Source organism: Erpetoichthys calabaricus, chromosome 12 (assembly GCF_900747795.2).
Source record: "Erpetoichthys calabaricus chromosome 12, fErpCal1.3, whole genome shotgun sequence".
NCBI classification, from domain to species: domain Eukaryota; kingdom Metazoa; phylum Chordata; class Cladistia; order Polypteriformes; family Polypteridae; genus Erpetoichthys; species Erpetoichthys calabaricus.
In genome coordinates, this window is record NC_041405.2 from 8,857,443 (window position 1) to 8,929,531 (window position 72,089).

The following is a 72,089-nucleotide window of genomic DNA, read 5'->3' on the forward strand; positions in this document are numbered from 1 at the left end:
ATCAATATAAAAAGAATCTTTGCAGTTAAAGTTCCTTTCATGACCAGTTTCACATGACAGTGTGATTACAGTTACCTTTATAAACCTAATTTTACTTTATGGTTAATTTTCTATCTTTAGTTGTGGTCAACCACTTGTCATCTCCTTGTTTATAGAAAGAAAACTCTGCTGCCTGACTGCTTCTAATGAAAAGTTTAAACATTAAGAAAATGCTTGGTCATATCCTCCTTTCTACTGCATTTCCAAATACTTAACTTTATATGCAAAGATTTAAGTACTTGCAAATGAACAATTTTTTTATTCATTTTCTAAGAGATAGCTATTCTATGACTTTTTCAGAAAACAAATTCAATAAATCCACAGGGTGATTTTAACCAACAGGAAAAGAAAAAATAATGAATGCAGTGCTGTTTGTTTTATAACACAGAAAGGCCAGAAATCAGTAAACAGAAATACAATCCCCTTGCAGCCTCCCCATTGGGAATCCACAACTCATTTTATTCAAACTGACTCTCCAGACAGTGTGTGTATAAGGAGTTCTCCACACTATGAAAATGGGCCAGTTTAGTATATTGTGTATTTTAAATATGATTGCTTCCATACTACTAGTTTTAAAAATGATATCCAGAGAACCGTCATACTTCTCAATTTTAGGCTTCTAAATTCTTAAAATTTGAGATTTTTTTTTTGCTTCTGCTTTTGCTTTTAATTTACGTTGGTTACGCCATAAGAAGCAGCATCATGAGAGCTTAAAAAACAATAGCAGTAGTAATTTTCCTGTAGACAAATTTTCAAATGAGAAAAGAAGTGATGAGACGGCCTTCTACTGTTATGCAACTAAAATCTGGAATAGCTGACTGATTGAAATTCAATAATGATAATACAGCTGAGCACTTTAAAACAAACTGCTGAAAACACATTACTTTAACATGGCTTTCTCAGAGCTTCATCTTCGTTTAATCCGGATGCTCTGTATATTTAATTAATTATCATTATTATTCACCCCTACTTTCTCTTCTGTTCTTTTTCTGGTTTTCTGTGGTGGCAACCTGCGCCACCACCACCACCTAATCAATGCACCGTGATGTCCCTACACTGATGAATTACACAGCCAGAAGTCCACATGACCGTCATCATCAAGTTCTTCCATGAATGAGGAGTGGATGAATGAGAACTACTTGTCTTTAAATACAGATAAAACAGAGATGTTAATTGTTGGAGGGAATATTTTGTCATCATATAACTTAGTTGGAATCCCAATTAATTTTACTGAATCAGCCCGCAATCTAGGAGTTATCTTTGACTCTAGCATGTCATTTAAAGCACATATTACAGAGTTGTTCAAAACATGTTTCTTCCATCTTAAAAATGTTAGGAAATGAAGGCGCTTTCTAAATAAACAGGATTCTGAGAAATTAATTCATGCATTTATCTCTAGTAGGATTGACTACTGCAATGCGGTGTTCACTGGATGTTCAAACTGTTCTCTATACAGCCTCCAGTTAGTACAAAATGCGGCTGCAAGAATTATTACAAGAACAAGAAAATACGAACATATAACTCCAGTTCTTAAATCCTTACACTGGTTCCCGGTTAAGTTTAGGGCAGATTTCAAAATCCTCCTTTTAACATATAAAGCATTAAATGGCCAAGGTCCGGCTTACTTGTCTGAACTTATCATGACTTTTTGCTGCCCAACACTCTGTCAGTGGTTTGTGTTTTTTTTATCCTAATTGTTAGTGGGTACTCACCATGAAATGACAACAAGATATTAAGTAAAGGGTGCAAGGTTTTCCATGGCCTGGTTAAAAATGTGGTTATAAACTTTGGCAGGTGGCTCTCCTTTGCATATATGATGATATATCTCAACATATTTTCCCTTTCTTCAACTGAATTCCATAAATCTTCTTTCCACATATATAATACATTTTTTGATAGACTGTATTAATCCCTGAAGAAACATACATGATCCCTTCTACCAACCCAGTACACATCCCTTAATCCAGTGGTCCCCAACCTTTATGACAGCAAGGACCACTTTATTAAATGCAATTTTTCCACGGACTGGTCGGGGGGTGGGGGGGGTGTGGCATGTTTATACACAATTTACATAACATTTTTATTATTATTAAGTTATTAAGCAGGTTGCATACGTTTGCAACCCGAGATTTTTCTGTCTTTTTTTGCATATACTGTAACAAAAACATATGCTTTGCATTTGCCATTCCAACAGACTGCATATCACAAACATTAACACTGTTATCGTTTTTTTCGTGTCTGCCGTTTCTATAGGAGGGTGACAATGAGTTAAATTCCAATGGATGTTTTTCAAATGTTGACAAGCAATAAGCAAAAGGTATCACTGAAAACCACAGAAAACAAAAACAGCAAAAAAAAAAAAAAACAGTACGAGGAAAGTTCGAAGAAAGAATTTTTTTTACAATGTTTCTGTTTGGGGATCGTTGTGTAAATGTGTACAACTGAGCAGCGACCACAGATCTAACTGCTCTGTGGATGATTCGTTCAAGCATTTCAAGGTCACTTCGTTGTAATGAAAGCATCTGCTGAATGTACTTCGTAGTAACGAGATTTCTATAGACTCGTGTCATATGGGGAAACTGTCGGGACCATAAAAATACTTTGTTGTAATACTCTCTCACCTCGGTCTCTCTCCTCTCTCTGTGCCGCTGCAAAGCCCGCGCCCGCCAAGCGTTCAGAAAAGTCTGAGTGAGTCTCCGTTGCCGGCAGTTCTCTTGCAGCCTGGCTGTCAGACGGCTGCGGCCCGGTAGTGGGTCACGGACCAGTGGTTGGGGACCCCTGCCTTAATCCACACACAAATTCAAAATGCCAAAATTATAATAATAAACACCAATCAATTTCCTATGTAAAGAATTAATACCTGTGCCCTCCAGTATGTTTTTACTCTTCCAACGTTCTTAACATATAACTATATTATTATAATCAACTCATCTCCCAGAATACAGCACAACACTTGTCCAACACCCTAAATTTCACCAAACATTTCCATATTGTTAATACATTTATAGGGATGGAAGTTGAATTTTAGTCTTCTTTTTACAAGAACTTCAAACAATAAAATTACATCGATTGATATGAGTTTTCTCTGATTGTTTTTTCTAGTCTGTAGGACCACCAGATTTGCCTGTCCTAATGAAATGGCACTACATTTGATATACAGACATACAATCAGATATGTAAACATTACAACAGACAGTGTCACGCATGCGCATCTGTGGATCACTCTCTGGGCTCATCTGAGGTATGTATTAGACTGGACTGCCAATACTGATGCGCTGTGCAAGAAAGGAGAGAGCCGGTTATACTACCTTAGAAGGCTGGCGTCCTTCAACATCTGCAATAAGATGCTACAGATGTTCTATCAGACAGTTGTGGCGAGCGCCCTCTTCTACGCAGTGGTGTGCTGGGGAGGCAGCATTAAGAGGAAAGACGCCTCACGTCTGGACAAATTGGTGAGGAAGGCAGGCTCTATTGTTGGCATGGAGCTGGACAGTTTAACATCTGTGGCAGAGCGACGGGCGCTGAGCAGACTCCTGTCAATCATGGAGAATCCACTGCATCCACTTAATAGTATCATCTCCAGACAGAAGAGCAGCTTCAGCGACAGACTGCTGTCACTGTCCTGCTCCACTGACAGATTGAGGAGATCGTTTCTCCCCCAAACTATGCGACTCTTTAATTTCATCCGGGGGGGTAAACTTTAACATTTAACATTATACAAAGTTATTGTCTGTTTTTCACCTGCATTATTATCATTCTTTAATTTAATATTATTTATTGTATCAGTATGCTGCTGCTGAAGAATGTGAATTTCCCATTGGGATTAATAAAGTATCTATCTATCTATCTATCTATCTATCTATCTATCTATCTATCTATCTATCTATCTATCTATCTATCTATCTATCTATCTATCTATCTATCTATCTATCTATCTATCTATCTATCTACCTACCTACTACGGCTGACCATGAGCATCCCACAAGCCCTGCTCCTACCCAGGCATCAATACCATAATGATGGCTTTGTCAGAGTCACTCAGGTCTTTTCACCTGCCCATATCTTCTGCCTTCAATATGTCAACTGTGAATACATGATGTCAGCTTACCATCTAATTTATCCCTGATCTGGACAAGTGCCATTGTTATGAGGTACTCAGTGTCATTTGCTTCACCTGGGAGTGATCAGAAAATTTTGATTTATTGTTGAATATCCAAATGTAGGTACATTTGTACTGTGTCAGAATGGAAAAATGGATATTATTGTATCGGTTAACAAGAATGTAAAACATAATGGAGTTTGGAAACAGAAATGACAACAAAATATTAAGTAAAAGATACAAGGTTTTAGGCCTAGTGGGCCACCTCTCCGTGGCCTGGTTAAAAAGTGGTCATACACTTTGGCAGGTGGCTCTACTCGGCATATATGTTGATATATACCAACATATTTTCCCTTTCTTCAATTGAATTCCATAAACCCCACATCTTCTTCCCACATATATAATACATTTTTGGCACACTGTATTAATCCCTGAGGTGAAGTACATGATCACCACTTCCAACCCAGTGCACACCTCTTACTCCACACACACACATTGAAAATGCCAATTATTTCCAGTGTGTTTTTATTTTTCCAACATTCTTAACATATTACCATTTCAAATTCAACTCATCTAGAATACAACACAACACTTGTCCAACAATCTAAATTTCACCAAACATTTACATACTGTTAATACATTAATAGGAATGGAAGATGAGTTTTAGTCTGCTTTATACAAGAACTTCAAACAATAACATTACATCAATTGATATGAGGAAAACATTCGGGATTAAATCACTTAGAGATCTGAACATTGGCAACGTCTTTGCATCCAACGAACAATTATACTCCAAATTTAACTTTCCAGAAGCACATTTCTTTCACTACCTTCAAATCAGAAACGTTGTTAAACAAAACTTGACCAATTTTCTTCACTTCCCACCTGCCTCTATGCCGGAAAAAATATATAATATATAATAAATAAAAACATTTTAAAGTCCTTTCCTTTCAAAGACCCCAGAGTACAGTGGGAAAGGGATCTCTCATTTAAAATCTCAGAAAAGGAGTAAAAGGCAGCCATGCACAGAATTCACTCGAGCTCCATATGCGCAAATCATTCAATTATTCAACTTAAAATTATATATCGAGCGCACTTGCCTCATTTAAAATTGTCCAAAATGTTTCCAGGGCAAGAGCTAACCTGTGAATGCTGCAATTGAGCTCCAGCCTCACTGGGCCACATGTTTTGGGCCTGCGCCAAATTAACATCATTCTGGACAAAACTTTTTAAATGCCTTTCAGACAGCCTTGGTGTCCCAATCCCTTCTAACCCACTAACAGCTGTGTTTGGTGGGTGGGCTCACAGAGGGGCTTAAAGTGGAGAAGGACAAACAAACTGTAATGGCCTTTATTTCACTATTAGCACAGAGACTTATTTTGCTCAACTGGAAGAATCCTAACTCTCCTCTTTTAAGTCAGCGGGTAACCGATGTTACATATTATCTAAAATTGGAAAAAATCAAATTCTCACTTAGAGGATCTGTACAAAATATTTTCAAAAATTGGCAGGATCTGATCAATAACATTTTAAAATAAGCATTTAAATTGAGGAAGCGGATTCTCTCACCTCTTTTTTATTCCATTTATTTTTATTCATTTATCTATTTACTTATTTTTACTAGTTTAAAGTTTTACTCTTTTGGCCTAGCTCTCTTTTGCATGGGTGGGGGTTTGGGGGTTTTGTTATACTTGACTTGCTTGTACGGAATGTTAAAAAAACAGAGAAAATGAAACGAACAAAGGCAGCTGAGGAATACAAACTTATCATCTCAGAAGTTTGTACTGCTTGTCTACACAGCGGTTGTTCATGTCACTTAATTTAAACTGTTGGTTAACCGTCTGTCAAGTACTCCACAATTACATCCTACCAGTAATTTGATCACAGGCCAGAAATGCCACTTCAGTAACCAACTGCACACCGCATATCCCATTTTATTGAGATTTATGGCTTAGCAAAAGGAAACAGGAATGTGAGCCATACAAAGTGCAAGTAAGTGAAATGATTTTATCACATTAATTTAAACAGCACAGTAGTTAAAAATTTATTAAAGAAACAATTGATATAGCTATGCAATGATTTTAAACGAAAAGTAAAAACAAAGAGGAAAGTCTAATAAATAAATAATGAAAAACAGAAAAGAAACTCCAATAACAATCATGAATTTAAACATTACAAGCTCATAAGGAGAGAGGAGACTGCCAAAATCAAAGGGGCCTATTACTCCAAATGCTAATTCTTTTAAAGAGTAATTATTACCAGAAACGAAACCCTGAGTTATTTATGAGTTATTTCACAAAGTTGCCAACATGGTGTAATGTCTTCACGAACAAGCAGAGAAGCAGGCCTGAGGAGGTGCACCAGAAGCCAGATTAGCTTCTACTAGAGTTGTCCGGCTTTGGCCTACATCAGCTCAAAATGCGCTTTTAAAAAGCAAAAAAAAAATATATATATATATACATATATATATAAACACCATATTGCCAAAAGTATTGGGACCCCCCTCCAAATCATTGAATTCGGGTGTTCCGAACACTTCTATGGCCACAGGTGTATTAAATGAAGCACCTAGGCATGCAGACGGCTTCTGCAAACATTTGTGAAAGAGTGGGTTGCTCTCAGGACGTCAGTGAATTCAAATGTGTTACCGTGATAGGATGCCACCTGTGCAGTAAGTCCATTCAGGAAATTTTCTCGATACTAAAGATTCCACAGTCAACTGTTAGTGGTATTATAACAAGGTGGAAGCAATTGGGAGCAATAGCAACTCAGTTGCAAAGTGGTAGGCCGCGTATAATCACAGAGTGGGGACAGCGCATGGTGAGGTGTGCAGAAGTCGCCAACTTTCTGCAGAGTCAATAGCTACAGACCTCCAAAAACTCCAGAATAGTGCAGCGTAGAGAGCTTAATGGAATGGGTCTAAATGGCCGAGCAGCTGCATCCAAGCCTTACATCACCAAGTGCAATGCAAAGCGTCAGATGCAGGGGTGTAAAGCCCACCACCACTGGACTCTAGAGCAGTGCGGACGTGTCCTCTGGAGTGACGAATCACACAATCCAATGGACGAGTCTGGCCAGGAAAACAGTACTTGCCTGGCTGCATTGTGTCAAGTGTAAAGTTTGGTGGAGGGGGGGGATTATGGTGTTGGGTTGTTTTTCAGGGGTTGGGCTTGGCTTTTTAGTTCCAGTGAAAGGAACTCTTAATGCTTCAGCATACAAAGCCATTTTGGACAATTTCATGCTCTCAACATAGTGGGAACGGTTTGGGGATGGCAACATGACTGAGCAGGCACCAGTGCTCAAAGCAAGGTCTAGAAAGAAATAGTTGAGCGAGTCTGGTGTGGAGGAACTTGACTGGCCTGCACAGAGCCCAGACCTCAACTTTGGGATGAATTTGAGAGGAGACTGCGAGCAAGCCAGGCCTTCTCGTCCAACATCAGTGCCTGATCTCAAAAATGTTCTCCTGGTCACAAATCCCCATAAACACACTCCAAACACCTTGTGGAAAGCCTTCCCAGAAGAGCTGAAGCTGTTAGAGCTGCAAAGGGTGGGCCAACTTCATATTAAACCCTATGTATTAAGAATGGGATGTCATTAAAGTTCATGTGTGTGTAAAGGCAGGTGTCCCGATACTTTTGGCCATATAGTGTATCTATCCATCCATCCATACATCCATCCATCCATCCTCTTCCGCTTATCCGAGTTCAGGTCGCGGGGGCAGCAGCTTGAGCAGAGATGCCCAGACTTCCCTCTCCCTGGCCACTTCTTCTAGGTCTTCTGGGAAAATCCCGAGGCGTTTCCAGGCCAGCCGGGAGACATAGTCCCTCCAGCGTGTCCTGGGTCTTCCCCGGGGCCTCCTCCCGGTTGGACGTGCCCGGAACACCTCACCAGGGAGGCGTCCAGGAGGCATCCTGATCAGATGCCCGAGCCACCTCATCTGACTCCTCTCGATGTGGAGGAGCAACGGCTCTACTCTGAGCCCCTCCCAGATGACTGAGCTTCTCACCCTATCTTTAAGGGAAAGCCCAGACACCCTGCGGAGGAAACTCATTTCAGCCGCTTGTATTCGCGATCTCGTTCTTTCGGTCACTACCCATAGTTCATGACCATAGGTGAGGGTAGGAACATAGATCGACTGGTAAATTGAGAGCTTTGCCTTACGGCTCAGCTCCTTTTTCACCACGACAGACCGATGCAGAGCCCACATCACTGCGGATGCTGCACCAGTCCGCCTGTCGATCTCGCACTCCATTCTTCCCTCACTCGTGAACAAGACCACAAGATACTTGAACTCCTCCACTTGGGGCAGGATCTCTCTACCAACCCTGAGAGGGCACTCCACCCTTTTCTGGCTGAGGACCATGGTCTTGGATTTGGAGGTGTTGACTCCCATCCCAGCTGCTTCACACTCAGCTGCGAACCGATTCAGAGAGAGCTGAAGATCATGGCCTGATGAAGCAAACAGGACAACATCATCTGCAAAAAACAGTGACCCAATCCTGAGTCCACCAAACCAGACCCCCTCAACACCCATAAAAGTTATGAACAGAATCGGTGATAAAGGGCAGCCCTGGCGGAGTCCAACTCTCACTGGAAATGGGTTTGACTTACTGCCGGCAATGCGGACCAAGCTCTGGCACCGATCGTACAGGGACCGAACAGCCCTTATCAGGGGGTCCGGTACCCCATACTCCCGGAGCACCCCCCAGAAGATTCCCCGAGGGACACGGTCGAACACCTTTTACAAGTCCACAAAACACATGTAGACTGGTTGGGCAACTCCCATGCACCCTCCAGGACTCTGCTAAGGGTGTAGAGCTGGTCCACTGTTCCGCGATCAGGATGAAAACCACACTGTTCCTCCTGAATCCGAGGTTCGACTATCCAATGGACCCTCCTCACCAGAACCCCCGAATAGACTTTTCCAGGGAGGCTGAGGAGTGTGATCCCTCTGTAGTTGGAACACACCCTCTGGTCCCCCTTCTTAAAGAGGGGGACCACCACCCCGGTATGCCAATCCAGAGGCACTGTCCCTGATGTCCATGCAATGTTGCAGAGACGTGTCAACCAAGACAGTCCTACAACATCCAGAGCCTTGAGGAACTCCGGGCGTATCTCATCCACCCCCGGGGCCCTGCCACCAAGGAGTTTTTTGACCACCTCGGTGACCTCAGTCCCAGAGATGGGAGAACCCACCTCCGAGTCCCCAGGCTCTGTTTCCTCATTGGAAGGCATGTTAGTGGGATTGAGGAGGTCTTCGAAGTACTCCCCCCACCGACCCACAACGTCCCAAGTCGAGGTCAGCAGTGCACCATCCCCACCATACACAGTGTTGACACTGCACTGCTTCCCCCTCCTGAGACGCCGGACGGTGGACCAGAATCTCCTTGAAGCCATCCGAAAGTCATTCTCCATGGCCTCCCCAAACTCCTCCCATGCCCGAGTTTTTGCCTCAGCTACCACTGAAGCCGCATTCCACTTGGCCTGCCGGTACCTAACAGCTGCCTCCAGAGTCCCACAGGACAAAAGGGACCGGTAGGACTCCTTCTTCAGCTTGACGGCATTCCTCACCGCTGGTGTCCACCAACTGGTTCGGGGATTGTCGTCACGACAGGCACCGACAACTTTACGGCCACAGCTCTGGTCAGCCGCCTCAACAATAGAGGCACGGAACATGGCCCATTCGGACTCAATATCCCCCACCTCCCTCAGGACGTGGTCAAAGTTCTGCCGGAAGTGAGAGTTGAAGCTACTTCTGACAGGGGGCTCTGCCAGACGTTCCCAGCAGACCCTCACAACACGTTTGGGCCTACCAGGCCTGACCAGCATCCTTCCCCACCATCGAAGCCAACTCACCACCAGGTGGTGATCAGTTGACAGCTCCACCCCTCTCTTCACCTGAGTGTCCAAGACATGTGGCCGCAAGTCCGACGACACGACCACAAAGTCGATCATCGAACTGAGGCCTAGGGTGTCCTGGTGCCAAGTGCACATACTGTATGAACACCCCTATGCTTGAACATGTTGTTTGTTATGGACAATCTGTGACGAGCACAGAAGTCCAATAACAAAACACCGCTCGGGTTCAGATCGGGGGGGCCATTCCTCCCAATCACGCCCTTCCAGGTCTCACTGTCATTGCCCACGTGAGCAATGAAGTCTCTCAGCAGAACGAGGGAGTCCCCAGAAGGTATGCCCTCTAGTACCCCCTCCAGGGACTCCAAAAAGGGTGGGTACTTCAAACTGCTGTTCGGTGCATACGCACAAACAACAGTTAGGACCCATCCCCCCACCCAAAGGCGGAGGGAGGCTACCCTCTCGTCCACCGGGGTAAACCCCAATGTACAGGCTCCAAGTCGGGGGGCAATAAGTATGCCCACACCCACTCGCCGCCTCTCACCGGGGGCAACTCCTCAGTGGTAGAGAGTCCAGTTCCTCTCAAGGAGATTTGTTCCAGAGTCTAAGCTGTGCGTCGAGGTGAGCCCAACTATATCTAGCTGGAACCTCTCGACCTTGTGCACTAGCTCAGGTTCCTTCCCCTTCAGAGAGGTGACATTCCACGTCCCAAGAGCCAACTTCTGTAGCCTACAGAAGCTGGCTAGTGTATCTATCTATCTATCTTATATATATATATATATATATATATATATATATATATATATATATATATATTTATATATATATATATATATATACCCCGATATATATACACTAAGAAATCTCAATTCAAAATGTCTGTAAAGAGAGGGGGGAAAAACCATGAAAAAGCCTTTGGCTTGAGCTCAAAACTAGTCCTCAAAAGTCTCAAAAAAGAGCCACCAAACAGGCAATCCAATAAACATCAAAATCAATATCGCAATTCTTAAACAACAACATTTATTTCTGTTGCACATTTTCATACAAATGATGTAGCTCAAAGTGCTTTCAATGATGAAGAAAGAGAAAAAGGACAAAATAAATAAGAACTGAAATAAGGGAACACTAATTAACATAGATATAAAAGCAAGGTCCGATGGCACGGGAGGAAAGAATAAACAAAAAAAAAAACTCCAGACTGCTGGAGAGAAAAAAACCAAAATCTGCAGGGGTTCCGAGGCCACAAGACCACCCAGCCTCCTCTAGGCATTCTACCTAACATAAATTACCTCAATCAGTCCTCATTGTATTCAGGGTTCTCATGGAAGAACTTGATGATGATGGTCATGTGGACCTCTGGCCTTTAATCCATTAATGGAGGGACATCACGGTGCTTTGATCAGGTGGTGGTGGCGCAGATCACCACCACAGAAAACCGGAAAAAGAACAGAAGAGAAAGTAGGGGTTAGTATGGATTTTGGAGCCACCATGTAAATCGAAAAGAACAGCGGATACAGGATACATCCTTGTGGAACACCATATAGAATATCATGTGTCTTTGAAGTATAATTACCACAACTAACAAAGAATTTTCTACGTGCTAGGTAGGATTCAAACCAATTTAAGACACTGCCAGAGAGGCTCAATCATTGACTAAGAAGATGTAAACCTTAAATTAGAAACCAAAGGTCAAAGTAAAACAGAAGTACAAAAGAGGAAAACAATACTCACAATCAGAAATCAGGTATCTTATGAAGCAATGAAACCCACCTGAGGAATCACAAACACCTGTGACACCAATTGTCTCAAACATTATGGTGCCCTGAAATGGGAGGACTGTGTAGAAAAAGTGTTCTGTGAGCGAAATGTTTGCAAATCCCCTTAAATTAAAGTCTGCAATGTGCACTTTAATCACATTTGAATTTTTTGATTTGTAATTTGTAAAATGAGTCTTTGTCCCAAACATTATAGGAGGCCCCGTATGTGGTAAGAGAACTGTGAAAAAAATGTGTGGCAGCAGCAACACCGGAAGGTGATCAAGGAAGAAAACTGAGGTTTCACATGCAGAATAACCTTTAGGAAGCAATATTCCTCTGCGGTGGGTTGGCACCCTGCCCGGGATTGGTTCCTGCCTTGTGCCCTGTGTTGGCTGGGATTGGCTCCAGCAGACCCCCGTGACCCTGTGTTCAGATTCAGCGGGTTGGAAGATGGATGGATATTCCTTACTTTACACCTCAAACAGCTTCAAAAACCCAAAAAGTATCATTTAAGTGAATTTATCATTTTTCAACTGCAAAATCGAATGCAAGACTAATTTTGGGGGCAATTTTGCAAAATTGTATGTGAAACAAAACAATACTGCATTGCTCATCTCTAGCCACATAGTATCCAGAGTATCCAAAGCTTTTGGATAGATCTGAAAACTCTTGCAGTTGTGCTATCAGTGGTTAGGGGAGATTTTGTTGGTTTGTTTTTTTGACGCTTCACTTCGGTTTTTGACATTCACCTTCTGAACTTCATTCTCGATTAAAACATTTAGTTTTCTAATAAGCTTGATGGTTGGAACAACCCCTGCTCATTTCTCAGACAAAGCATCTTTAGAACAATTGTGCCCTCTTGTGTACAGTTCAAGTCACGTCAAGAGTTAATGTTTTGAATGTTGAATTTCAAGAACAATCAGACCCATGGAAATAAAATATTAATGAGGTTATTGTGAGTCAGGTTTGTGATGTCAGAAAAAGAAAAGATGGATGAAAACTTTTGATAATGTGGTGGGATGTACACTTAATGACTAACACTTCACTGGGTACACAACTTTCCTTGAATGTAATGAATATTGCAAAAGCAGACAGACTGATGAACATCACAAGAAGAAATCTTGAAACTGATGACATTTATATTTAGACATTTATAAAATTTAAATTATGCAAGACAATGGACAGAATATTAAGCATGATGGTAATGGTAGAAAGACAGGCTCCATTCAGGGATAAACTGTTTGCATTATGGGGACAAATCACATAAGCATGTGGGGGACTGCAATTTCATTTATCAACTGTTGAAAAAACAAAATTTCTGAAAATAAACAATTTAACATTATTAAAGGAATCTTCAAGAACTCAATAAAAGTTTTTTTAAATCAATACATAGATAGATAGATAGATAGATAGATAGATAGATAGATAGATAGATAGATAGATAGATAGATAGATAGATAGATAGATAGATAGAAATGAAAGGTACCATGTAAAGAAAGATTTAAAGGAACTATTATTGTCGAATAGATGTGGACAACATTATATGACAAAGAGATAGATAGATATAGATATAATAGATAGCCCAAGATCTTCTATGACCACAGAGTCAGAACCTCGATTTTACGTCTCATCCAAGGGTCGGCACCATTTCCACAGCACACTGATCCTGTCACTGCACTGGGGCATTGGGATCCACACACAGACCACAGGGTGAGTGCCCTCTACTGGCCTCACCCACACTTCTTTTGGCAGCCACTTTTGAATTTTCTGAAGTCTTTATCTTAAGGTTATATATTGTAAATGCAGGCCATGTCTAAAAATTATAGGAAACGTTGTGTAGTGTAACACCAGTCTAAAATGATTCCAGTTTTGAGTGAAGGAGTAAATGTTGTAGCTGAATTACTTAAAATGAACTGCAATTCCCAGCAGCCCCCACAGTAACAGAAAGAAGATGAGGTGCTAGATTTAAAAGGAAGCTCTAAGAAGGCATCAGGATCGTGATTGTCTTTTGTGCTTTTACTGCTTTCACCTCAGCAGCTACCCATCATCTGGATTATAATTACACTCACCCCAGCAATTGGAGTTTTCATTGGATTTTTGTTCTTGTCGTGTAGCTGCTTGTTTGTGTGCTCTCATTTAAAGTGGATATTAGTTTTTGTCTTAGGAGAGCTCAAAACTTCCCCGTAGGATAAAACTTTACATTATATTCAGGAGGCTGTTCAGTTGGGATTTCACGTTACTCACCATCATTCATCATCATTAATCTGTGAAACTGAATTGTGTTTTAGACTGTGCCGTGTTTATCATTTGGTGCTTAGCTTAGTGTTCTGTTGGTTTATTCTGCATCTACTTAACTAATTATTTGGGTGGGTATCTGCGTAAGCATTATGTTTTTATTTTTTTCACATTCATTATTCAGTTCATGCATTTCTTATTAATTTAACTTCTGTGTAATGTGTCTCTGTGTATGAGTTTGTATGAGCTGAGTCAAGGCACAATGCATTACTGCCATCCCTGAAATAAAACAAAGAAATCACCATTTTAAACAGTGAGAATCTGAGCAACTCGCCTTATGATACACAACCTTAACCTTACAGAAGGTCAGACTCAGAAATATCCAAGTTCATTGTATTTTGGCAATGTGGAGAAATGCAAAAATATGTTGTGGTGGATGGCCAGGACCCATACCTGGCTGGGGTGCCCTTTCAACACTGGATTCGGGGGAGCACCTATGGGATGCACGCTACGCCCCCCTGGGTTACATCATGTCTGTTTTATGGAACACCGGAGCTCATCCTGGTTGGGCTCCGTGGCCACCACCAGGGGGAGCTGCAAGGCTTCCTGAGCCCGTGTGGGAGGCAATGCAGCCACAGACGGAAGTGCAGCCTAATTTAGGTTAATTACCACCAGAAGCACTTCCAGGTGGGCTATAAGGGGAGCCTACAGCCACTACTCAGGGCGCCGGAGTCGGGAGGAGGAGGACGAAGCTGCCCTGGGAGGAGTGGAGGAAAGCAGAGTGTGATTTGGGGTGTGATTTACTTTGATTTGTGTTTGGGGACTGTGTAGGGCCAGTGGGGCATGGGGAAGACATGTCCCACGGCTGAAGAAAATAAAGACATTGTTTTTATTTTGCCCGTGCCTCTGGTGTCAGTCTGTCGGGTCAGTGCCAATATAGCGCCTTTATCACAATGTTTAAATGAATTCTGCTATGATAAAGAGACATCTATATCTCAACTATACAAGTAAGATTGTTTTAAATAATAAAAAAACTTCATGGAGTCTCATTTTCCCAAGTTCAAATATTTTTCATATGCAGTTTTAGTACAAAACATTTTTAGAAAACACTTGTATAACACAGTACCTTCAAGTAAGTTAGAGAAAGATCACCCAAAATTTGCAAATCATATGGCAAACTAAACTACGGTGCCAATGTACAGTATGCAAGTCAAGAATCCACTCTGTTCAGAATGATATTTCATTTTCAGTTTTAATTATTTATATTAGGCCTAAAAATGTGTGGATATGTTGTTAAGAAGGGAAATGAGTAGAATGAAGTCAGAGATGTTTTATCAAACAGAAAAAAACTAACAATAGCTCTCACAAAGATTTTAATCTGAAAAATTTTCATTCACACCTTATTGAATTAAGTTCCGTTCTCGTGTGCTCTACGACGGAACTGCACCCTATCAGAGCTTGGACCCTCGTGATATTATATATTATATGAATAACTAGGCACGGTGGTGCAGTGGTAGCACTGCTGCCTCACAGTAAGGAGACCCTGCGTGGAGTTTGCATGTTCTCCCCGTGTCTGCGTGGGTTTCCTCCCACAGTCCAAAGACATGCAGGTTAGATGGATTGGCGATTCTAAATTGTCCCGTGTGTGTGCTCTGTGTGTGTGTGTGTCCTGCGGTGGGTTGGCACCCTGCCCGGGATTGGTTCCTGCCTTGTGCCCTGTGTTGGCTGGGATTGGCTCCAGCAGACCCCCCATGACCCTGTGTTCGGATTCAGCAGTTTGGAAAATGGATGAATGAATAACTAAGGCTGTAAACATTCAAAGATGTCATAGCCAGATTAAATAAAAGTAGAAGACAACAAAGAAGAATCAAGACAAATTTATTACAAAATGGAAATAACAAATCAACAGTTTATAAAAACTCTAAACAAATTTTTACCAAAGCAAAAAACATACATGGTGCTGAAGAGGAGTAAATAAAACAAACTAAAAAAAACGCACCCACCATATACCCCACACACACTCTTAAAACCTAAATGTATAGCAATAGAAAAAATAAGAATACCCATAGTTGCAATGTTCTGAAAACTATTGAGAATATAGTGGCTGTAGCTGCTGAAATATATAAGGTGTCATCAGGCACGGGTAAGACGCGTGTCAAAAGAATTCTCAGAGTCCAAGAGTTCGTTTTAAAGGTATTTAGTGAAAGGTAAAAGCAAATAGTCCACACAAGAATAAAAGAAAAAATAGTTACACACGTAGAATAAAAGGCAAAAAAAAAGGAAAAAAGCATCTTCTTTAAACTTAGCTTTTCTTGAAAGACTTTAGTTATTTCTATACTTAAAAGTTCTTAATTTCTTCTTCTGTACGCCTTGGCGTACAGTGCAGTACTTAAGTAAACAAGTTTTCTTTCCTTGTTATTTCTCACATTCAAAGAGCCCGTAGGCCATCGAGCACTGTTACGTGCGATCACGTTTAAAAAACCGTATGCCTCTACACCTTATACAAGGCAAGGCTATCACTAGCTGACTGAATAATAATGTTTACTCCAAGCTGTTAGAAATGGTAAGAATATACCACTGCGAATCTATTTACGGGGATTATAGGAACTTCCCGTTATTTATGCATTGTCATCTAAGAAATATTCATGAATCTTATAAAACAAGGAAAATGGCTCTTACAGTGGCCCCAAAATTAAAAACACAAGTAAAAAATAAAATTGCAAGCAGAAAAAGAAAATACAAATGAATAAAACAAAACTGATGAAAATGCCAAAGGTTAAAAAAAAAACAAAACAGAAGTGACATCACTTAAAAAGGGACTGTGGATGGACCTATGGAAAAAAATAAAAAACACGGAAATCCCAGGAAGGCATTTCATTGAATTTGAGGGGTCAGTTGCAGTGTACCCGAAATAGCACAGTGCTAGCCGTGAATCAAAACCAGACTAAATAGTTCAGTATTAAAAGGAGACAATCCTCAGGTCTAAGTGCTGTTGTAGTGGACAGCGACACAAGATCAGTCCCAAGTTTAACTAATCTACAGCTACTCTTGTTTTTGTTTCGCGTTTCTCCTCGATTTGTCCAGCTGTCTGTCTGATTGCACGTTAACAGCGGTGTGCTGGCAATTAATACCTCGCCCCCTCTCAATTAATGACATACCACTGCACATTCCACGCGATTTAAAGCACAGATTAAAAAGTACATCCACATGTAAACTTAATAAGAAATGTTTGCAATCATTAAGGTATATTAGATCAAAATAAGTATCACTGTCATTATGGTAAACATTACTCACATACAGATGTATGAAAAGGCTCTGAAATCCCTTAGCAGAAAAGTAATGATGATGAGACGTAGCTCTGTAACTCATTTCCCAGTTATATACAGTGAATAATAAGGAAACGTTGACATTTGTTATTTATTACACACCCAGCTTTCCCTAATAACCACATTAATCCAACAGTCACCAAAGCATATAAAATACCTCATATTAGATCTTGAGGACACCTGCAAATATACTTTTATGACACTCTGAAGGAATACAAAATGGAGGAAACTAGCAGCATTTTTCAATGTGCAGTCTCCGAATTAGTAGCTGAGCAGCATTACACACCAAAAAAAAAGTATAAACGCATTTATATAAGGTGTTGATAATAAGGTGACTTCTTAATTAGGGACACAGACTCTGCATCTTTGTTTTACTAAAGATCAACGGTTAAATGTATGTTTTCCTATTTGTTTTACATTACACAATATAAATATTCCCATACATCACTTGCCTTTTTCTATGGCATCGAGTTTAATACATTTGGTTCAGTATCATACTATATACTATCGGTCAGAAGTTTTAGAAAAGCTCAGTTTTTCTTTAAATTTAATCAGCTGAAATGCAATGAATGACCTAAAATGGTGAAAAGGTAAGCAGTAAACTGTCAGAGGATTAAATTTAAAGTTTAGCTTAGCAAAAATTTGAAAATAAGGAAATAGCATGCTTATGATTCCAAGAATTAATAAAATAACAGTGGGAGGTTGAGCTTTAATTACAAAGCCCCTTAACTGTGGAGTGGTCTGCCTGCTTCTATAAGAGATGCTTTTAAATCCCTGCTGAAGACTCACTACTTCAGTTTAGCACACCCTGACTAGAGCTGCTGATTAACTGTACAGACTGCATCTCTGTTGTTAGTCATTAACACTAAAACATAAGTAACATGATAGTTCTAATTTGTTACTAACCCTCACCTATTCTGTTTCTCTTCTCGGTACTCAAATGTGGCACTCGGTGCCACGGCCCGCCTGCCAAGTTGTTTTGCCTGCCTGAGGTAAAGTCATCCCTGATGGAGGATCACAGGAACCATGGGGTAGAGGGGTCCTTTCATCAGATTGGTTGGCCCAGCGCTTTCACAGCTGTGGAATGGCCAAATGGAGGAGGCAGCTTGATGGCTGAGGTCTCCAGGACGCTAAACAAATCTAAATCCTATTATGGGATATCATCTGCTGTTAAATTCTGCTCTGTACTTTTAATAATATTTTTATTTTTTATACTGTATTGAGGATTTGTTCTGTTCTGTGTATTGTATCAACTACTTTTGACACCCACTGCACGCCCAATCTACCTGGAAAGGGGTCTCTCTTTGAACTGCCTTTCATGAGGTTTCTTCCATTTTTTTCCCCCACAAGGGTTTTTCTGGGAGTTTTTCCTTGTCTTCTTAGAGAGTCAAGGCTGGGGGGCTGTCAAGAGGCAGGGCCTGTTAAAACCCATTGCAGCACAATGGAATGCAAATTGTTTGCTTCAACTTGCAAGACTTTATTTACTTTAATTGCAGCAGAACATCTGGAGGTTGTAACCTATGAGTTGTTCCCTGACGAAGGCCCATTTGTAATATTCTGATATTTCCTTTTTTTCAGTTTTTGCTAACCTAAAACTTTAAATTTAAACCTTTGGTAGTGTACCATTTACCTTTTCACCATTTTAAGTCATTCATTGCATTTCAACTGATTAAATTTGAAGAATAATTGAGGAGTTCCAAAATTTTTGACCGGTAGTGTAAAGCAGTTTCATTTTGGCCATTTTTGAAACCAGAACTGAACTTTAGGAATACCAATACCTTGCAACCAAAGTGAACAGAATAACAAGTGTCAGCGGTGCTAATGTAATTTCAAAGGTTTCTCTAAAAAGCAATGAGCATTTAGAGAGGACTGATTAAGGGTGTTGACCATTAGAATGCTGAAGGAATGGCTACTGATAATACCATATGCTAATAATAAATTACAAATCAGTCATTTCAAGCAGTAGTAGCCATTAGAAACACTATTGTCTATATTTTAAATCAATTTAATTCTAACAGCAGTCAGAAACAAATGTGCTTTCAGTGCAATGAAACAAGACAATGTAGTGCCTTTGGAAAAGAAGCCTTTGATGAATGACTTACAAAGTTACATCTTTGTGTCAGACTACATTTTAAAAACTACCAGAGCTTTGAAAGTGAACATGTGGTACTTTGGGATTTCTTTTTCGTTACTGGCATACTGGATTCCTTCTCATCCCTGTAAGAGGGCCTTTGGTCTAAAGTCATCAGACTTCTACAAAGCTACCTACAAAAAACTATATTTAATTTTACGAAAACCCCAAAAACGTTTTGTGCATTTCTGGCAAAACAAAACAGCGAGAAATTGGTGTGTCACATTGCTTAATGCTGTAAATTACTCAGTAGTCATTACATGATTGTAACATAGAAAAAGAGAGCTCCTTACTGGCAGGACCAAAAGAGGGCTGCCTGCGAGTGTTTCACAGTCAGATTGAGAGAAGCGTCTAGGAGGAATGTGTACGGGGCCAGATGTTTGAGTCCACCATGAAAAATTTGAAAACCCTAAGCTGGAGTTAGTGTTTGCTGGTTTGCACCTGCCATCATCTCGGTGATGATGAACAATGTAGCGATGATTTTGGATACCGTGATACTAACAGTAAAGGGTGGGAGGAGCATAAGCATAAGTCTTGTTCCCGTGATGTATCAGTTTTAGAGGCGCCTCCTGTGAACCGTAAAAATAAGAAAGTAAAATTATCGGACTTATTAGGCACTTAAGAGTGCAGGGTTGTTTCATTTAGTTGTTCAATAAAGAAGCTTGTTATTGAGAAGATCTTGTGGCAGTTCCAACAAGAGGATTGCGCAGGAGATAATGGGAGATTGGCGTGCACTTCAAAAGTAGTTGGAATTCCAACTTTACTGTCGAACGAGACGCTCGGTGTAAAATGGACAGGATGTAAGTGTGTGAATGTCATAACGTGTGACTATGCTGTATGATGATGGAGTGGTTTTGGTTTGTAGACTGTGTATACAGTATATGTATCATGCAAGCTGTATGCCCAACAAATGCATATTCTAACTAAAACAATTCTCCATATCTAATATAGTGTATAGTCTGTAGTATCAGAGTAAGATTGCAGTGTTCAACCAAAGGAACTCCACTGATTATCACAAGGTATTTCCTATACTGATCATTTAACTATTAGTATTGATGTGCCAAGGCGAATGGCCACATTTTGCAAGTGAAACGGCAAGTTTTGAAAGTGAAGGGCAATCCACCTTAATTAAAGACTAAGTATCTGTGTGTCTGTCTCTGCCATTCCTAAATATGGCTTACCAAAACCATTTTAGTAATAAAAAGCATTGCATTTGTCATTCCAACAGATGGAGCATCACAAATGTTAATGCTGCTTTTATGAACCCTGCACCAAACAGCGCATAACATTGTATTTGTCATTCCAACTAATGGTGCATTGAAACGTTAGCATTGCTTTTACGAATCCCATACCAAATGGCATAGAACAGACACATATGCATTACATGGTGCACTGCAAACGGTAATGCCGAGGTCCACATTAATTACTTAGATTTCAAACCCATCTAAGACGGGCAGCATGGCTGGTGTAAAATATGGAGGAAGAGACATTTAAGTGATAGCTAGAGGAGGGTTATTAATGTATAGTGATAATGTGTATATTTGAACTTACTGTGAAGAGATGTCAATTCAATTGCCATGGATATTTAAATAATCCTTTTAATCTCAACATTTAAAAAAAAACAAATCTGAAAAAGGTGGACATCATGCAGTTGGGAATATTTCATCATAGTGCAAAGCTAAATCACCAATGTTAAATGAATTCTTAAAGTGTATATACAGTGGGATCAGAATGCATTCAGAGCCCCTGACTTTCTGCGCGCTTTGTGTTGCAAATTTAAATTGATGAATCTGCTGATTTTGCCCAACAACCTACGACCAATAACCTATAATATCAAAGTAAAAAGAACGTGTTTGCAGAAACAAATATCTCTATTATAAAAGGAAATCCTGAGATGAGACTTTCTTGGAGATAATTTCAACTCCCACGAGAGCTAATTTCAGTTCCCGCGAGATGAGACTTTTTGCAAGAGATTGTGACAAGTCCCGCCCTCCTCTAAAACATTTACAACCACGCCCACGTTCCAATCACTTCTCATTTGTGTGAATGCTATTGTCAGACACAGTTGCTGCGCTCTCAGCTCCAAGCAGGGTCGGAAATAAAAGACAAAGTAGAACGTCGTAAAGAGGTTCAAAAAAGTGGGCAAGATACACATGCAGAGCAGGTTAGAGATTATGAAAGTACTAAAATTCGAACGTCTCAAAAAACTGAAAGTAAAGATCACATTACAGCTAACAAATGGAAATTATTACTCAGTGAAATAATGGAAAAGCAAAAAGAGATTGAATATATGGACATAGGTGATATGACAGAAGTATGTAGATATTGTTCGGCTTTAAACTTTAAGTTAAAAGTTAAGTTTAACTTAATTTGTGTTGCCATCAGGGAAATGTACTGTTTCTTCCAAATGAAGAGGTGCATCTGTGAGAATTAAAAGATTTGTTGTTTGATGAAAGTGAAATCCACATACGCGAGCGGCAGAGATGCGAGTGGCTGGTGCATAGCGTAGGCTGGGGGTTGGCGAGTGAAGCGAATTTTAGTTTATTAAAATTCCAAAGCAGAAATTTCTCATTTATATAAGTATTCCAACCCTTTGCTATGGTATCCATTTAAAATTAAATCTACAACACAATAAAGTGTGCAGAAAGGGAATGGGTCTGAATACTTTAGGAGTCCACAGTATATCAAAAGGAGGTTTCCATCCTCATTTTCAACACTGTAAGAGTTAATGCAACACTGGCCATTTGGCTTTGCAAGCTCAATTATTATTGGTTTGTATTTCATGCATTCCCAATCCAAAATCTGCCATTATAGCTGCCTTATCACCTAATGATGCAGCTCACTCCTAAGGATGAAAAGCACATCTCATTTTTTGATTTTTGAAATGTTCAATATCATGCCTTCCTAACGCACAAACAAAACTATTTTCCCCCCAATAACTAAAATTGGGTGAGGGAACACAGTGAGCATTCTCACTAAATAAAGCATTCTTTGAAAAATCGTCAACTGTCGAAATCTCAAAAATGCCACAGCAGTGAATTGTTCAATGGTGAAGAAGGTCCTGTTGTATTCTTTCCTAGGCATCCCTTCCTCAGCTTCATCCCATTTCTGATGTTGCGGTTGATGAGCCCTGGTTAGAAACACAAGAGAAATGATCATGTTCATGTCCTGAAATGTGCCCAGTTTTTAGAAGGTGATGAATATTTAAAAACAACATGCAGTAAATCTTTTTGGGATGTAAACACTGTCACACACGTGCGAGTAGGAGGCAGCTAAAGGGCCTGAGTAGTTGTAATACCACCACCGACTGGGGTGGGGGGGTGGCAGAGTGTACTGACCATCTTTCTCAGTTACTTGCCGACCATTCCCGGGAAATCCCGCCAGGTTCCGGCTCCAAAAGATGACATCACTTCTGGATCCGGCCCCAAAGATGATGTCACTTCTTGAACGGGTCATTAAATCCACCATCTTTACTATATGTGATCAGTTTGCTGAGTCAATGACGACTCTGATCGGGGCGCTCAGGAGTCTGAGTGTCTGGGCTTGCGAGTGTCCTGAATAAAGACCAAGATCCAGGCCTTTAATGACCTCTTGGGCACGGCCATCATCAGTGTGTCTGTCTGCAGAGAGAGTGTCGGCCTTGTCGAGAGGTTTACTTACTTTGGCAGCGACATTCATGTCTCTGGTGACTCTTCCTATGAAGTCAGTAGACAGATTGGGAGAGCATGGGGGGGGGGGGGGGGTCATGAGGTCACTGGAAAGGGATGTGTGGTGCTCCTGATATCTATGCAAAAGGATTAAGGTCCAAGTCTTTAGAGCCCTGGTGCTTCATGTCTTGCTCTATGGTTGTGAGACATGGACGCTATCCAGTGACCTGAGACGAAGACTGGACTCCTTTGGTACTGTGTCTCTCCGGAAAATCCTTGGGTACTGTTGGTTTGACTTTGTGTCGAATGAGCGGTTCGTCATGGAGTCTCGAATGAGGCACATGACCTGCATTGTGAGGGAGCGTCAGTTACGGCACTACAGCCAAGTGGCGCGTTTCCCCCGAGGGTGATCCATCTTGTAGGATCCTTATTGTTGGGGACCCGAGTGGCTGGACCAGGCCAAGGGGTCACCCAAAAACACCTGGCTGCAGCAGAGAGAGGGTAATTCCCGGAGGGCGGGACTTGACCACATGTCTGCCTGAGGGGGTTGCCAACCGGGATCCCGAGTTGTTTCGTTGTGTAGTGGGTGTAGCAATGCGCTGTACCAGTGCATGCTCCCCAACTTGACCACACCTCTTTAAAAATTGCTACATTTGCAGCCAGGATACATTATACGGGTGGCTGCCCCAAACCTTTGTGATGTCTGGTGTGTTTGTTTATGACAACACACAATAGATGATTATTTTGATTTCTGTTAAGATGCGTTGCACTTTCAAAGGGATATGAATAGGAGGCGTGGCATTCAACAACAAAATACATCTGCTTTGGACATAACCACAGTACAGATTGTCATATTCACATCGGTGTGTTGCACTTCTGTAAGCTGCGCTCTACAAGGGATGTTCAAAATGTTTCCGCACTTTTATATTTTCGGTGGAAACATTAAAGGCGAGTGAAGTAGTAATTGGCCATTAAAAAGTTGGTACGACGCTGGGAAAATTGCATTGCATAAAAGGAAGGTGGCTATGTAGAAAAGTGATGTCATTTGCTTTTGAAATTCTTAATAAAGAGAGTTAAAAAAAAAGCGTGGAAACTCTTTGAACGTCTCTCGTATAATGTCTCTAAACACATTAGTCTTTGTTTAAAACCTTATTTTGATGAAACATATAACAAAGTCCCACATTTATGCCCACAGAGACGTGTAACACTCTATACAGCCACCTGGTTTTTTAGAACCTTATCCTAAATTCAAGTCTTCTTTTTGTAGGAGACCTCATGACTAGCTTCATTCCAAAACCCTTTACAAACAAAATTAAAATTGCAGCACCAAGAGAATAATGGCAAGCAGTCCAAAATAACCAAACATTGATAAATGTATTAAATACAACAATAGGGTGAACAAAGAGAGATACTAAATAGACAAAACAACAACAGTTTCAACTCTCTGGCCCCATCTGACCTCTTGTCCATCTATCAAGTGGTGTGGTTTGTCTTCTTGTTTTCTAAATGAGCATCAAGTTCTCCATTCCTCACCTTCAATCTCTGACCTCTCTTTTCTCCCATCAGCTTAGCATTTATCTGACTCTTGAGCCATTGAGGCCATGGGTTTAAGGCAGCTTTCACCCCCATTGCATGGTCACATCAAACCCAGTTTTAAAGATGACTTTGATGGCTGGGCCTTCTCTATTTTTGTAACTAGATACCTGGTTAGAACTCCCTCAACCCTGAGCTGTTGGTTCACCCGAGGCCAGGTCTTCAGAACTGTCTTGAATCTTAATGGGGCAATATGTGAGTATATGCTGCCTCTGTTGGAATAGAGATTATAAATTCTAAAGACAGCCCTCCATGGCTTCACACTGTCATTATCAGGAAGGCTAGGCGTTTCTGGCAACTGGTGGTCCCCTTCCTTCTAGCGTCCAGGGTGGAACATTACAGGCTTAAAGGTTTCACCCCTTTATCACCTCTATACCCTTTTAAGGTCATCCAACACAGAAACAGGGATTACAGTTCCCTGTTGGTTCCCTTCTTTCTGTACTGGTGTATCAACGTGTGTTGTCCCTGCGTCTTGAGCCATGCCCTGTGTCTGCTCTCTGACATCTTTTAAGGCCTGCAATTCCATCGGGGTAATTACATTCACGGCATTCGTAGTCTGAATCACAATCCCGTGAATGTAATTACCCCGATCTACATGCTGTCAAATAAACGAATCACACGCCGTGGCGCAACGTTAGGGGCTTCGCTTCCAGTGCTGACGCCCGAGGTTCGATTCCCGAGAGGGAGTGCAGTGAGTGTGTACGCCTGATGAGCCCAGAATTAGGGCAAAACACGTGTCGCGTACTCTTTGCATTATTTGACAGTAAACTATTTCAACCATTCTATGATGTGCTTCTCGCAACTGAAGGAGGGCACCGTGGCGGATGTTAGCCGACTTGCTGACCAACCACAAGCGTTACCTGGTAGGTAACCACCCCTACAATCAGATTGTGATTCAGACTACGAATGCCGATATATATATATATATATATATATATATATATATATATATATATATATATATATATATATATACAGTACATATATATATCTTCTTCATTCTGCTGCTCCTGTTAGGGGTTGCCACAGCGGATCATCTTATATATATATATATATATATACATATACACACACAGTGGAACCTCGAGATATGATCACCTCTGTATACGAGGAAAGTATGAGCGAAAAATTTGGATCTAAATACGAGCATTGGCTCGCGTAACGAGCCACGAGCCAGGCTGTGGGTATAGGTCACGGCTTAGCGAGGGGGCGTGGTAACAGTAGCGAGCCGCAGAGCGATCTGCAGTGCCTGCGTTTCTCACCTAAATGCACAGATGGGAAACTGCCCACATCCATGATTGTTCCTGTGGCTGATGGGCTGCAGCTGCCATGTCCTCCCCACATATATAGAGAAGCGCGAGCCGGTTAAGGGGGAGAAGAAGTAAAAGAAAAGAGAGGAGAAAGAACGGAGGTTGCAGGAGGAGGAAGGAGGCAGGAAGCAGCAGTAGGAGAAAGTTGGTGCGGGAAAGCGAGCGAGTGCAGGCTCGTGTGTAGCTGAACTGGCGAGCCAAACAGCTGAAGCAGGACGGTGTAGAGAAGGTCAGCTGCATTAAGAGTGTCTCGCCTGTTGCAGAGCCCGCATGGGAGAAGCAGGTGAGACGCTGACGCTAACAGAGAAGCAGCACAGGAGATTGTCATCTGTTTTTTAATGACTGCCTCCTGTTGACGTTTTAACCTCGTGTTAAAGGATTGTTATTCTTGTGTATTTTAAACCTCCACTTCACAACTGTTTTAATGATTATTTATTTAAAGATTTATTGAATGCTCTACTGCACTTTGGACACCTGTTTTGATTCTTTTAATACAGTTATATTATTTACCAGTGTTATTTATTAAAGGTAGACTACAGTATATATTATTTATCAGTGCTATTTGTTAGGAAAATTGATTTTTATGTCAATATTTTTGGGGTGCGGAATGGATTAACTGGATTTCCATTATTTTCAATGGGGAAGTTTGTTCTAGATATGAGAAATTCGCTATACGAGCTCAGTGCTGGAACAAATTAAACTTGTATCTCGAGGTTCCACTGTATATATATGACTTAGGATGGAGTATTGTAGGGCCTTCATCACCACATATGGATTCACCTAACCATATTTGTCTGTGCTATAGAGTCACAGTTAAAGAGCTTCTCCTAATGACACCTGCAGATGCAATTCACATTTTGGAATCAGATTTCAAAGACACCAATGAGGAGGAAAAAAAGGTCTCCCAAGATGACATCCGTTTTCTGAGAAAATTGCAAGAAGGCATTAAGAAAATCAGCCTTAACCACTATGAAATGCCCCTACCATTCAAGAAGAGATCCAGTCTACCCAACAACAAGTCACTTGTAATTATTCGGCTTGATCATTTGAAGAGGAAATTTACAAAGAAATTATATGTACAAGGAACACTATGTGAGTTTCATGGAAGACAGAAGGGTGATTCAGAGGAAGTTAAAGATGAGGGTAATGAAAGTGAGACTTGGTACATTCCTCATCACGGCATTTATCATCCTAAGAAGCGAAACAAATTGTGTGTTGTGTTTGATTGTTCTGCCAAACATAAAGGAACCAGTCTCAATGATCATCTTCTCACTGGGCCTGATCTAACAAACAGTTTGGTTGGAGTCCTTATCGGATTTCGTCAGCACAGTATGTATGTGAGCATGACAGGAATTATTTGCCCTTCCTTTGGTGGAAGAAAGGAAATCTGCATACAGACCCTCAAAAGTTTTGAATGAAAGTACATTTGTTTGGTGCTGCTTCTTCTCCTGGATGTGCAAACTATGGGCTGAAACATTTAGCAAAAATGAACAGTGTTCTATATCCTCTAAGCTCCCAGTTTATCCTAAGAAACTTTTATGTGGACGATGGAATTACAAGTGTTAACAGTACAGAACAGGGCATTAAGCTTGCAAAGGAGACTCAAGAACTTTGCGCCAAAGGTGGTCTCTGGCTACACAAGTTTGTATCAAACAACAGAGCTGTCTTAGAGAGCACACCACTCTCTGAACGTGTAATTGATGTAAAAAATTTTAGTCTTGCATTTGATGACTTGCCAATAGAAAGAGCTTTAGGAATTCAGTGGCATATTGAATCAGACCATTTTAAATTTAATATCAGTCTCTAGGATCAGCCTGCAACTCGTCGGGGAATTCTTTCCACTATTGCCTCTTTGTATGATCCTTTAGGATTTGTAGCTCCGTTTGTTTTTAATGGTAAAAGAGTTCTCCAAGAGATGTGCAGATGGGGCATAAGCTGGGATGACACTCTGCATGACGAGCTTCAGCCACAGTGGGAGCAGTTTGTGAACTGCTTTCATCAAACTGGTTTACAGGGTCCAAATTTCTGTGGGAAAGAGAATTACCTTCACTGTCAGATATGATCCCAGAACTTTCAATTGGAGATCCTGAGGTCAGAGTATCACAAGTGCTAACACAACCGCCACAGAGGAAGAAAGCCTCATAGATCATCTGATCAATTTTTAATCCTGGTCACGTGCTGTTCGAGCTGTTGCACGCATTCTTAGAAGAATTCAAAAGGACAAATCAGATGGAATTTCCACAATAACAAAAAGGCAGAATGCAAAGAGTTTTATAATAAAAGCACTGCAGAAAGAAGTTTATGGAAATGAGCTAAAGATACTTAAAACAGGAGTTCAACTTCCTTCGCATAACAGTCTGTTTTCTCTTGATGCCTTTATAGATAAGGATGGTGTGCTCAAGGTGGGAGGAAGACTTAGTAGCTCTTCTCTTCCTGAAACATCCCACAATTCTGCCCAAGAATCATCACATCACAACTTTGATAGTTGGTCATTGCCATGAAAGGATCAAGCATCAAGGGAAAGGTCTTACAATTAATTAAATCAGATCAAATGGTTTCTGGATTCCTTTCATCAGTCAGGTAGTAACGCGTCATATTTATCAATGCATCACCTGTAGGAAGCACAGGAGACCCATGGAGGAACAAAGAATTGCCGATTTGCCTCCAGAACAAGTGGATCCTTCACCACCATTCACATATTGTGGAATGGATTGATTTGGCCCATTTCTTACTAAAGTGGGTAGAAAGGTAAATAAAAGGTATGATCTTCTGTTTACCGGTTTTTGTTCTCAGGCCATTCATATAGAAATGCTGGATGACGTGTCAACAGATGCTTGTATCAATGGGCTCCGCTGCTTTATTGCTATACGTGGTGCAGTTTGCCAAATAAGGTCAGATCAAAGAATGCAACTTTCTAGGAGCACAAAATGAGCTAAAGGAAGCACATAAAAAGGTTGACAATGAACGAGTAATGGCCTTTCTTGCTGAGAGACAGTGTGATTTTAACATGAATGCGCCATACTCAAGCCATGTTGGTGGCGTTTGGGAACGTCAGATCAAGACAGTAAAAAATGACATCACTGTTTCACTTTCTTCTAGAAGATTAGATGACTCTTCTCTGTGATTATTCTCATATGAGGCAATGGCAATTGTAAACAACTGTCCCCTTACCACTGACAACCTTAATGACCCAAGTAGTCTTGAACCACTTACCCTTAATCACTTGCTGACTCTAAAATCTACTGCTGCCTTGCCTTCTCCAGGAAAGTTTGTTAAAGAGGACATATATATTTATTATTATTATTATTATTATTATATATGCAAGAAAAAAATGGTGACATGTTCAATATCTTGCAGAGCAATTTTGGAGCAGATGGTGGGAGGAATATATTTGTAATATTGTTCTCAGACAGCGCTGGCACATACCAAGAAGAAATTAGCAGATAGGTGACATAGTAATAATGAAAGATCTGCCTAGAACTGAATGGAATGTAGGTAGAATAGTAGAGACCAAAAACTGACAAAGATGGACTTGTAAGGAGGTTTAAAATCCACCTTGGAGACCGGAAGTTAAGTAAAAAAAGGAGAGTGGCTCAGCAAACCATCAGTAGTTCAACACCCTATTCGGAAGCTGGTCCTTTTGCTGGAGACTAGCTAAGATCTGCTCCCCAACTCTTTCCACAACTTGACCCTCACCTCTTCAATTAGTTTGCTATTTCATTTAGCTTGTTGTTTAGTTTAAGCTGTCATTAATTGTATGTCAGTGTTGAAATCATTATATTTAAATCTGTAATGATTTGGTGGGAGTGTAAAGGACGCATGATGCTTCAGCAGGACTTGAATCACAGTGTTTGAGTGACTTTCATTTTGATAAGTTATTGTGTGTCTTTGGTTTACATAATTAATTGTGCAGTTTTTGCCTGGAATAGGAAAGGAAAATGGTGACATATGGGATTAACAAACAAGCACCTCACTGAAAAGTGAAGAAGGTATTAATTTCTCTGTTTTATATGTAAAACAAAAGTTACGAATATTTATGTTAAGTTATTTACATGCTTTTTATTTTGTACTTTGCCTTCATAGCTCTTACGGTGTGTTTATGAAACAAGGTCACGGAAACGGTAATAAACATTCATAAACCATCAGTCTGAGAGTTGACCATCATTCAGTCGGAGTCGTTACAAGTCCCACAAAAACCTATCCATAACTTACAACTTATTTAAACTTCTCCTGCTAGGATAATATCCTGTTCTAAATCCACTGAACATATCCCACCAATTCTCTCTCAACTTTACTGGCTCCCTGTTAACGACCGATTACAATACTAAATACCGCTCTTAACATTTAAAGCTCTCCACAACCTCACTGATCTCCTCCAGACTTGCACTCCTGTCGCTCACTCAGATCCTCATCTGCAGCTCGACTTTCTGTACCACACATCAAACTCTGTTCTATGGGAGCTCGAGCGTCTCTCATTGTGCTCCTCAACTCTGGAATTCTCTTCCCTCTCATATTCGTCAACTCGACTCAATAACACATTTTAAAACTGCCCTCAAAACTTCTCTCTTCTAACTGGCATACCAATTATGAATTTACTGCCTGTTATCCTTGATGTTTGCTACTACATCTGTACCTTATTGCTATTTGATTTCATCATCCTCTTTGTTTTTATATTTTATTACTTTCGTTTAATTTCATTGTAAGGTGGCCTTGAGTGGTAAGAAAGGCACCTATTAAATAAAATGAATTATTATTATTATTACTTCAAGAGAGGCCCACCAAAACAATAAGCTAAATAAAAGGGCAGGCTAAATTGTGGGACTCGCTCAAGACCTCCTGGAGGTCATAGCGAAGGAGAGAATTAAGACAAAACTGAGTGCCATCAGCCAACAAATGATTCAGTAGAAGTGTGTCAAGAAACAGGACTGGGGGTCCTTTAAACGGACAGCAATTTGCCTGTATAGCACCTCACTGGGACTGGGACTGCCAAGTCAGAAGTATTCTTTCTTTTTAATTATTTTGATGTGTATTTGAGAGTGGTTTCTTGTTTGTCATAATATAATATCATTATTAATTCATTAATTGATGAGCTTCTATAAAAAAAACACATATCTCCCCCTTGAAGACAAATAAAAGTCCCTCTATTCATTCCACTAGACATTTATCAGGGTGCTGGGTCTCTTACCATCGCTCTTAAAGACACCGAAGGGGATCCACTTGAACCTGCAACTGGAGATCTTTTGCGGTAGTCTGAATTAAAAAAAAAAAAAAAAAAAAAGAAGGATAAAACATTATACTATTACAAAAATATATATAAAAAGAAAAACTAATTGTTCATTTGTACAAATGTCAATGTGTACAGAGAATAAGACCAGCATACATTGAAGAGTAATTTACAACTTGAAATTAAGGACGAAGGACAGTAACCATAAGGCCACACAATCAGGCCATCTATTAATGCAGAACGGTGTGGGTTAGATCCCCACCACAAAACATATTTTATGACAATTTCAACTTAATGACCACATAAATTATGATTTCTGTCCGAAAAACCTCTCCCATTGCCAGATTAATTCCTGGATTCACCTCTGGGATAGAATAGGCTTAAAATTATGAATAAATCTATCTTTGCTCTTCATCTAACCCAGGTTAAAATCTGAGTAATCAAAACAGACCTCTGCGTTAACCTTTGCAGTGCACCGTCTATTGGAATGTATTTTGTCATGCATTGCATTTGTCATTTCAACAGATGGCTCACCACAAGCATTTATAGTAATAAAATGCATTACTACAAATGTTTCTGATTTGCCATCTGTTGGAATGACAAATTTAGTACACAACACTGTTAGCTGGCTTTTGGCATGGGTTCCGTTAGTGTTTATATCTGCTTTAATGTTTGTGATGACAAATGCAATACATTTCATTACTATAGATATTTCTGATGTGCCACCTGTTGGAATGAAATTTTTCAATGCACATGTCTCTATTGTATGGCATGTGGCATGGTTTTCGAAAAAGCAGTGTTAATGTGAGTGATTTCAACCCATCTTGAAAGGGTAGCACAGCTAGTCTGAAATAAAATGTCAGTTTTCAATTGCAACATTTGACTCACTCCCTGTTATCACATCTCTTCCTGCCTGATAATTTGTAAATTTAGGAGAAAGTTGCATTAAAAATGCATTTTATAATCTGCCATGGGCATGAATAATACCCTTAACAGTATAAGTACTACTGTTGGATTTTACTAGATCTGGTAAAGGAACCACAAATGGTGATAACTGAACATGTACATGTGAGGCATCAACTTCAATTTACACCTTGGAAGGTTAGCCTCACATTTATTAGGCCTGGAACTGTAGTAAAGTTCTTTTTACAAATAATAAAGGAATTGAGTATTTTCAATGTACATAAATTTCATGCACAGCTTTTCTGTTAAAGCCGTAATAAGAAGATAAGCAAAATGACACCTTTTATTGGCTAAGTAGAATGGCGAACACGGCACAACACCCTAGTACTACAGCCGTAATTAAAGAGAAACTGTCACGTTAAGATCCTTAATAAGAGGTTAAAGACGTTAACCAATTCCTTAGAATTCCTAAAGCTTTTGTTAACATTGTCTGCCATCATCACATGCGAGTTCATCGTTGAATTATTGCCGACACTTTGTGTCCGATTGTGTGCACATGCTCAGGCTCAGGGATGTCAGAATGATGTCACCATGAAGGCAAAGCATAAAAAACTAAACATTTGCACAAAAATAGAAAAATATTTTGTGACCATCTATAAAATAAATAAATTCCACATGTTAATAACATTGAACCAGAATATGACACAAACTGCTCCATTAGCTTTAGCAGTGCTTTGTTACTTTGTGCCCTGATTCTCCGATTGTTGACTCCCTGTGGTGTATTTTAGTATATTGTGCATAATGAATTATTAATTACTATGAGAGGTGCAGTTTGAAATAAATAAAGGTGTTCAATGTAAATATGTGTTTATTTTATTAGATTTTATGACAGGAGAAGGAAACAAACTAATGAAAGTTCTAAGTCTTCAACAGTACAATGGCTGCACCTCCATTTTAAATGTAAAGACAGTTGTACAAAAAAAATACTTACACTTCTTATAAAGAAAGTAGCCCACCAGCACCAGAACAACTTCAATAATCAAGAGAACAAATATGGTAATGACAACCGTCCGAGTCCTGTTTCCACAAACCTCTGTTAACAAGAAGAAAGGATTGAGTACTCAAGACTTCACAACATTTAAAACTGTATTGAACGCTTACCTTTTGTGTATGGTGATGATAAAAAATGGACAGTCAGTCACATCAGAAAGAATAACTTTCAGTCCAGCTCTGCCACTTTATTTCATTACCACAGCCAAGTGGCATAGGTACCCAGCTGATTTTGAGGACTGAAAAGAGAAGAGCAGGCTGTGGCCAGAAGTTTTGAGAATAACACAAATAGTCATTTTCACAAAGTTTGCTTCCTCAGTTTTAATGATGGCAATTTGCATCTACTCCAGAATGTTCTGAAGAGTGATCAGATGAATTGAAATTAATTGCACAGTCCCTCTTTGTCATGAAAATTAACTTAATCCCTAAAAATCCCATTTCCACTGCTGTGGTGAAGAAGGCTTCAGGGTGCTGAAAAGAGTCCAGCAAGCACCTGGACTGTCTGCTAAAGTGGATTCATCTGCAGGCACCATCAGTGCAGAGCTTGCTCAGGAATGGCAGCAGGCAGGTGTGAGTGAGGCAAAGACTTTTAGAGGATGGCCTGGTGTTTCAAGAAGGGCAGCAAAGAAGCCAAGAAAAACATCAGGGACTGACTGATATTCTGCAAAAGGTACAGGGATTGGACTGCTGAGGACTGCTGGGGGAAAGTCATTTTCTCTGATGAATCAATCCCCTTTCCAATTGTTTGGGGAATCCAGAAAAGAGAAAAGGTGAGTGGCGCTACCATCAGTCCTGTGTCATGCCAACAGTAAAGCATCCCGAGACCATTCATGTGTCTCACTCACAATTTGGCCTAAAAACACAGCCATGAATAAAGGATGGGACCAAAACATCCTCCGAGAGCAACTTCTACCAACCATCCAAGAACAGTTTGGTGACCAACATGATGGAGCACCGGGCCATAAGGCAAAAGTGATAACTAAGTGGCTCGGGGGAAAAAAAATCAAACTTTTGGATCCGTGGCCAGGAAACTCCCTAGACCGTTAATCCCATTGAGAACTTGTGGTCAATCCTCAAGAGGTGTGGGTGGACAAACAAAAACCCACCAATTTGGAAAAACTCCAAGCATTGATTATGCAAGGATGGGAAGCTGCCATCAGTCAGGATTTGACCCAGAAATTGATTGCCAGCATGCCAGGGCGAACTGCAGAGGTCTTGAAAAAGAATGAAGGGCCAACACTGCAAATATTGACTCTGCATAAACTTAATGTAATTGTCAATAAAAGCCCTTGAAACTTAGGAAATGCTTGGAATTCTATTTCAGTATAACATAGAAACATCTGACAAAAAGATCTAAAAACACTGAAGCAGCAGACTTTGTGAAAATCAACACTTGTGTCATTCTCAAATCTTTTGGACCCGACTGTAGAGAGTTGAATTGCTAGTGCTGTTGTGTCTAATTTTTATTTTGAAAGTGTTATCCTTAAAATTCACTGAGGACATCTTTCCCCGAGTTGATTTTGATTCTAACAGTGTTGCAGAGAAAGTCTGTGAACTGGGAATGTTTGTTTTTATCTTTGTTATTTGTGTTTACTGTCATCTGACTTGGCATCTTTATGCTACTCTTCCTAATCAGCCTGCACAAATGACAAACAAATGAAAGCACCTGTTTCTTTGGAACCTACCTGCATACAAATATCTAACGCTTTAGCTCTGTTAATTTGACCAATATTCAGTAACTTTATTTAATAATAAATAATAATTTAATGAATTTATGTCTAGTAGGATTGACTATTGCAACACATTACTCACAGGCTGTTCAAGTTGCTCTTTCAGTTAATTCAAAATGCTGCTGTAAGACTTATTATACAGTATAAACCAAAAAATATGAATACATAACTCCAGTACTCAAGTCGTTACACTGGCTTCCAGTTAAGCTTAGGCCAGTTTCAAAATCCTCCTTTAAATATATAAAAATGTAATTGGCCAAGGCCCGGTTTACCTGAGCGCACATTCAGATCTCAAGATGCCAGCCTACTTTAGATTCTAAGGATTAATAAAATAGCAGTGGGAGGTTGGAGGGCTGGCTGCCTGGCCCCGTCTTCACGAGGCAGTGCGACCCAATCTGGCTTGTACCTCTTGTCATCATATGTGGCAGTCATCCCAGGCGAATATTGCCGTAGGTGCATCAGCTACACAAGCATGTTCAGCACCACGATCAGCTGGGGACCGATCAGCTGAAGCCAGTCCCTCACTTTCATTTTCAATCTCCATCTTCAAATCACTTGCATCAAAATTGGAGTCCGACAAGTCACAGTCCAATTCAGCGATAATACGCAAAATGTCGTCCACGGAGTATTTTGCTTTGTGCATTCGCTTTAGTCTCTCACCAGATGTCGATGCCATTTTAGAGGTTGTTTGCTCTTCGCTTCTCATGCATGCGCAGGTAATTGAGGTCAAATCAACGAAGCTAACTTTCCTTCTTGCAAAGAGAGTTGAACTAAAACAACGGCGAGTTTTGTTGTAGTTTACAGCTGATTACTGTTCTCTACCCCTGAATTTCGACAAAAGTCAACATCTGCCCCGAAAGAGTTAAATAAGAGATGCCCCTTCACTCTCAGGCTGAAGACTCACAATTTTAGTCCAGCATACCCTGACTAGAGCTGCTAATTAGCTGTGCATACTGCATTAATGTTTGTTAGTCATTTGTACAGAAATAGAAGTATCAGAATATAGCTGCAACATTTTAACATGAAGTATATACAAAGATCACAATGCTTATCTAAACTCTATTTGCTGTTGTTATGCCATATAGTGATGTAATAAGTCAAAATGACAAAGAGATATCATAGCAGACAAAAGCCATGGTCATTATAATATACATGCTAATCATTACGTTTCAGTTACATTGTGCTACTGAGCTCCTGATTTGATAATAGCAATTTTATCTTTATTTTCTCTCTCAGTAAATGTTTTTGTTCAGTCTCTTTAGCTCTCTCCCTGAAACTCCAGAGGTTTAAATATGCATGGAGTGGAGGAATTAGGGGCAGTTGTTTTAGGAAGAAGTCCCATGCCCTTAGCCTTTGCAGTGGCGGATTTAACTGCTATTCACTACAAATATTTTGTAACAAGTTGTCCCCAGAAGTGTAATCCCTTTGAAAAATCATGTCTGGCTCTGTGAGACTAGGCATTCATAGAAAAGCAAATAATTGGTAGGTGTTGAAATTGTTTATCATTTATCAGATTTAATTAACTCAATTTAAGGTTTGAGACACAATTGAATTACAACACAATTGATTTCGTTTCATAAAATATTCAGCCAAACTCCAGACTGGAGCTGGGATTCGGTCATTCTTTGATCGAGATGACATCAAAAATGCCCTTGAACAAGCTAACATGGAAAGGATGAAATAAGTGGATGCCTGCTTCAAAAGGATCAAAACCCAAAGCATGACTGCTGTTTATTCAGTAGAGCAACTCAATGATAAATTCTGTTTGGTCCTTTACCTTGTAAGCTGGATTCTGGACCTTTCAACTACAGTACAGTAAAGCTCATGGCACGTTAGATGACTTTCCAGCAATTTTCAGTTGTAGCCTACATTTACATAATCTTAGCGGGTCAGTGGCAGTCGTGAGCAGGGGCCTCCCACAAAGCCGATCACCTAATGTGACATACTCAGTGAGTCACTCCACATAGTCTGCGACTGGCTACGATAAAATTAAACTGGCTTGATTATGTCTTTAGTTGGAGAAGTGGGCTGTGTGTTCAGGAGAGATGGCAACCAAGGAAGTATAATACATAGAATGTACAGTAACTGAGAGAAATAAGAAACACGGGGGCTTTGGATTTTCCAAACAGAAGAGAGGCTCATCTTTCTGATGCCTCGTGTTTTACATACTAAAACAGAATGGAAAAAGGAAATAAATAACCAAGATTGCTGCTGATATTAACCCTTTGTATAGCACTGGATCAATCAAACAGCATGCTACTGGCTGTCAGAAAAATGGACAAGTAAGACTGTGCTGGACGGTCAGTTGTTTAAATTGACAAGACATAGTGTGCCGATGAAAGCAGAAATCGCAATTGACTAATGCGACATACCCTATGATTTGAGGTCATGAAATGTGACATTGGCTTAATTAACAGAACACAAAGAGTGAATGTTGATTACAGTAATCCCTCACCTATTGCGGGGGTTACGTTCCAGAGCCCCCTGCGATAGGTGAAAATCCGCGAAGTAGCGACCTATATTTATTTTATTATTTATACATATTTTAAGGCTTTATAAACCCTTCCCACACTCTTATAAACCTTTCTCACTCTCTTGTTAACCTTTTCCACGCTCTTATGAACACTTCCTATGCTCTTAAACACTTTCTACATTCTTAAACACCGCAGACCAACACTGCACACTGCACGCAGCGATCAGACGTCAATGTGTCTGCACTCGCTTTGTGAAGGGGGGCAGCTGAACTCACGCTGAGCAGAAATGGACTTTGTGCTGCTTCTGCCAAAATGCCTGCTTGTCGCTCGTTCAAAGGAGGAGGAGGAGTGTGTGTGTGTGTGTGTGTGAGGGCTGAACGCACGTTCGCTCAAACCCCCCTCCCCGGAGGCGCAGTTCTCATTGTCAAGGGGGTGGGGAGCTGAATGAACGCTAAGGAGAAGTGGACTTTGTGCTGGCTTTGTGCTGGTTGTTGCTCTGCCTGTCAATAATTTAAAAGCCTGTACATCACCAATTTTCCTGTCTCACTGTCTTGTCTTGCGTGAAGTAAAAATGTTTTATAATAGTGAGATGTTACTCATATCCTTAGCCCGACATCCACATATCATATGTGTTAACAAAGTGTGTTTTATAAGTTTACATGTGTTAAAAGCATGTGGGATGGGTATTTTAAGGCTTAAACTATAAAAATGTTTATTTATATGGTCTTTCTATATCGCGGATTTTCTCCTGTTGCTGATGGGTCTGGAACATAACTTCCGCGATAGGCGGGCAATCACTTGTATTTAAAAACCCGCGAAGTCGTGAATCCGCGAAAAGTGAACCGCGAAGTAGCGAGGGATTACTGTATTGTGTTTTTCTGATAGCCTAAGTACATCCACTGGGTCACCTCAAGGCTGATGTCCATCTAATCCAATTTATTTTGTATATAAGGAGTTCGCAAAAGTAGAGAATTACCTTGAAGTTTGTGGAAGACTCTGTCATTATTAGTCTATCATGAGAAAGGAGGACAGTCCTTAATTCCCCTTGGGATTAATAAAGTATCTATCAGTCATTGACCTATTGCTGATGAGTCTGTTAAAGGGTATGCCTTCTTCCTTTTCAAAGTTAAATATCTTTAAGACGAACACTGATCATTGATAACAGGCTAACCTTTGCAGCCATTTCAATCCCTTACTGCAGATTTGTTCAATTCTTCCCAAAGGTGCTTGTACTCTGGGGCATCATGGGACCAAGATCTATCCTTGCTCTACCCCACCAAATGTCACATTACCTACAACTAGAATGAGCATGTTGTCGGTCAGGGATCTGCAGTTGTAAGAGATGCTGGGTGTGTAAATGTTGAGTGTGCAATGTAAAAAAAAAAACTGAAGGATAATGAGTTTTGTGTAATCCAGTAATTCATCTGTGTGACTTACAGGTAAACAACAGAGAACTCACATAGCTACAACATCCCAACATTTCTGTTCCATGGACGGCGGAGGATGTCTCAGTAACTTTACCTGACTTGGTGAATCTATTCTCGGCTAGTGAATTCAAGAATCCCTCCTGACTCACTTCACAGGTATACTCGCTCTCCATCTCTGTGTCAACCAGAATGTGGTACTCTCGTTTCTCAAAGGAGCCATCTGCCTTTTCCTCTGTACTATTGACAGGAAGCCCATTTTTCTTCCAGGTCATGTTAACATCTGCTGGATAGAAATCCTCCGCAATACAAGTGATCAGCTTTCGACCCTGTGGCAAATCGATGGAAGTCAACTTCACAGATGCTCGCTCTGTTAAAACATAAAATCAATGTCAGCACAAATTCATTTTATTTGGTAGAAAGCACATATTGCAAAAGGAAATTACTTGAAGGCTTTTATTTGTTACTTTGTATAGCACCATTCAATGAGCTATGTTTAAAACAGCCAATCTTTAAATTATGCAAATTCATAATCCCTTACACAAAATCTTGCAGGTCAAAACTTGTGCAGGAATTCATAATTTTTCTCATTCCAAAACAAAACCTTATGGATATTCACAATTAATATGATCAATAAAGACATTCAATACAAAAATATTTTGTAAGGAAAACACTGCAAAACTTCTATCATACACTGCAGAGGTGTTTTATGGTCCTTCACTCGTATCTTTTAATAGACACCCAAACAAGTTGTTTGTCAGACGTCTTAAGTTCTTAAATGATGATAGCACCATCACAATGGATATTTGGAACTAATCCTCACATTGTACATGTAGAAGAAATGCCATTTCTACATTTTGCTGCCATTCATTTATTATTTTGATGCTGGTTTCAACTTTATATTTTTCAAAACAGATACCAGAAGTATTTGTAAATCTTCTGACAACTTGACCTTGCAACACCTTGCAGCAAGTGTTCATCACTCTGTAGGTTATCTATTGTGGCGGACGGCCAGGGCCCATGCCCAGCTGGGACGCCCTTTCAGTATATGTTCCGGGGGAGCAAGCATGGGCTAATCAATACCTCCCCCTGGATGTTAGATGGCACCCCCTGGGTTGCAGCGGTGCCTCAGCCTCCTGCAGGGCTTCATGGGAGTTGGAGTTTAGTGCAGCCCTGTTGGGATCCATAGGTGCGGCCAGGGGGTGCTGCAGCAGGAGCTGCTGAGCCCTTATGAACAGTGTTTTCACCACACCCAGAAGTGCAACCGGGTGCCTTATAAAAGGACAAAGCAGCCACCACTCGGAGGTTAGGGAGACAAAGCTGCCAGGGAGGAATGGAGGATTTAAACGAGAAGATTTGTGTTTTGCTTTGTGTGGGACTGTGTTGTGTCTGAGGGACACGGGGAAGACGTGGCCTCCAGGTGAAGAAAAATAAAAGTTTATTTATTTTACACATGCCTCCGGTGTCAGTCTGTGTCGGGTCAGTGCTGATATAGCGCCTTTGTTACACTATATATATCTAAAATGCTAAGGGTGGTCTCATGAACCACTGGGCCTTGAACTTTAGTCTTAACTGAAAGCTTAAGCCATGATAGGCATAATGCAACCTAGAATTAGAGGTGAGGGTGTCCTCAACTGTGAAGCTGAACTTTGGCTGCAGCCAGTCTATTCATTTTTAAAACTACCAACAATCATAATCATCAGAAAATGACCTGGTTGCCAATATGTATATGTGAAAAGCATCAATGTCAAGCATAGAAAGAAAACAAAAAAGTTGGTTTTCAAAGCTTTTCTGTGTACTGTATAACATGACGTCTAGCATACATCATCTGGTAATATGTAACTGCAGAGAGAATAGGGATTGTGTTTACAAATACTTAGATAACCTGCACAGCAAAAAAACGGTATAGCCCATATGTTAAATTCAGAAAATATGTTAATTCACGTATTATAGTCCACCTGAGCTAATCTGTGTCCACCAGCAAAATTAGCACCATAGAGTCTGATAAGGTTCAGGGTCAAAGTTTTTCGATACGCCTTATATATTTAAGCCAGAAAGTCACCTATAAACCTGGTGCAAGATTTTTTCAAGAGACTCTGTGGTCATCACTGGCTGTCTGCAGTGGACTTACTTCGGAACTGCAGATGAAAGGTCTCCTCAAGTGGCCCCATCTGACACTCGTGCTTCACTCGGCAGCAGAAAGCCACACCGTGATCCTCAGGGGTGGGTGTGTAGGAAAACAGGCTAACTGTACTGAAGGTGCCATCAGGGTTATGCTCCAAGTGTAGTTCATCTTGGACATAAAGTGACTGGGAATCCCTCAACCACTCAATGGAAATCCCTTTTGGAAAGAAGTTGTCCACACGACACTCTAGTAGGCTTTTCTCATTCATCACTACCAGAGGGGGGTTCATAGAGACTTTTGGATAAGCTGAAAGACAAAAATAACACAGGAATCTATTACAAATTCACTGGGCCAGCCGACCAGGATGGGAATTCTCCAGTGCATTCCTGTAATATCCTCTTCTCAGACTCTCTCATTATTTTCTCAGATTTCAGTCATTATTTTCAAGGCACCATTCTCTTCTCCTGTCTGGTTTTATACTTTCTTCTTTGAAGGCGACTCTCGGTATGCGTCTTCACTCCCCCTTGTGCGTCTCACTCTCTCACACCCTCTTTCGTCGCATCACCAAAGCTAAACAGGCCAAAACACACCAAAGCCAAACTGACCAATTAGATTGCTCTGAGAAAATGGATAAACAGACCTTAGAGTTTTATTATATAGCAGAAGCCCTCCAAATTTGTAATTAGAACACAATGCAAATAATACCATGTTTGTGAAAACATAACTTTGACTTGAAAAATGCCAGGGCGGCACAGTGGCGCAGTGTTAGCGCTGCTGCCTCGCAGTTAGGAGACCTGGGTTTGCTTCCCGGGTCCTCCCTGCGTGGAGTTTGCATGTTACAGTTTATTTTTGTATAGCCCAAAATCACACAGGAAGTGCCGCAATGGGCTTTAACAAGCCCTGCCTCTTGACAGCCCCCCAGCCTTGACTCTCTAAGAAGACAAGGAAAAACTCCCAAAAAAACCTAGTAGGGAAAAAATGGAAGAAACCTTGGGAAAGGCAGTTCAAAGAGAGACCCCTTTCCAGGTAGGTTGGGCGTGCAGTGGGTGTCAAAAGAAGGGGGTCAATACAATATAATACACAGAACAGAACAAATCCTCAATAAAAAATAAAAATTTTTTAGAAGTACAGAGCAGAATTTAACAGTAGATGATATCACATAATAAGATTTGGATAATTTTATACTCCTGGAGACCTCATCCATCAAGCTGCCTCCTTCATTTGGCCATTCCACGGATGAAACAGTGTTGGTCCAGCCAATCCGATGAAAGGACCCTTCTTTCCCACGATTCCTGCGATCCTCCATCAGGAATGACTTTACCTTAGGCCAGCAAAACAACTTGACAGGTGGGCTGTGGCACCAAATTCCACATTTGAGTACTGAAAAAAGAAACAGAACAGGTGTAACTGGGTGTCATCTGCATACGAGTGAAAATTAACATTATGTTTCCTAATGATAGATCCCAGTGGAAGCATGTAAAGTGAAAACAGTAAAGGTCCCAGTACTGAGCCCTGCGGGACACCATATTGAACTTCTGTGTATAATGATGGAGTACTGTCAGCACATTTCTGTACATATTGGAATCGATTTGATAAATAAGAACTAAACCAAGCAAGCACAGTGCCTGTAAGCCCAACACCATTTTCTAGCCTGTGTAGTAAAATAGAATGGTCGATGGTGTCAAATGCTGCACTTAAGTCCAACAACATAATTACAGTGGACTTTCCTTCATCAGAGGATATCAGAATGTCGTTTACAACCCGCGTTAGTGCCGTTTCTGTACTATGATGACCAGTGCGAAAACCAGACTGGAATTTCTCAAATAAATTGTAATGCGTAAGGTGTGACTGAAGCAGATTGGCGACTACTTTTTCTAGTATTTTAGAGAGAAACGGTAGATTTGAAATAGGCCTATAATTATTTAGTATGTGTGGGTCTAGGTCTGACTTTTTAAGTAATGGTTTAATGACTGACACTTTTAGTGCATCAGGTACTGTGCCATGCAATAATGAACTACTGATAATGTTTAGGATAGGCGCTGCAAGAACATCCATTGCACTTTTTACTAGTTTTGTTGGCACTGGATCTAGGGAACAAGTAGTGGGCTTCATTTTACAAATTAAACTTAAGACTTCCTGCTCAGTTACAGGATTAAAATTACTAAAGTGCTGAATGCAATGTGAGACAGGGTCTGCTAAGCTAGTATTTGGTTTGTAGTGTGATGCAGAGATCTGGGATCTTATATTTTTAATTTTCTCATTGAAGAAGTTCATAAAGTCTGTACTGCTAATATCTGTTGGTATTTTGCACTGTCGATCTGAATTTCCATTTGTTAATTTAGCCACTGTTCTAAACAGTACTCGAGGATTTTTATTATTGTTATCTATTAATGTAGAATAGTATTCTGAGCGAGTTTTAAAGAGGGCTTTTTTATATTTATTAACACTCTCTGTCCATGCAATTTGAAAGACAAGTAGCTTTGTTGTTCTCCATCTGCGCTCCAGTTTTCGACACTCTAATTTAAGAGCTCGAGTGTTTTCATTAAACCAGGGAGAGTTTCTATGTGCTTTGATCACTTTTGTTTTAATGGGAGCCACTGTGTCCAGAGCCTCTCTCAAGGTCACATTATAATGTGATGTTAACTGATCTAAATTGTTTTCCACAATTACACTTGACTTACTCAAAGTATCTATAAATTTTGAAGCAGAATTACAATCTAGATGTCGCACTGTCTTTGTTTTAATCTGGGAGTGTGTTGACAAGGGCAGGACTAAATCAAATGTAATTAAGTAGTAATCAGAAATAACTTCACTTAATGGAGTGATATTTAAATTTTGAATTTCAACTTTGTAAGTTATAATTAAATCTAATGTGTGGTTATGATTATGAGTTGGACCTCTGACAATCTGACAAAATCCTACTGAATTTAACAAATAAGTAAAACATTTGCTAAAAGTGTCAGTTTCCACATCAAATTTTCTCCCCGTGTCTGCGTGGGTTTCCTCCGGGCGCTCCAGTTCCCTCCCACAGTCCAAAGACATGCAGGTTAGGTGGATTGGCGATTTTAAATTGGCCCTAGTGTGTGCTTGGTGTTTGTGTGTGTCCTGCGGTGGGTTGGCACCCTGCCTGGGATTGGTTCCTGCCTTGTGCCCTGTGTTGGCTGGGATTGGCTCCAGCAGACCCCCTGACCCTATGTTCAGATTTAGCGGGTTGGAAAATGGATGGATGGATGAAAAATGCCAAACCTATCCTTTTAAGGTAAAGTGAACACTCTGGTGTAGGGATACTAGCAGCTACCAGATGAACCCCGGCCTGGTGTCTCTGCAGAAGAGGGAAAGCTGGACTCTGACCCCAGAAGTGAACCCAAGGCCCCATCGGAGGTGACCTGGGATTTGGTTTTTAAAGCCCCCTTACATTCAGAGATCAGTTAGACGCAGCATTGAGAGCGAGGAAAGGATACACTCACCAAAAGAGGTCGATGTCTAAAGAGAGTAACGAGAGACAGGAGATAAAAAGGTCATTTCTTTGTGCAGTACTATGGTGGACATGTGGGTAAGCCACGCCAGCAGATGGATAGGAGTTCAAGACTGGTTTAGACAGGTCCAGAGAAGCAGCAGTGTTCTTGTCTTGACATTCTTGGCTTGTTCTTGACAAAAAAAAAAATTTGCCTTTCTACCTATAACATTAAACCGAACGTTTCTGTTGTAATGCTCTGAAGCATAGTTGACTTCACATTCGTAATCTCCTTCATCAGCGATAATGACTTGCGGGAGAAAGAGGGAGGCATTGCCATGCCTCAGTTCCGCTTCAGAAATCTTTGCCTTGCTAGCAACTTCCAACTTCTCAGACTCGTATCTCACTATCTCCTTGGCATTTTGTTTCCAGATAACTCTGGTGTATTTAAGATCCACTTGGCCTCCATTGCCAGAAAAATTGCAAGGCAACAGCACGTTTGAATTTAGAGATCCACTGACAACAGTCTGGAAAGAAGAAAACGGGAAATGAATCAAAAAGACTATAATGAAAAACATGTTATCAAGATACAAAGTAACAAAGTGGCTTACCTTTTGCTTCCAGTTGCCCAAAATGAGGCAAAGAAACTACTTACCAGCATTTACAAAATTCCAGTAAACTGAAGATACTTGCGCCTAGAGATGTTCCTTTCTTATGTTAAGCTTCTCTTCGCGACTTATGCTGTTGCATCAGGAGTCCTCCTCTGAAACTGAGGAACAACCAAGTGGTAGAAATTATCATGAATGGGTTCGATTACATATTGAATTATTCTAGTTCAGTTTTTACACAACTGTGAGATCACAAGTCTCACGGAGACACGGATAACGAGTCTCCTGGTGCCGGGGGCAAGGATGTAGGAGAAGCCAGTGTATGCTTTGTGAGTTACATATTTCCCCTTTTCATGTTATATACAGGGTGTCCATAAAGTCTGTGTTTAATTTAAAATAGTTGTAACTTTGTAAGTATATGTGATCGAAAGAATTTGTAAAAAGGATTAGAAAGCTTGATGTATCTAGTTATTTTTTTCTTTAGAAGTTTTATTTTTAGAAAGATATGGAAGAAGATGATCCGTTGTGGCAACCCCTAATGGCAGCAGCCGAAAGAAGAAGAACTTAAAAATTACTTATTTTTCAGAATCACTGTTGGCCCATGGCTTCACTAGAAGAGAAAGTAAATTGTCTTCTTTGGTTGGCTGAACTAAACTCTACCGCTGCTGTCCAAAGAAGGTTTAGAATCCAGTATAAGAAAGACGCTCCACACAGGAATTCCAAATCCAAGTGGATCAAAAAATTTAAAGAAACAGGTTCTGTCAATGATAAGCCACAGTCTGGTAGGCCACGTGTTAGTGAAGAAACTGTAGCATCCACAGAAGAAACCTTTGAGGAAAGTCCAACAAAGCCATTAAGACGGACAGAATCGTATTACCCTTTGTATTAGTAATGATGGTGGACATGTTGAAAATTAACAAGAACAATAAAAAAATGTAAGTGTTTCTTCCATCTGATCCTTTTTACAGATTCTTTCTTTCTATCACATACTGTATACTTACAAAGTTACAACTATTTTAAATTGCACACGGACTTTATGGACACCCTGTATAGCAGTTGTTCGAAAGTGACAGTCATAAAAAAAAAGAAAATATTAAACGTACCATCACAGAGGGCTTTGGTGATCACCATGGTCGTTTTACCTTTTTCAATCTGCTCGCTGGCTGGTTGTTTTGTGTGGGGAGTCTTCGTCAGTTTAAAACGTCATGTGCTGCCCATACAAACGCAACTTGGCATGGGTATGCAGAAGACTGAGTATTACGGGGGTGTAGATGGTGTCAGGTTGATTTTTGATAGGAAAAATTAGGGTTTAATGTTGATGTCATGCAGTTTGAGGGATGGTAGTATACTAAAAATAACCGTTAAGTGTGTTAACGTCAGTTTTGATTTAGATAATGTTGTTATATCCACGCCCCGAGGATAAGAATGGTGATACCCTATTAAAGCGAATCTCTTGATGGGATAGCTTTTTGTTATTTAAGAGGGAGTAGACAAGAGAGTGAGGGGGAATGGACTGCACTTAAGAGTAGTTGGAGGTCAGAGTGTTGAAAATAACTGAGAGCACAGTGGGGAGAGAGATGGTGTGGCTCAGTGGCCTGGGTGTTCTGGGTGTATGTTTAAAAAAAAAAATACAGTAAGCTGGCGTTGGCCCCGGTTTTGCTTTTTTTTTTTTTTTGAGGGAGTCTGATTTGTTTCACTTAGAGGGAAGGCTGTTGCAGAGCCTTATTTGTTTTCTTTTTTTCTTGCATGTAAATAGTAGTTAAGGCTGCTAAGCCCTTATTTATTTTCATTGATGGGTAGTGTAGAAGAAGAATGTTCTCCTCAGCACCATGTATTTTGTGTGTTTAGTAAATTAGAATTTTTATAATAACTACTGTATTTTGTAACTTGCCAGTGATAAACGCTTTGGCTTATGAACTAACAAAAATATGTTATTCCAGGGTTCAGGAGAAATAGTGTCCACATGAATAAAATCTAAGCTGTTTCTTGTTTTCCCTTTCTCAGAGTGAATGTTTCAGGGACAAGGTCACAAGGCTGCAGAAAGTACATGTAGTTTATGCAAAGGCGTTTCTCCTGTGCTTAGCTTTGAGAACACAGATAATGCTTAGCTCAACAGACATATTGTTTAACTTTACTGTTTTGATAAGGATGTTCTTTCTGTCTTATTAATCATGAGATGCTGAAGTATAAAAAACCCCTCCTGGCTTTTGATCAGGGTTCAATTGAGCTTTGAGGCAACAAGTTATGCTCTTTTGAATCTCTACTTACTGTGACTCCGAATGAATAAACAAGAGAATTGAGAAAAAATATTATCTGCCTGCTTTTCAGTGTGCCTTTTTGTCCACAGTAGCCTTGATATTTTTCTGGACACTTGTGTTCACACCTTTTTTTTTTTTTTTGATATATGTTTGCACCCTAAAAGCGACGAAAAGGGATTGGATGTAATAAACTGTACCTTGTTTGATTTTAACATCTTGGCATCTGTGAATTGTTTTTCTTTTTCACCTACAGTCACGGTCGGTCCCGACTACAAGCAGCACACCCGCAGTCACAGGTAAGTTATGACAACAACTAAAATTACTATTTTTATTGTTAATAATTTTTGGTATTATTTTAATGATACTATTGTGGCACCATTTTATGTCCGGCCTTTCTATCAGTCTAGCATTTTTGGCCGATTTTCTTAAGTGTGGCCTTTTTGTTTTATTCATAAAGCTGCTCATTGGTAATCATTGGTTCGGCAACTGGCGTGACACGTCATATACCCTCATTATTTTAAGACTAGACAAAGAGCCTGTTTCGATAACGTAAGATGAAACGGGCACGAGTGGAATAGTAATATGTTTAAGCACCACAAACCTTATATAGGTGTATTGAATGAATGTGTGCGTAATTAGGCCTGGAGCTGCAGTCGAAATCGCCTTTCAGGCCTCTAGAGCAATGTTCCCTCTAAGCTGAGCGCATGAGCGATCGCTCACACGAATTCAGAGAGTCGCTCATACTTCCCGCACGATCGCTCATTCCGACGGCATCACTCGTACTTATCGCACGATCGCTCACTACGACCGTCGGAGTTGGTGCTCATAAATTTTTGGCTTAAACAAAATGTCGCTCATAAACAATGTTTTTTGCTCACTATATGCTACTCCTTAGAGGGAACATTGCTCTAGAGCTTTAATCGAAGTCGCCTTTCTCTTTGAATTTTTGCGGCCGTAAATCCGCCACCTGCCGCAATGCCGGTCTCATAAGGTTTTTCGGGCAGCTGCGCAGAAGGCGACTGTGCATTCGGCTTCGGACAGACATGAGTGAGTGAATGAGTAGGCTGGCGAATTATATATAAGATAGTGGTGTATTACTCATGAAATCCAAACTTATGAAGCCACTTTGTTTATGAATCGTCATAATTCCGTTCGCATTGTTGTAGGAGGTTATCGGTACTTCTGCATAGATACGGAGGTATGGCGCAGGTTCAGTATCCTTCAATGTATATTCCAAAGAACTTAATCCTTAGCGATAGTCGGCTTCTGTTCCAAACAAGTCCTAGGTATTCAGTTTCTTCTTGGCTCTGCATTTGGTTTTATTTTTTGATCTTCGACTTCATCTTTGCCCTTAAGTAGATTTTGCTTTGATTGTTTGTCTCCCTGGCTTGGATTTTTTGTTCTCTACTGACAGCTTATTTTGACTCCTGTATGTGTCCCGTGTTAGCCAGGGTGTGTGCCTTATGATTATTTACAGTATTACTTTTTATGTGTTTATTATATTTAATAAATAAGAGCTGTAAGGCAGCAGCAACAAGGGAGATGGACAAACTGGGAGGCTATGATCAATAAGACAGTCACATGGAGGGATATGTGGAGGAAATCCCAAATCTGGGCCACTTATAACACCCTTCCGAGTCTCTGGAGTCTGCACCTCTGGTATGGCTTAGAGGAGATCTGCCAACTCTGTGACTTGTGGAATATGAGTTTGAAACATATCCTTTCTGCCTGTATAGATTGTGTCACGACCACGCCTTGCATGGGGTTGTGCCCTCTGCTTGCTTCGCTTGCCAACCCCTTTACCTCACTCGCCTTGCCAGCGCTACGTGCCGCTGTGAAGAGGGGGACTGAACACACCCCAAGGAGATGCAGTCATGCCTCTGAAACCCTCTCTTAAACAGTGACACAATGGGCAACAAATAGTTTTTTTTTTGCCTCCTCTTTGCTCGATCAGCTGCTGCTGCCATGCCGCGTGATCTGCATCTCGTATGGCACTTCGAACATTTAAAAGCCTGTACAGAAGCCATCCTTTTGTCTCACTGCCTTGTCTCTCTTCTCCCCCAGACATCCTCAAACACTATTCGATCTCTTTTCGCTGTTCCGTTATTTCACTGAGTAATATTTTCCGTTTGTTTGCACTAATGCGATCTTTACTATTCTTTTTTTGAGACTTTCGAATTTTCCTACTTCCATTATCTCTAACCTGCTCTGCATGTGTATCGTGCCAACATTTTTGAATTCTTTACAACTTTCTACTTTGCCTTTTTCCGGCCCTGATTTTTTAAGAGATAAGAGCACAGGAAGTGAGTCTGTCAAAAGCATTCCAACAACTGAGAGGTTAGATGACCGTGGTCTTGTTTGAAAACGGTTATAAATATGGCGTGACTTGACTGTCCCGCAGGAGGTGAAAGCATCTCTCTTCAAAAGATTATGTCTTGTCATCAGAAAAAAAGTCTTGTCTCGTCCCAAGATTTTTTTTTGTAATAGAGAAATTCTGGATTTTTCTTCTGTTTAGTGAATTTGACTAAAATTTGTATGTGAACTTGTTTGTCTAGGATTATCTTTTTATATATAACTGTGGTAATATTTGAGACTGATACTTACTAATTACTTTTCATTCTTCTTTCAGTTTCATCGCAGTGCACGGGGTCTCTTCAATTTTGATCCAATTATTCACTCCTGGCTTTAGAATGTGGACCTTTAAAGGAATGTGTGATAGATACTGATGAATACAACTTTGGAACTTCACCAAATTTCACAAAAGTCAATATTTGCTTGTAGTAGTCAAACATAAATTACTACGCAAAAATCAAAGAATGATTCAAATGTCCAAAAAATAATAATAATAAAAAAAAAAAATATATATATATATCCCAAAACCAAAAAGGAGCTCAGGGAGGAGGCTGGGGTATAGGCACAATTGCTAATGCTTGATCCACATTAGCTAACCGAGACTCCCTGCTCCTTTTTCAGAGTTACTGAAGAAATTGTTGTGATGGGAAACTCTCAACGTGTTCACACTAACATCATAAATATTTAATGCTCTGCATATGTATCATATGTCACGCCATTCATATCTATTTTTTTTTCAAGATAAAGGTTTGGTGTACTAACCCATATACTTGAAAAACAAAACAAAAAAAATCAATGAATGAAAATAACTGAATAATATCTTTTCAGGCCAGTCTCAATGCAGAACTGAATTGTAACAAGTAAGACGGAGGTTATATAGAGCTGGGACAAGAAGTGAGGTCATCAGGAAGGATTTCTGCTTGATGGTCTGCAGAGGAGTAAAGAGATAAAGTGCTAGCTAACAGTGCCAACCCTTGGTCCAACGGATAATCACACTTATTCAGACACGTAAATTGTCTCCCAAGCACACATGTGCAACACTGTCTATGTACTGTTGTAATTTACTGCAAACCAAACTGCAAAAAAAGGGGTTCAACCCTCAAAGTATCCAAAAGCCAGACCAGAATTGCCCCTGATCTGGAACTTAAGAACAGGTCTCACCCCAGGCAGCATGACCTCAAATCCAAGTGGCAGGCTTCTAGGCCTAAGTAGACCCCAGCCAAGGGGAAACAAGTATTTAAACTTCAAAATGCTCTAAAGCCCTATTTGGTCAGGATTAGTATTACAACAGGAGGTGGGCTAAAGTCACGATTACCAGAGGACCTCTATAATTTTAGTCCCGTTTACATCACTTGTGTCAGTAACTTTCACAGACTGCATGTTCATGTTTCACTAAAAAGTACACAGCCTTTGCCCTTCTATAAAAAGCCTGTTAAAAATAAAAAAACTAGTCCTGTGTGAATCAACACGTCAGTAAAATCCTGTTATTTGAGCAATTCGGACGGGACTAAAATTGCAGAGGTCCTCCAGTAACCAATACTTTACCCAGTGTCTGAATTGGGAAAGAAAGAAAAGAACTGCTGGTACCCCTTGTTGTGTATGCGCTCAATAACATTTGAGAGAACGTCTGGGGATTGAGGAGGGTCAATTTTAAATTAGCTGAGTTTAATATACAAAAATGAGGACACCTTTGTGTGGCAGAGTTCAGCAGTGCTCTTTGAATTTAAGAATAATAACTCAAATTGGATGTCATCATGAAAAATCCCCTCCAGGAGACGCTCTTTTGGAGCATTTTCCGCCACAGGCTCATTCCACCACGGTGTGCTAAGAAGCGTCTCTGGGGGTCTTTTCTGCCCACTGCTATCATGCAACTCAATGCTTCCACCCAATGTACTCATTAAGTTTATTTATTTACTTATAAATTGATTGATTACCGTAATTGGCTGTAATATCTGTCCTGCGAGTCTGCATGTTTCTGCTGCAGTATACATTTGAATTTCCCCAAAGTATTAAAGTTATATCAAATCTAAAATATATACATTTTTTTCCCCATTTATTGCCTTGTTGTGATTATATTGAAAACAGATATAATTGCTGTTCTGTGCTCATCTGTTGAGTGCACATTCAGTTCCACGTATGTCCACAAATGTTGTGTAATATTTTCAAGGATTAGCTTGCTGAAAATTTTTTGAAAGTTTCAAACTTAATTGTGAAGCAATAAAAGAAATATCTTATATATAAATGTCTACGCATGGAAGTGTGTGTGTGTCTGTCTGTCTGGCCTGGAAGCAAGAGGCTACAGCATGAAGCTCAAAGAAATCGATTCTGTCACCAAAATGAAACCTCTGAGGAGAGAGAAACTTGCTTAGACACTGATAGACAATGGAGGCAAGCAGATCGGCAAAACGAAGTATCAGAGGAATGAGAAACTCGCTTAGCCGCTGGTAGGCAACGGAGGCAAACACGTTGGCAAAACGAAACCACCGAAGAGAGAGAAACTCCCTTAGCTGCTAATACACAAATGAGGTGAGCACATCAGCAAAACAAAACCTCCAAGGAAAGAGAACCTAGCTTAGCCTCTAATGCAATACCGATGCGATTGATTGATTGAACTGCCAGAATCCATGGTTTCTAGGAGCCTGGGCTTTTTACAGCACAGGCTTACACAGCTAGTGTACTATTTATTATACACTACTTAATAAAAATCAATGCTTGTGAACCGATTTCCTTTTTAAGTAATAATCAACATTACTATTTAAAAGTAATTTACCCAGCATTGATTGACACCTATTTATGGTTAGATTTGGTAGTATTTGTTACAGATCTAAATAATAAAAGGTTTTTCTGGAAACCAAAAATGGCTCCCCTATGGCAGGGGTCAGCAACCTTTTTAAAGGAAAATGTTTGACCCAAGATTTAGAAAGAGCCACAATGGGTAGAGAAGGGGTTTGAGATATGACTTTTCAACGTGATATGGGTATATATGCATTTAGTACTTATAGAAAATAAAGAAAAACAATTTAATGAGACTTCTGACACTGCATATCCACAGAGTTGTTTCATGTTCGGTGAGTAGTTGGAAGTCTTCAGTTTTAAAAAGCATTCCAATCTTACATCATTAAACTGACTTCTTAGCTTGCATTTGATATCATTCATGTTGGAGAACGTCTGCTATAATAAGTGGACCCCAAAATCATCAAAATCCCAAACACTACTATTTTGAGTCGACAATAACAGTCTGGAAGGCTATTCCACATCTCGAAAATCATTTGATCCTCCTTTCGAAGGTTGGGAAGTTCCATCCATTTTGTAATTTCAGGTTTTCTAGTTCCACTTGTAATGATGTAAACTTTGAAGACCACAAATCTTTGCTCTTCAAGTCTGTTGTTGTTCAAACTGAACTCGGTCAACTGTTGGAAACGACGAAAAATATATTTGATTGGCATTTGCCACAAGTGGTTTGTCAAGAACGAAAAAGTGGACTTCTCATCTCTGAAATCTTTGAGGCAACCAGTAAATGAACCATTCATTTTTGTAATAGCTGCCAGAAATAACTTGCTATCAATGACACTTCCTGTACTGTAGTTTCCAGGGGCCTCATGTATAACGCTGTGCGTAGAATTCACACTATAACATGACGTAAGCACAAAAGCGGAAATGTTTGTACGCACAAAAAAATCCAGATGCATAAATCTGTGCAAACGCCAGATTCCACGTTCTTCCGCTACATAAATCCCGGTCAGCGTGAAAAGTAACGCATGTGCACGCGCCTGCTGTCCCGCCCCAACTCCTCCCAGAATCACACCTCTTTAAATATGCAAATCAATATAAATAGCCCTTAAGATCAGCCTTCTGTGAAAAGGCAATGGCAAAAGCAGAAGGGAAAATAGAAGAATTTCAGCAAATACCAAGTGAAGGCAAAGCAAAACGTACTATTTGTTGGTTTAAAAAATGTATAAACAACAAAAGGAAGTTGATCGAGTGACAGAGTGTCGGAGAAACTCAAAACCTCAAGTTCACAAAGTCGCACAGTACCCAAAATAAAAAGAAGTTGTCAGATATCAAAGTTGCTGTGAAAAGGCGAGTCGTAGTCCACCGTCTGAGTGTCATATGAAAGCTTATTAGAGTACAGAGAAAAAAAATAGGCACACAGTGGGAATAAAGCATGAAATGTCAACTTTAATCTCGAAATTTCCACTTTAATCACATAGTTTATTTTGTCATTAAAGTAGAACATCATAAACTTCATCTTAATATCGTTTAATTCACTAGTTTCTCAAATCCAATTGTAACTAAAGTAGAACGTTGAAGGTTTTGTTTTGCATTTGATCTTCTATGTGCTCTATGTGTGTGAATCACTACATGCTTCTTAAACGGGGTTTCTCTTTCTCCAACAGGACACAGAATCCATTACATTTGTGATATTACAGCTCTCTGAATAATTAAAATACTGAGATGTATACTTAATATAATTTTCATGATGATACGAGTTAAAGCATGTAATTAAACATGGGAACACGGTGGCACAGTGACTGTTCATGTCTCACGCAAGATGCTTGCTGCGTCGTGCATGACCTTTGATGAAATACTTTATTGTAGCAGTACTGTCTCTTTCAAATGTACTAACCCCCAATTCCTGTCCTTCCTTTCCTTTCTCCAAATACCCAATCGCCACACAATCAGCTCTGTAATAGACGTTAAGCCATCTGTAAGCGTAGAACGCAGATTCTTCTAAACTTTTAAGGAACATTGAAATATCTTCGTAGTACATGTTTAATTATTCTATCCATCCAGTGTCGCGTCAGCACCAGCAAGAATACAGCACGAGGCAGTAACAATCCCTGAACGGAGCGCCAACTCCTTGCTAGTGCTGTGACACCGTGTCCTCATATGTTTATTTATTAACAATATAGATTATTTAAATGGCGTTAAAGTTTTATTTGTATAATATAATAAACATATTTTGCTGCATTTCATCTTAAAAATGATATCATCATCATATGTAAATACGAGCTTTATAAAGTGGCTCAGGTTGTGCAATATTATAAGTGTATCTCAAGTTTACAGTGAGGCGATTGTACTTATAAGTACAAACAGTTCTACAAGGAGCACTTGATGAGCTGACTGAGTACGTTTATAGTTCTTGGGATGAAACTGTTTGTGAACCGTGAGGAAAGGCTCTGAAACATTTTCTGTGAGAGAGCAGTTCAAATAGACAGCATGGCTGAGGCAGTGTGTGCTTGATGCTGTATGCCAATAATTCTCTTTCCGATCAGCTGCTGATGTGATTCCCCACTCAGATACAGTGATATAAATACTCCGAGTGGTGCAGTGAGAGTAATATGGAAAAAGATGATCCACTGTGGCAACCCCTAACGGGAGCAGCTGAAAGAAGAAGGTGCAGTGAGAGTAATAATGCTAAAGCAGCTATGGTATCTGGAATACTTTGGCTAATATTATAATATACTAATATATTGTTACAGGTTAATTACAATCAGATGCATTAAACTAATAAACGATATGCGGTTAATTTCAGTGTATTTATAATGCTGCATCAGGGATGTGGATCTAAAAAAAGAAAGGGAAACCACACAGGAACAGTAGCACTGCTTTGACGCTGGGTGCCGCCAGTCTGCAAAACCGAGCGAGGAACTTGCATACGCAAGGGTATGAGCTACCATGGAAATGTGTGTGGCTTACGCCAAGTTTAGGTTTTATACATTGCGATTTAAATGTGGAAACGTTCCTACGCAAACGCACCGTTTATACATGGGGCCCCAGATGTTTTTTTAAAGTTTCGAAAAGAAACGGATTTACACTTTTCAAGTCTTCTGCAAACAAAATTGCTTGAAGAGCATAATAAAGTCTTTATTTTTACCCATCATTACTGGGTGCTCCCTCTGTAGCAATTTATTGATGTTGATTGCACTACTGACTACATCAACTTCTGTATGGACATTGTAGTTCCAGTAAGAACAGTACGCTGCTATGCTAACAACAAGCCATGGATTACAAGTGACATCAAGGGCCTTTTGAACCAGAAGAAAAGGGCTTTTAAAGGCGGTGATCAGCATGAGCTCAAGTGCGTGCAGAAGGAACTCCGAGTCCAGCTCAGGGCGGCGAAGGAGCAGTACAGGAGAAAGCTGGAGCAGATGTTGCAGAATAACAGCATGAAGGAAGTGTGGGATGGGATGATGGGTGCCACTATCAAGAGAGACGTGAAGAGAGCAAACCAAATGAACAACTTCTTTAACAGGTTTGACCACCCTAACCCACTCTCACTCTCACCTCGGAGTACTGCACCCTCCACCCATCCTTCTGCTGATACCAGCATAGGAGAGACATCCCCACCCACAATTACAGCAGCGCAGGTGAGCAGAGAGCTGAGGAGACTTCGTGCCAGCAAAGCAGCGGGTCCAGATGGAGTATCGCCACGACTGCTGAAGGCCTGTGCATCAGAGCTGGGGGAGTCCTCTACAGCGCATCTTCAACCTGAGCCTGGAACAGGGGAGAGTCCCGAGGCTTTGGAAAACATCTTGTATCACCCGAGGCAGTGGTGCTGTAAGAATTATGTTTCTAGACTTCTCTAGCGCCTTCAACACCACCCAACCTCTGCTCCTTAGGGACAAGCTGACAGAGATGGGATTAGATTCATACCTGGTGGCATGGATCGTGGACTATCTTACAGACAGACCTCAGTATGTGCGTCTCGGGAACTGCAGGTCTGACAATGTGGTCAGCAACACAGGAGCTCCAGGGGACTGTACTTTCTCCAGTCCTGTTCAGCCTATATACATCGGACTTCCAATACAACTCAGAGTCCTGCCACATGCAAAAGTTCACTGACGACACTGTTATGGTGGGCTGCATCAGGAGTGGACAGGAGGAAGAGTATAGGAACCTCATCAAGGACTTTGTTAAATGGTGCGACTCAAACCACCTACAACTGAACACCAGCAAAACCAAGGAGCTGGTGGTGGATTTTAGGAGGCCCAGGCCCCTCCTGGACCCCGTTATCATCAGAGGTGACTGCGTGCAGAGGGTGCAGACCTATAAATACCTGGGAGTGCAACTAGATGATAAATTGGACTGGACTGCCAATACTGATTCTCTGTGCAAGAGAGGACAGAGCCGACTATACTTCCTTAGAAGACTGGCGTCCTTTAACATCTGTAATAAGATGTTCTATCAGACGGTTGTGGTGAGCGCCCTCTCCTACGCCGTGGTGTGCTGGGGAGGCAGCATTTAGAAGGATGCCTCACGCTTGGACAAACTGGCGAGGAAGGCAGGCTCTATTGTAGGCACGGAGCTGGACAGTTTGACATCCGTGGCAGAGCGAAGGGCGCTCAGCAGGCTCCTGCCAATCATGGAGAATCCACTGCATCCACTGAACAGGATCATCTCCAGACAGAGGAGCAGCTTCAGCGACAGACTGCTGTCACCGTCCTGCTCCACTGACAGACTGAGGAAATCGTTCCTCCACACTATGTGACTCTTCAATTCCACCCGGGGGGTAAACATTAACATTATTCAAAGTGTATTGTCTTTTCACCTGCATTTTTATTACTCTTTAATATTGTTTTTGTATCAGTATGCTGCTGCTGCAGTATGTGAATTTCCCCTTGGGATTAATAAAGTATCTATCTAATCTATCCATCCATCCATTATCCAACCCGCTGAATCCGAACACAGGGTCACGGGGGTCTGCTGGAGCCAATCCCAGCCAACACAGGGCACAAGGCAGGGAACCAATCCCGGGCAGGGTGCCAACCCACCGCAGGACACACACAAACACACCCACCCACCAAGCACACACTAGGGCCAATTTAGAATCGCCAATCCACCTAACCTGCATGTCTTTGGACTGTGGGAGGAAACCGGAGTGCCCGGAGGAAACCCACGCAGACACGGGGAGAACATGCAAACTCCACGCAGGGAGGACCTGGGAAGTGAACCCGGGTCCCCAGATCTCCCAACTGCGAGGCAGCAGCGCTACCCACTGCGCCACCGTGCCGCCCACATCTATCTAATCTAATATAATTTCCCTAATAGTTGAAAAATTCCAAAATTGCTGCGGAGACATCTCTGCCATGCGGGTTTGTCATTTAAGAGGTATCAAAGCCAGTAATTTCTTCATGGAGATCTTTTTTGGAAACATACCGTCCCAGAAGGCTAATTTGCGCGATTTCCTTCACTCACAGCTCGTCACATGGCAAAGAAAATACAGATGTCGATTTTATATAATTAATCCATTGATCTGTTACATTCTTACCCATCTTAATGATTCTGTCGTGAACAGTATTTTGCGGATAGTGGAGATTTTTTTTTTTTTTTTTTATAATATCGTCTTTATTTTTCAAGTCAGAGTAGAGATGTAAGGCCAAATTAAAAAAAAAAACACTTTTGTACATATTCTCCATCTGTCAAATATTTCAATGCTTTGCAATCTAACGAGAAAAAGCAAAACTTGCATGTTTTCTTTAATTCTATCACCGTTTTTTTCTTTCTTCTCCGAATGATATGTGTTTTTGTTTTGCAAATTCATTGCGCTGTCCTGCGGTGGGTTGGCACCCTGCCCAGGATTGGTTCCTGCCTTGTGCCCAGTGTTGGCTGGGATTGGCTCCAGCAGACCCCCGTGACCCTGTGTTCGGATTCAGCGGGTTGGAAAATGGATGGATGGAAATTCATCGCGCTTTGTTAAAAGGTGACGTTCGAGATAAGATTTTTTGTTAATATCTTTTCAGTGCAAATTATACATGTTAGGAGACCCATAGGGTTTTGCGTCTCAGTTTTACATCACTCGGACGCCGCGTAACAGCTAGGGTTTCCAGACGTCCCTTATATATGGGACATGTCCCATATTTGATCATTTTGTCCCCTGTCCCGTACTAACCTTTCAGGGACACCCAAATGTCCCGCGTTTAGTTCATTTTCAAATTTTGTAATAAAAACATATTTTTACTACCTTCTTACGGTACTTAGTTGTAACTTTATAAGTAATTCTACTTTCTTTTCTCAGATTCTCTTGAAGCAAATAAGCCAAATGTAACGAGGAAACTTCGCTGCCCGTTTGCAGCTTGTTCAGTTGCTCTGGTTGGCTGAGGACAGCGACACTCTTACCGTTGTGCTCTCCAGCCGCGTTTCTGTGCAGTTCTGGATCAGCATTGTGACATACTGTGACTGGCAACAAAGGGTGTTGTTACTCCTGGCCACGGCCCTCTTTTTTTTTTTTAACTGCCTGTATTAAATAATAATATTTATCTGATGTCTGTATTAAATAAATATTTTCAGATTATTTCACTTTTACAGAATTTTTTTTAGCTTGTATTAAATAATTTTCAAATGATTTTACTTTTGTTTTCCTCATAACCAATTAAAATCCTTGCTTTGTGTTTTTAACTTATGTCTCTACTTATATATAATAAATTGGTCTGGGTGTGTAGGGTGCATGTATAAAATAATATATATAGTAATATAGAGAGCGATTTTATGAGTGTACTGTATTTCTAATTTTCTAATCTGGCAACCCTATTAACAGCGCAAATTAACTAATATTACAACATCAGACAGTTCTGTAGTGATGTACTTCACCTTCATACCGCCCCCTTACCCCCCCCCCCCCCCCCAAGTAAATTTCGTTACAGTCTGCAGTCGTCTGCTCTTCAATGTGCTGACCGAGATGTACAAAACCACACCGAACTCAGCCGCCTATAATATGTAAAAAGGTGAAAATATAATGAAGTTTATGAAGATGGAAAGGCATGGTGACGATTAACCACAAAAATTATATGGAAGAATGACGAATCCTAATAAACGGTGAAGCGTACATCCAACCTCGGGTACCGAAGAAAACTCTGGAGAACATATGATTTGACCGAAGACGTAATCTCGTCGAACAGAATGCCTTTTGAGGAAGGTGTGGGTGATGCAGTTAAGACGTTAAGCGCAACAGAGAAGCGCAACGCACCGTCTGCTTCACATATAGCTAAAGAAATATCTAAATGAAAAACAATAATATGAACCCATCAATGAAGTATTATCAAATAATATGTCAAGACATGAAAATGTGAATGCGTCTGTCGTCCTGGGAAGAGCCGCAGCCACGCTGTCAAAGAGCCGCACGTGGCCGACCCCTGCCATATGGCATCGTTTTGTGCCCCTCGTCTACTTTATTTTGAAATACAAAACCCGTGTGGCAAACCTTCATGGAAATCAGTTTAACATCGTTCATTCGATCAGTTTACGGTCAGCAGCTATTGTGCAAGCCAGGATGCAAGACTACACAAACACCATCCCAAAATAGCACTCATAAAATTAACATAAGTAAGTCATTGGATAAGATGTTCAGGACTGCGTATTTTGAAAGAAATTGTGATAAAGTTAAAAAAATAGCTCTCCTCGACCATAAATCGCATTTGATAGTTTTATTGACAAACGTGTTCGATTTCTTTTACTTTCTTAACTTGTTAGATGATATTTACAATGTTATAAAACTATCAAACCTTCCTATTTCAATCCCCTGGCCTAGCTGTATTGAGCACAAAGACAAAGCCATCCTGGAGAGCATGCTAAAGCATTACAGAATCCATTCATGCTCACCCTCGACTCAACTGGGGCAGTTTGATAACGGAAATTATACTAACTTGGTGGACTACATAACGTACTATTAAAACCAAGGTACATTAAAAATGGTTCATGCCGACCGTAAGACAATGGGTTTTTAAGGAAGTCACGCTACTCCACCATGAGGCCACCGTTCACCAGAACTCGTTTAATGAATCCTCAGCCGTGAGCTGCAGCCCCTCTCTCCGCCTACTCTCCAGAGGGAAAAGACAGCACCTACCCGCTCATCGCACAACAGTAACCAACGCGTCTCCTGTAATGTTCCGTTTCCGAGGTGGGCACATTCACTTCTGCTCGTTTCTTACCATCTCCACCTGCGGTTATACACGTGCCAGTCACACAAAGAAGAACAAAACGTGACGCAAACGAGGACCTTAACTTACGCTGTGGTAACTGCGACTGAAAATACTCGGTCGTGTGATCTTACCTGCAGACCTTAAAGGGAAAAGCCATGTGGACACCGAAGATCTCGTGAACTGAAACTTCCTAAAACTCAAAAAGTAAGCTGGCATGTAAGGGGATATTCAGTTTGTGGGAGTTTTAATACTTGAATTTCGCGCAAATAAAAAACATGAAGGCTTTTGATTAGGTAATTCAAAAGAAACAGGAAATACAAGAAAACGTTGTCCAATGAGAACTTTGCACACTTTGAAGTGCAACCTATTATGAGGGAGACATAAGTACGCATGCGCACACAGCTAGTATCCGAAGCTATCTTATTACAACTCCAGTAATCGAGGCTGCAGAGAAATACAAAAGCGCTTCACTTTTTATGGCATCTTTTCCCATAATGTACGTAACTGGAAACGTTTCACAAACATGTAATACCTGCAGAACACAGGGTGAATTAATGCCGTAGTAACCTTGTAGCGCTACTGCCTAACGGCTCCACAAGAAACCTGCGGCCGATTTCCGCACCTGCCCGCTATCGATCAGTGTGGAGTGTACACGTTCCCACCTGATTTTCTTCGGGTAATCCGGTCTTCTTTTCACAACTAAAAACGCAAATGTGCCTGGTTAGCTGGAGACTCAGAATTGTCCCAGTATACTGTAAGTATGTTTGGATGTGTTCGTGGGGAGGAGGACAGGATAACTCCGTGCGTTTCAGAATGGATCAATGCATTGATATGGAAGGGATCCTGTATTCACAAATTTTAATTGCACACTTTTCACTGCAATTATATTTGCATGTGAGCTAAAATAAGCAGCCATTCTCACGTACACATTCAATATGTTACTGCTTTTCTGTACACGTTTATAATTTTCAAAATGCTTTGCAGTTATTTATAGCGTGTGTGTAAATACTGTAGAATAGAATAGAATGCCTTTTATTGTCACTATACACATGAACAATGAGATTCAAAGCAGCTCCTTCAGTGCAGACATATATGTAGAACACAACAAGTAAATAAACAAATGGTGGAAATAGTAAAAAAAAAAAGTTCTGTGACGCTATATACAAATGGAAGAATAATAACTAAATCGAGTTATTGCACATTATTTAAATACTGGAAAGAATATATAACTATTGGGTTATTGCACATAATTTAAATATTGCACAATAATGATGATCATGTGCAGTGAGTAGTAGATGTTGGACCCTGAGGGTAATGATATTTTACAGTATACAGATATTACACAGTTATTATTCAGTACCATTTAGGTATTAGATATTGCACAGTTGATGGATAGAAGGAAGTCCAGGGGTTGGGGGGTTAGACCGTGTAGTCAGTGCATGTGTGAGTTTAGAATGGTTATGGCTTTTGGGGAAAATCTGTTCTTGAGTCTGTTTGTCCTTGTTGTGATGCGCCTGTAGCGCCTCCCTGAGGGCAGCAGGTCAAACAGATCAGAGCCAGGGTGGCAGCTGTCCTTGATGATGTTTTTTGCTCTGCTGAGGCAGCAGGAGGTGTAAATGTCCATCAGGAAGGGGAGAGGGCAGCCGATGATCTTCTGTGCTGCCTTTACTACTCGCTGAAGCCTCTCCCTGTCTGCCATGGAGTAGCTGCTGTACCATACTGTGATACAATACGTCAGCAGGCTCTCGATGGACGAGCGGTAGAAGGTCAGTAGCAGGTTGGAGTCCAGGTTGTGCTTTCTGAGGACCCTCAGGAAGTGTAACCGCTGCTGAGCCTTGTTGATGACTGCTGTGATGTTGTCTGTCCAGGAGATGTCAGCGGAGATAAGGATGCTAAGAAACCGGAAGGTATGGACCCTCTCCAAACACTCGCTGTTGATGTAAAGGGGGGCTAAGTCGGTGCTGTGCCTCCTGAAGTCGACAATGATCTCCTTGGTTTTCCTGGTGTTCAGAGCCAGATTGTTCTTTGAACACCAGGCTGCCAACTTCAGGACCTCCTCTCTGTAAGCTGCCTCGTCTCCCTTTGAGATAAGTCTGACCACTGTGGTGTCATCAGCAAACTTGACGATGAGGTTGTTGTTGTGGGCCGGACTGCAGTCATGGGTGTAGAGACGGTACAGAAGGGGGCTCAGCACGGGGTACCGGTGTTCAGTGTGCGAATGGAGGAGTGGTGGGGTCCGAGTCTCACAGTCTGCAGTACTCTGACCCTATTATTTCTGTGCACATTTTCCAACTCTAAACCATTTAAACCTGAATGCTTATGGGATGTCGTCATTTTCTCGTGATGTGTAATCATTAAATGAGCGAGGGTGTGGCCAAAAGTGATTGACACCTCATGTTAAGGTGTGAATAATTATTAGTAGGCTTCACTACCTCAGGTAAAATGGACCAAAAAATGATTTACCTGATAGATGCAACACTCCACTAAACTATTAAGACCTGGCCACTGGACAATCAAACATTTTCTTACAAATAGTCAGTATGGAGAACAAAAGATGCACATTTAGTGTGAAAGACTTTATAATAATTAAACAGGAAGTTACCATGAACGCATTAGCCTCCAGTGCCATCATATTCCATTACTGCAAAAGTCAGACAATCAGTCAGTCATCATCCAACCCGCTATATCCAAACTACAGGGTCACGGGGGCCTGCTGGAGCCAATCTCAGCCAACACAGGGCGCAAGGCAGGAACGAACCCTGGGCAGGGCGCCAGCCCACCACAGGACACACACACACACCCACAGCACAATTTAGAATCGCCAATGCACCTAACCTGCATGTCTTTGGACTGTGGGAGGAAACACACGCAGACACAGGGAGAACATGCAAACTTCACGTAGGGAGGACCCGGGAAGCGAATCCAGGTCTCCTTACTGTGAGGCAGCAGTGCTACCACTGCACCACCATGCTGCCTCTACTGCAAAAGTTCAAGATGTCAAGTGCTGAGGGGCATTGGCTAAGGTAAAGGGGGCTGAAACGTGACCACCACTACAAAAGATTCACAAGTTTGGGCCAAGAAATACCTGAAGACTTTTTTTTTTTTTTTCAAAGGTTTTATGTACAGTCGAAATAAGAGTGACTCGTGACATGGCCGTGGCTGGTTTAGTCAGGCTCCAGCAAGGTGGTACAGGGGCACTGATGTGGGATGCAATCATCAATTCTGCTCCATACTTGTAATACTTTTATTTTTATACTGTATTGAGGATTTGTTCTGTTCTGTGTATTGCATTGACCCCCTTCTTTTTGACACCCACTGCATGCCCAACCTACCTGGAAGGGGGTCTCTCTTTGAACTGCCTTTCCCGAGGTTTCTTCCATTTTTTCCCTACAAGGGTTTTTTGGGGAGTTTTTCCTTGTCTACTTAGAGAGTCAAGAGGCAGGGCCTGTTAAAGCCCATTGCGGCACTTCTTGTGTGATTCTGGGCTATACAAAAATAAATTGTATTGTATTAATACAAGGTTGAAGGAGGAGGACGTTAGCAGCAGATGGACTGAAAATCAACTCCTAAAATGATTCACTTTCTGGAAGATGTTGTCTTCATGCAGTGCTATAAGAAGAAATCGGCAGCATTCAAGAAGGCCATGATCTATGCAGGACAATGCTCCACTGCTTGGCTGGCCTGACAAAGACTTCAAAGATGGCCGTGCCCCTTCCTCACCTGACATAAAACCTATTGAGAACTTGTGGGCCCATCTCGGACACAAAGCAAGACAATTCAGCTCTTTGAACAACTTTTGAGAGGCTGTGGTGGCTGCTTCAGCGAAAGTTCACCGTGAACAGATCAAGAAATGGATGGACTTCAAATGTATGGGAGGCTCATGGCAGTTACTGCAAAGAAGGGTGGGCTATATTGGTCACTGAATATTTCTAAAAGGACAAACAAAGTTATTTACTAAATGTTACACATTGTTTCATGTTACTTATTTGGAACCCCCCCCCCCCCCCCGGCAACTTGAAAATAAACAAATGAGCGGAAAAAAAAATTGTAATTTAACTTCCTAATAATTCTGCACTCTAATAAGTTGCCCAATAATTACACAACTTGTATTTGCCATTGAGAAAGACAAACTTCCCCCTTCTCCTTTGTTAAATGTTAAGGTTTAAATCAGGGGTCTCAAACTCCGGTCCTGAAGGGCCGCAGTTGCTGCAGGTTTTCATTCTAAGCCTTTTCCTAATTAGTGACCTGTTTTTGCTGCTAATTAATTTCTTTTCAGCATTTTATGAAATATTAGTATTATTGTTTTTATTTTGTACAACTGTACAGTGAAAAAAGGAAAGGAGCCCCATGCAAAAGTTTGTACACCCCCAAGATATTTGAGGTCCCAGACCTTTATTAGCTCATCAGGACTTTGGCTTGTTCACAGTCATCGTTAGGAAATCTCATGTGATGCAAACTGCAAAGCTGTTGTCACAAAAGCCACAAAGAGCCATAGCAAGGTTTGGGGCAGCCACCCGTATATTTGGTTTCCTGGCTGCAAATTGTCATTTGAAGTAATAGCACTGTCAAAAAAACTGAACTGAGGGAATAGGGGAAAGGTGGAGGCTTTTATAGGGGAAGACAGGAAGTGAGATCAAAGGGGTTGGGCTCATGAAGGTCTTCAGCCATAGGTTCGAGCCCGGACGTGACATCACAGGGGCCGGAGCCAGCAAAGTCTTCTTCCATAGGCTCAGTCCCGGAAGTGACGTCAAGAGGGCCAGGTGGAATCTCCCATGAATGACATACAGGAAAGGGAGAAAAACAGTCAGTGCACTCTGCCACATCCTGGTATGCCTCGGAACTGCCCTTACTCATGCCCTTTAGCTGCCTCCCATGCGCATGTGTGTGACAATGTATAAATTCTTTTGACTCCTCACTGCTTGTCCCAACAACAGCAGCCATGGGCTCCTCTAAGCAGCCGGGTAGCACTCTGAAAAATAAAAGAATTGATTCTCACAAAGTAGAGGAAGGAAGATAGCAAAGCATTTTCAAGTAGATGTTTCCTCAGTTTATAATGTTAAGAAATGGCAGTTAATAGGAATGGCAGAGGTCAAGTTGAAAGAACATTTGATAAGGTGCCACATGAGAGGTTGGGCATCAAATTAAAAGAAGTGGGGGTTCAGGGTGATGTTTGTAGATGGGTGCAGAATTGGCTCAGACACAGGAAGCAGAGGGTGATGGTGTGAGGAATCTCATCAGAACTGGCCGATGTTAAGAGTGGTGACCAGCAGGGGTCAGTGCAGGGGCCGATGCTATTTTTAATATATATAAATGACTAGCAAAATACCCGCACTTCACAGCGGAGAAGTAGTGTGTTAAAGAGGTTATGAAAAAGAAAAGGAAACACTTTAAAAATAACGTAACATGATTGTCAATGTAATTGTGTTGTCATTGTTACGAGTGTTGCTGTCATATATATATATATAATATATATACACACACACAGACACGCATAAACATATATATACATATCTACATATACACATATCTACATATATACATATATATCTATATACATATATATATATATATATATATATATATATATATATATATATATATATATGTATATATATATACATATACACATCTATCATCTATCACATATATACACATATCAACATATATATACACAAATATACACACATACATACACATATTCATATATACATATACACATACATACATATACACATATATACATATACATACACAGACACACACATATATATATATAGTTATATCTATATCTTTATATATATATATATCTTTATATATATATATATATATATATATATATATATATATATATATATATATATATATGTATATATATATATATATATATATATATATATATATATATATATATATATATATATATATACATATCTACATATATATATATATACATATCTACATATATACATATCTACATATATATATATATATACATATCTACATATACATATCTACATATATATATATATACATATCTACATATACATATCTACATATATATATATATACATATCTACATATATATATATACATATCTACATATACATATCTACATATATATATATATATATACATATCTACATATACATATCTACATATATATATATACATATCTACATATATATACATATCTACATATATATATGGTTGAAATAGTTTACTGTCAAATAAATGCAAAGAGTACGCAACACGTGTTTCGCCCTCATTATGGGCTCATCAGGCGTACAAACTCCACTGCACTCCCTCTCCGGAATCGAACCTCGAGAGGGAGTGCAGTGGAGTTTGTACGCCTGATGAGCCCATAATGAGGGCGAAACACGTGTCGCGTACTCTTTGCATTTATCTGACAGTAAACTATTTCAACCAATCTATGATCTGCTCCTCACAAACTGAGGGCACCGTGGCGGATGTTAGCAGATTGCTGGCCAACCACAAGCGTTACCTGGTAGGTAACCACCCATACAATCAGATTGTGACACAGACTTCGAATGCCGTGAATATATATATATATATATATATATATATATATATGTATATATATATATATATATATATACACACAGTAATCCCTCCTCCATCGCGGGGGTTGCGTTCCAGAGCCACCCGCGAAATAAGAAAATCCGCGAAGTAGAAACCATATGTTTATATGGTTATTTTTATATTGTCATGCTTGGGTCACAGATTTGCGCAGAAACACAGGAGGTTGTAGAGAGACAGGAACGTTATTCAAACACTGCAAACAAACATTTGTCTCTTTTTCAAAAATTTAAACTGTGCTCCATGACAAGACAGAGATGACAGTTCCATCTCACAATTAAAAGAATGCAAACATATTTTCCTCTTCAAAGGAGTGCGCGTCAGGAGCAGAGTCTGTCAGAAAGACAGAGGAAAGCAAACAAATCAATAGGGCTGTTTGCTTTTAAGTATGCGAAGCACCGTGGCACAAAGCTGTTGAAGGCGGCAGCTCACACCCCCTCCGTCAGGAGCAGGGAGAGAGAGAGAGAGACAGAGTTTGTTTTTCAATCAAAAATCAATACGTGCCCTTCGAGCTTTTAAGTATGCGAAGCACTGTGCAGCATGTCGTTTCAGGAAGCAGCTGCACAAAAGATAGCAACGTGAAGATAATCTTTCAGCATTTTTAGACGAGCGTCCTTATCATCTAGGTGTGCGAACAGCCCCCCTGCTCAATCCCCCTACGTCAGGATCAGAGAAAGTCAGCGCAAGAGAGACAGAAAAGTAAGCCGGGTAGCTTCTCAGCCATCTGCCAATAGCGTCCATTGTATGAAATCAACAGGGCAAACCAACTGAGGAAGCATGTACCAGAAATTAAAAGACCCATTGTCCACAGAAATCCGCGAACCAGCAGAAAATCTGAGATATATATTTAAATATGCTTACATATAAAATCCGCGATGGAGTGAAGCCGCGAAAGGCGAAGCGCGATATAGCGAGGGATTACTGTATATATATATATATATATATATATATATACACATACATATTACGATTGTTATAGTTCTCTTTGTATACCACGTTGTCAGTTCAGCACTCCGGTTGTAATATGACCAAGCTGTGCAAGCACACTCTTGAGAATGTAACGTATAGTTGTACAGGAGAAAAGCAATCTTGCCTCAAATCAATGGCAACCTTTTGTAGGTCTATGAACTTAATTTAAACTTTAGGTTTACACGGTGCTTTGTTTCCGACGTGCTGCATTCAGTCAGTTCACGTGAGCCGCTCTCTTGTGTGATGTTGCGATGTCCACGGCTTTATTTAATGTTAGCTAAGACCCGGCACTTCAAAGTTTCTCGCTACAGCAATTTTAACTCCGTTACAAAGTCATCCAAAGTCTCGTTTATACCTCGTGTCTTCTCATTAAACTTGTATCTCGCGAATATGGTATTGCAAACGGCAGCGGGAGCGTTTCTATAAACTTAATTTAAACTTACGGTTCACACCGTGCTTCGCTTCTTATTGTTTCGCTGCCTTCTCAATTGTGTAATGAATGTTTTCTTCAGCGCTCTTTGGGGCTCTTCCTTGTTTTGTACGTACTGCGTTCACAGTCAGTTCACGTGATTACGTGGGAGGCGTGATGACGCGATATGCAACTCCGCCTCTCACGGCCAGCAAGCTGCAGTCCATTACAGTATATGGACAAAAAAGAGGTTCCAGTTATGACCGTTACGCGTAGAATTTCGAAATGAAACCTGCCTAAGTTTTGTAAGTAAGCTGTAAGGAATGAGTCTGCCAAATTTCAGCCTTCCACCTACACGGGAAGTTGGACAATTAGTGATGAGTGAGTGAGTCAGTCAGTCAGTCAGTCAGTCAGTGAGTGAGTGAGTCAGTGAGGGCTTTGCCTTTTATTAGTATAGATCAGAGGCACGGACGGTTATTCAACCATTGATTGCCCATTAAACATCCGACTTGTGCTCATATGGGAATGTGTAAACTTTGGTAGAAAAAAAGGACTTGTATCCGCATTTGGCTGTCAAAATCTAACTGCAGTCTCTCTTGTTACAGAACTCTAAAATGATGAGCCAAATTGATTTAACAATTTAGAGTATGACTTCAATATTACAATCAGTCTAGTGCCGTTTATATGATGAGAGAGATGTATGCCAAATTTACCACTCAATTTGACAATTCTACCAGCGGTGGTTTAGGCAAAATTCAACTGCATTTAACAAAAAACATATCTCTTTGTCAAAAAACTTTGAAAATTACAGAGATCCAAATCGATTAAACTCTTTAAAGCGTATATTACATATCACAGTCAACTGAAAAAATCTTGTCTTCTTCACATCAGCGATAACAGGGCAAGTTAGTCAATTAATTTCCCTATTTGGACTAAGGAAGTATTAACCGGCAATTTAACTTCGGGATCCATCTTGTCAAAAACGTAACATTAAAAATCCGCCGCAACACGATTTAGATCTCTGCTGAGCCTTTAAATATCGCAGTTCATTTTGCACAGTGCAATGGATGACCCAGTGTGCCAGGTTTGCCAGTGGATTTGACTAGGATATTCAAGTTTGGCATTTTAACAAGGGTATATTTTTTGTCTGAAAACAGCAAGAGTTAAAGTGGTCCGATTTTGGATTTAACTCTTTAGATGCACGTTAAATCCCACACTTCATTGGTGCAGATAAGCGATCGAGTGTGCCAGGTTTACCAGCGCATTAAAATAATGAACCCACATTGGACTGCATAAACTTCACATGTACTCAATACGTGAAATATGAATTCCTTCCGTAACTTGTGTGAATAAGAAGCTGCGAGCTAGTAAGTAGATGGCTAACTAATATCATTTCCTTTTACTATAAATTAGTGCAGTGGTTAATGGTACTGATTCGCGAATTTAACGATCTGGGCTTGAATGCAAAGCCTGCTTTTATAAACTTGCCAATATCCATTTCTGTGGACTGTAACTGTGTGAGGTAAACATCAGACTGTTCAGTGATATGTCCTGTTTCCAGAAAATGATGTACTGCAGCACGCGATGGAGCACACGCAGTATTGGCCGGTGCAACCTTAAAGCACCTGGTGCACAGGCTATGGTAAGTGGTGGGCACGAGATATATACATGGTGGGCATGAGATAATAAGTTGTACGCACTAAATTGTTTCCCAGGAAGAAAAAAACACCATATCTCCTCAGGTGCTCCGTACGAGTGAGCAGACGAATATCTGTAAACAAAGCACGTACCCAAACCCTTACCCCCCCCACAAGCCTAATCTTAACCACAGTGTAACGGGGTATGCGATGGGTATTTCGTGACTGACGTTCTGGGAAGTACCTGACATACATCACATGTATTGCAAGCTGCAGTTAAACCCATCTCCTACCATCCCACACTCCTTTAATAAATAAAAGCCCAGCCGTCTGCTTTTTTATATCACCGCGCTACAAGAGCTGGAAGTGACGTCAAACTGAAGCGCCAAAGCCTTGGTAAAGGCATAATTAGTAGCCCCGAAGCGCACTTTTGTAATATATTTATCTAACATTATCTCGTACATACGCGAAAACATCTTGTACGTACGGGAAAGTATCCCGTACGTACGAGATAAGAGTTATCCCATAATTTTTTTTCACTGTGCGGTTCAGAGCTTCCGTAGTACTTCCGTACAGAGCTTCCGTAAATACGCAATTAAACAAACTAAAAAAAAAGTAGGCGTGCACGGTGATGATGAGTTATTCTCAACCACGCCTGCTATCCAACAACCGTTAAAACTTGGATAATCGAGGCTATAGAACAGGCGCAGCCTTAGGAATAGGCGAAGTAGGCGACCAGGCCCCCGGCCCGCCCCTCCCCTCGCATGTTTAAATCACGTGGGCCTGGAAACAGTTCAAACTGGCTAAATTGTAGCAGCTAACTACTCCGGGCGAAAAAGGGATGCAGGGTGATGACCTCGTAACGTTACAAGAAAACGTCTCCTTGGTCTAATTTTCACGCATTTCGCAGAGCTTCCAGGGGAGCTCCGCCCCCTTCAGGGGGCCCCTGGGCCCCCCTTTCGCCCTAGGGCCCCATAATACGTAAGACCGGGCCTGCTATAGAATAGCCTTTTTGTATGAAAGAAGTACGTACTAGAAGCGTTTCATGAAATAATACTAATAGTACTAATAATAATAATAACACCGACTGGATTCATTTGGTGGATTCACATGTGCATGAAGTCTCCCCGCACGTGCCCACTATCTGTGTGGAGTACACAAGCTCTCCCCGGTTTTTCTCCGAGTAACACAACCAAAACTTGAACCTGTGTGGTTATCCGTGCTTGTACACTCCAAGTGAGCTCAGTTGTGTTTATGGAGTGGGGTCGGGAGGAGTCCTGGATCGTTTCGTCTGTCGTTTCAAAATGGAAAAATGCATTAATATTGAAGAGATCCCGTTCTCACAAACGTTTGAGGTGTAATTGCATCCTTTTCACTGGAAATGATATTTATCTGGGAGCAAAGTATGCAGCTATGCAGCTATTCATTCAAATATATTTGATATGTTGTTTTGTTCCATATACGTTTAACATATGCAATACATGGCGCATATGTATGTACAGTACAATGTATTCATAAAGATTGATAGATAAAACTTTATTTGTCCTCAGGGCAAAATTTGGCTTTACATGAGCTCTTTAAATAAATAAATACATAAATATGTAGATACACAAGAAAATATGCGCACACACTTCGGTCTGAACACACACCAGAATGGCTTTAAAGCAAGATAATTCAAAAGAAAGAAAGGTTGTGACTTGGCTGTCACAGGAGGCATTATGCAGATGTATTGCTGTTTGGTATAAAGGAGCCCCACTCGTGTTTCTTGACACACTTCTGCTGAATAATTTGTTGGCTGAAAGTCCTCAGTGTTGATGTATGAGGGGGAGGATGGGTAGCATTGTTCATAATGGCACTCAGTTTTGTCTTCATTCCATCCTCCATTACCTCCAGGGGATTGACAGTATCTCCCATAATTAAGCCTACCCTTTTTTTCAGCTTATTGGTTCGGTGGGCCTCTCTT

At 40.6% G+C, this 72,089-nt stretch overlaps 1 protein-coding gene across 1 annotated transcript; it reads right to left on the minus strand.

Moving 5' to 3' along the window:
• Positions 1–19,396: 19,396 nt before the first annotated feature.
• Positions 19,397–45,266, minus strand: LOC114661813 (tyrosine-protein phosphatase non-receptor type substrate 1-like). The gene is made up of 6 exons (XM_028815015.2): positions 44,601–45,266; positions 40,930–41,229; positions 38,896–39,168; positions 33,112–33,213; positions 31,179–31,243; positions 19,397–22,573 (listed from the first exon to the last, which is right to left on the minus strand). The coding sequence occupies exons 1-6, from the start codon at positions 44,953–44,955 to the stop codon at positions 22,541–22,543; spliced, it is 1,128 nt and encodes a 375-aa protein (XP_028670848.1). The 5' UTR covers positions 44,956–45,266; the 3' UTR covers positions 19,397–22,540.
• Positions 45,267–72,089: the final 26,823 nt, after the last annotated feature.

Excerpts from the sequence above, each read along its gene's own strand:
- LOC114661813 (XM_028815015.2), bottom strand. The coding sequence starts at position 44,955 with ATGTTTTTCATTATAGTCTTTTTGATTCATTTCCCGTTTTCTTCTTTC. Across the intron at positions 33,214-38,895 it reads GAATAGATTCACCAAGTCAG|AGGTTTGTGGAAACAGGACT; the intron begins GTAAAGTTACTG and ends TCTTGTTAACAG. Across the intron at positions 22,574-31,178 it reads CGGTGTCTTTAAGAGCGATG|GGCTCATCAACCGCAACATC; the intron begins GTAAGAGACCCA and ends GTTTCTAACCAG.